Source organism: Lissotriton helveticus, chromosome 8 (assembly GCF_964261635.1).
Source record: "Lissotriton helveticus chromosome 8, aLisHel1.1, whole genome shotgun sequence".
In the NCBI taxonomy this organism is placed as follows: Eukaryota; Metazoa; Chordata; class Amphibia; order Caudata; family Salamandridae; genus Lissotriton; species Lissotriton helveticus.
The window spans coordinates 240296775-240368863 of NC_136069.1; positions in this window are offsets into that span (position 1 = coordinate 240296775).

A 72089-nucleotide genomic window follows, 5' to 3' on the forward strand; every position below is an offset into this window, starting at 1 on the left:
GTTCCTGCGTATTATACCTTTTACCCTTCATGTAATTGGACTGCTTTATTTCACTTGCCTTTTACTGATTCTAAAACAGTGACTATTATTAAAAACTTTACCAATGTAAATACTACTACCATGTTTTCTTTTAAAAACCTTTATTGTGAAAATGTCAGTATACAAATACGGGCCTATAACCACGTGGGCCGGCCACGGAGCAAACTGTAATCGTATATGATGAGTAGACATTTACACTGTAGAGGAACGTAACGGGCGGGCCATTAGGTTGCAAGAACTAAGGTGTCTAACAGTTGCGGAATCGGTGGACGTACATTTTATAATTAAAATACGACAGGGCCAGTTACAATAAAATTATCTAGATATACATTTGCGGGCAAGTACCATGGGTGACGTTAATTCGAACTTTCAATAGTACAGTAATCAATAACACATCAGAACTTAATATCAATAGGGATGTCGAAATATTCAATCAATTCTCGTCCCCGCCCGCCATGTGCTTCAAAACTGCATACGTATCTCGTGATATCAAGGTTGTGCAACCAGTACACAACAAGGAGTTACGAGTCCCATTTATTCCGGCGCCATTTTGGGCGAGGACGGGCAGGTCCAGGATATAGTCAAAATGTCTCCACCAACCATCGACTATGATGATGTTCATATGCTGTATTTATTAGAGTAACACTCATCTGTCCACATGAAATTAATTTGCCACAATCTAAACATGTCATTTTAATCTTTCCAAAGTTCTTCTAAATATTTGGGACCGTTTCCCTTGCCTCTGATGCTGTCAGTGCCACTTCTTTGGTGAATGTACTGGCAGATCGGGGGTTCTCCTCCAAATCTCTCTTTTGTGCAGCACTATAATTAATCGGCGCCACCTCTCCATATGACGATGCATGGTATAATTACCATAACTATATTTTTTTTCTGTTCCTCTAGAGAGTACATCGTGGCAGATGAGGCAGGTAACGTACCGGGCATTTACCTTTTTTGCATGTAGAGGAAAGGAAAAAAAATTCGAGCGTCCGAGTTCTAAGGTGTCCCAGGGCCATTTTAGTGGACCAGGCCCAAATCCAAAGAACAGGCCGCCATTTTGAGAGTCCTGTTGCAGCCGCCTGTTGCTGTAGCATCAAGAGCGGCCGAAACTCAGCTGAATGGCAACTGAAACGGTAAAGGGGCGCCCCACTACAGCAGACGGGCCTCCACCTGGGGAGGCCCGTTCACGCCGCCTCCCCCCCCCCCTTCGGGCACCCCACGCCGTTATTCGGAGCAGCATTGTAGGATGGCCACACCAGTGCGGCAACTTGCTAGACACCACCTCGGTGCCAACCGAATCTCAGCGCCTTGTGGTGTCTTCCATTCCGAAAATATTGTTGTGCTGCCCTCGGCCTATTCGCTGCAAGTGCGCACGCAACTCAGCTGCATAGCGAGTGAAACACCAAGGGGCGCCCCACTGCAGCCGAGGAACCTTCATCTTGGGGGCGACGCACAGCATCACATTGCTTTCCAATGCAGTCAGATCCTCAAACAGCCCCCACTGACTGACGCCGCCTCACAGGCCAACGGGGCGCCCCACGCCGACTTTCGGTTTGTAGGATGGCCACACCAGTGCGGCAACTTGCTGGACCCCACCTCGGTGCCATCCGGATCTTGGCGCGTTGCGCTGCCTTTGGCCCTATTCGCACATCGGTCCGCTACTGACGCCACCTCACAGGCCAACGGGGCGCCCCACGCCGACTTTCGGCGCAGCATTGTAGGATGGCCACACCAGTGCGGCAACTTGCTGGACACCACCTCGGTGCCATCCGGATCTTGGCGTGTTGTGCTGCCTTCGGCCTATTCGCACATCGGTACGCTACTGACGCCGCCTCACAGGCCAACGGGGCACCCCACGCCGACTTTCGGCACAGCATTGTAGGATGGCCACACCAGTGCGGCAACTTGCTGGACCCCACCTCGGTGCCATCCGGATCTTGGCGCGTTTTGCTGCCTTCGGCCTATTCGCACATCGGTCCGCTACTGACGCCGCCTCACAGGCCATTGGGGCGCCCCACGCCGACTTTCGGCGCAGCATTGTAGGATGGCCACACCAGTGCGGCAACTTGCTGGACCCCACCTCGGTGCCATCTGGATCTTGGCGCGTTGTGCTGCCTTCGGCCTATTCGCACATCGGTCCACTACTGACGCGAACTCACAGGCCAACGGGGCGCCCCACGCCGACTTACGGCGCAGCATTGTAGGATGGCCACACCAGTGCGGCAACTTGCTGGACCCCACCTCGGTGCCATCCGGATCTTGGCGCGTTGTGCTGCCTTCGGCCTATTCGCACATCGGTCCGCTACTGACGCCGCCTCACAGGCCAACGGGGCACCCCACGCCGACTTTCGGCGCAGCATTGTAGGATGGCCACACCAGTGCGGCAACTTGGTGGACACCACCTCGGTGCCATCCGGATCTTGGCGCGTTGTGCTGCCTTCGGCCTCTTCGCACATCGGTCCGCTACTGACGCCGCCTCACGTGCCAACGGATTTTCTACGCTTTTTATACCCTATGCCGCATAACAGGTCATGTGACTTGTTTATAAAACTTTTCATTGGTTCATTTTACTTTTGGTTTCCTAATGATGGAAGGCTTGATCATATGACCTAAAAATAACACTTTTCATTGGATGAAAACTTTTTTTTTTTTCCAAACGATGAAAGCCCCACCTTGTTTCTGGATGTTTCAGACTGAAGCTGGCGTCAGCATGAAAGCACCACCATCTCGTGGCTCCGTCGTGGTCATTCCGCGAGCAATCATGGCAGCCGCTCCCCACCGGAAGCCTGCAGGAGTCGGGGGCCCCCAAGACTTTTGTAGAATCTTCAAGGCTGAGGGGACGCTTTCGAGAATGGGGTCCAAGACCTAGCAGACAAGCGTCCAATTTCCAAGGTGTCCCAGGGCCATTTCAGTGGACCAGGCCCAAAAAGGAAAGAGCCTGCCGCCATTTTGAGAGTGCTGTGGCAGCCGCCTATCGCTGCACGGCAAGAGTGGGCGCAACTCAGCTGAATGGCGGATTTTGGCACAGTGTACCAAAAGCGGGCGGAATGGCAACTGAAACGGTAAAGGGGCGCCCCACTACAGCAGACGAGCCTCCACCTGGGGAGGCCCGTTCACGCCGCCTCACCCCCCCCGGGGCGCCCCACGCCGTTATTCGGAGCAGCATTGTAGGATACCAAAACCAGTGCGGCAACTTACTTGACATCACCTGGGTGCCATCCACATCTCAGCGCGTTCTGCTGCCTTGGGACTATTCGCACAACAGACCGCTACTGACGAGCCACCCCCCGGGACGCCCCACGCCGTTATTCGGAGCAGCATTGTAGGATACCAAAACCAGTGCGGCAACTTACTGGACATCACCTGGGTGCCATCCACATCTCAGCGCGTTCTGATGCCTTGGGACTATTCGCACAACAGACCGCTACTGACGAGGCCACCCCCCGGGACGCCCCACGCCGTTTTTCAGAGCTGCATTGTAGGATACCCAAAACCAGTGCGGCACCCAGGCAAAATCACCTGGGTGCCGTCCAGAACTCAGCACGTTGTGCTGCCTTGGGACTATTCGCACAAAACACAGCTACTGACCATTGTTGCTTCTTTTTCCTAAAAATGTTTAAATGTTTTTACTGTTTTTGTTGCGTTGTATATATTTATAAGTTATTAAAGTTTTATAATCCTACTACTTTGTTGGAGTGCTATATATTTTTAATGTGACACATAATTGTAAAAACTTTGATGTACAAAGAGGCATCCCTCGAATCTTCCGCTTCAGGCTCGGTCCCCTCCCCAATCACAATACAGGATGGTTTTCAGATAGTAGGAACGCGTGTGGTGTGACGGATCTCATCGGGTGGGGGCCTTGATCTACTGTAACTCCTTTGAAGAGGGGTGATTCTTTACAGCTGGGGCCATAAACTACATCTGCAGGGCTAGGTGATAGCCTGGGACCAGCCTGGACAATCGGACACAGAGGAAGAGGAGTTTCAGAGGGTGCGGTAGTGAATAGGGCGAAAGGGAGGTGTCGGGCGGGCACAGGGTGTGATTCTCAGGGAAGAGCAGCGCAGATGGGGGAGGTTTATTGCCCATGCATAAGACAGAGAGCGGGGGTGACCAGTGCCTGGGGGAGATGCTTGCGAGGGTGGGGAGCCATGCTAAGGATCGACAGCGTGCAGAGAGTGGGTCTGGTCAAGGCATCTAAAATGGCTGCCGTGCACGACAAAAGTGTGGCATTTGAAAAAAGGCAAGATGGCGCAGACAATGTTTATCAACACTTCCTGATTTCCTTCGAATCGAACGTTAACAGACGTTATCTCTCCCACACTACTGGTCCCCCTCGGCTTAAACGCCGAGATGGTAGGGACTGCATCCCGTGGAGATAGGCCGAGACGTCACTAAGCAGAAAAAAAAGAAAAAAAAAGTCTATAAACATACAATAAGTTAAAAGTCAATCATTCTTGTTTCCTTGTAGTACGCTCCCCAGTCCGCTTCGCGTTACGCGAACCGGGCGCACCCCACGAAAAAAAAACGTTATTTTTTTTGCCCTGCGGAGCCCTTTTAAAGCCTCCACATCAAACCTAGGGGGTCAGGGAGGATCTACTATGCCCCCTTATGGTCATTTGCCCCTTCGCTTTGGCCTCCTCTTGTCTCTCGATCCTACCGAGAGACAAGATGGCGGCCGCTACGGACTGTTTGGAATGTTTACAGACACCAGAGAGCCAATCAGCTTCGCTTCGCAAAGCTCCGTAACGCGAAACGGAGCGCTACCCGGGACGCTGTCACAGATATATATCTTTTTTTGAACGTTAATTTCTCAAAATCCACTTTAAGCACATATATTGAGACCTAGCAAAGGCACATCGGGCTACCAGTCCCTACAATTTTGCCAAGTTTCGTGCAAATCCATTCAGCCGTTCGGGCTAAAAGTGAGGCCAACCGCCCTATGGAAATTAACATGGGAAAAACGCGTTTTGGGACCCCCCTTTTTTCTCGGCTCCCCCTTGACGAACCCCCCCAAATTTTTAGGGGCTGCTCAGAAACAAAATGTTCCATTTTCCTGAAAATTTCAGCCAATTCCGTCCACAAACGCCAAAGTTATTAGACATAGAATTTTCAAAAATCCCATAGAGAAAAAATCCTAACTATATATACCTACTGGCGACCGCCAGTAGGTAATATATATATATATATATATATATATATATATATATATATATATATATATTTAAATATATATATATATATATATATATATATTACCTACTGGCGGTCGCCAGTAGGTATATATAGTTAGGATTTTTTCTCTATGGGATTTTTGAAAATTCTATGTCTAATAACTTTGGCGTTTGTGGACGGAATTGGCTGAAATTTTCAGGAAAATGGCACATTTTGTTTCTGAGCCGCCCTTGAAAATTTGGGGGGGGTTCGTCCAGGGGGGGCCGAGAAAAAAGGGGGGTCCCAAAACGTGTTTTCAACATTGAGTTTTCCATAGGGCGGTTGGCCTCACTTTTAGCCCGAACGGCTGAATGGATTTGCACGAAACTTGGCAAAATTGTAGGGACTGGTAGCCCGATGTGCCTTTTGTAGGTCTCAATATATGTGCTCCAGTGGATTTTGAGAAATTAACGTTTAAAAAAAGATATATATCTGTAACAGCGGACCGGGCAGCGCTCCAGTTCGCATACTTTTCGCGCAACGGAGCTTTGTGAAGCGAAGCTGATTGGTTCTCCGGCGTCTGTCAACATTCCAAACAGTCCGTAGCGGCCGCCATCTTGTCTCTCGGTAGGATCGAGAGACAAGAGGAGGCGAAAGCGAAGGGGCAAATGACCATAAGGGGGCATAGTAGATCCTCCCTGACCTCTTAGGTTTGATGTACCATTTTGCCAAGTTTGGTGTAATTCCGTTCAGCCATTCAGGCTGTAGACGTATCTAAATGTCAATAATCGAACGGCTGAATGGATTTGCACGAAACTTGGCAAAATATTAGGGACTGGTAGCCCGATGTGCCTTTGCTAGGTCTCAATATATGTGCTCCAGTGGATTTTGAGAAATTAACGTTCAAAAAAAGATATATATCTGTAACAGCGCTCCGCTTCGCGTACTTTTCGCGTTACGGAGCTTTGCGAAGCTGATTGGTTCTCTGGCGTCTGTCAACATTCCAAACAGTCCGTAGCGGCCGCCATCTTGTCTCTCGGTAGGATCGAGAGACAAGAGGAGGCCAAAGCGAAGGGGCAAATGACCATAAGGGGGCATAGTAGATCCTTCCTGACCTCTTAGGTTTGATGTACCATTTTGCCAAGTTTGGTGTAATTCCGTTCAGCCATTCAGGCTGTAGACGTATGTAAATGTCCTATGGAAAATTGCATGGGGAAAACACATTTGAAAGTGTTGAAATTTAGAACCAATTAAAATGTTACTTTGGTTTTGTATTTGTGTGTGATGAAAGTTAATTGGTTATGTATATATGTCAAATGAGAGGAAACCACAGCCATTTTGTGATACTACTGTCTGAGGTACATTTGTGAGGAATTTTTGGTGGTGAATTTCTGGTGTTTGATTTACACAGTACTAACACTTCTCCTACTTTTAAAAAGGTGAGTTGTTAATTTGTAAGGGGAACTATGTTGTACACTTGAAGATAATTTGAAAAATGTTTTCTGTTATTTATTTGCAGTCCTTCTGTTATACTAAATACTTGATAAAGTTAGTTTTATATTATGTATTACTAAAAACAATAAATGAAAGTGATTATTTTTTTCTGCAATTTACAGCAAGCAATTTCAAAATAAAATGGCTCACAATGAAGAGACCGTGGCAATTTCTTTTGAATTGTCCACTACATTGATTGAAATTGAGAGCACCAATAATGAAATATTGTCACAAGGAGGAGATGACGTGTATGATTTCATTAGATTGATTGAAATTGACAGCACCAATAATGAAATATTGTCACAAGGAGGAGATGACTTGAATGATTCCACTACATTGATTGAAATTGAGAGCACCAATAATGAAATATTGTCACGAGGAGATGACTTGAATGATTCCACTACATTGATTGAAATTGACAGCACCAATAATGAAATATTGTCACAAGGAGGAGATGACTTGAATGATTCCACTACATTGATTGAAATTGACAGCACCAATAATGAAATATTGTCACAAGGAGGAGATGACTTGAATGATTTTTTTGATCAATCTGTTGATGGCGAATTTATCGAATGTTTGGAGACCATAGAGTTACAAGAATCATCATTGCAGACTTTTCATGAGGAAATTGCTGATGAGGACATGTTACTAGTTCTTTCAAATTTAGAAAATTCTGAAGAATAAATTTATATTTAGAAATCAAAAATTGTTTGAGACATTATTCATTTTTATTTTTAATTTATGAGGTTGTAGCGAAGTGATTGTAGTATAAAATGAGACTTATAGTATAGAGTGCAACATTTTTATGTTACATGGTAAGTTTACTCATATTTACTTCCCTTCTGCCACTATATTATCTCCAATGTGTATTTGACATCTCTTCTTCATCTCCGGCCTCCTTTCTCTCACTGTGTGTCTCCTATGCATCTAATCGCTGCTATTTTGTGTAATTACAGAAGAGAGTAAAATAAAATAGTTCGGAACGTGAAAAGGGGGCAAAGTAGAGTACCCCTCACCCCCTAGGCCTTTTCAGGCGGTCCCAAAAGGATCAGTTTCTGCTTTCCTGAGAGATTATGGTATGAGTTCCATATACCACAATAATTTGCATTACAACATGCAAGATATCTATCTCCTATTACCAACTTTTGGAGATATTCGCGCTAAGCGCGAATATCTCCAAAAAGTAACACCTGCCCTGAGCAGTTCTTAGCCATGTTATCCAATGGGAGGTGGATAACATGGCTAAGAGCATTAGCTCGGTAATGCATGAATATCGCTGACTTTTTAGCGATATTCATGCATTGCGGCCGTTTTTTATCGCATTTGCGATAAACCTTGATAATAGCAAGGTTTATCTTCGATAATTTCTGACGATGCTTAGCGGTAAAAAATTTGTTGGTAAGCATCGTTAGCGATAAATATCGCTTAACTTTGGTAATATGCACCAACGTCTGTTAACGTTCGATTCGAAGGAAATGAGGAAGTGTTGAAAAACATTGTTTGCGCCATCTTGCCTTTTTTGAAATGCCACACTTTTGTCGTGCACCGCAGCCATTTTAGATGCCTTGACCAGACCCACTCTCTGCACGCTGTCGATTCGTAGCATGGCTCCCCACCCTCGCAAGCATCTTCCCCAGGCACTGGTCACCCCCGCTCTCTGTCTTATGCATGGGCAATAAACCTCCCCCCATCTGCGCTGCTCTTCCCTGAGAATCACACTCTGTGCCTGCCCGACACCTCCCTTTCGCCCTATTCACTACCGCACCCTCTGACACTCCTCTTCCTCTGTGTCCGATTGTCCAGGCTATCAGCTAGCCCTGCAGATGTGGTTTATGGCTCCAGCTGTAAAGAATCACCCCTCTTCAAAGGAGTTATAGTAGATCAAGGCCCACACCCGATGAGATCCGTCACACCACACGTGTTCCTACTATCTGAAAACCATCCTGTATTGTGATTGGGGAGGGGACCGAGCCTGAAGCGGAAGATTCCAGGAATGACTCTTTGTACATCAAAGTTTTTACAATTATGTGTCACATTAAAAATATATAGCACTCCAACAAAGTAGTAGGAATATAAAACTTTAATAACATATAAATATATACAACAAAACAAAAACAGTAAAAACATTTAAACAACGAAGAGACCGTGGCAATTTCTTTTGAATTCCTGATGAGGACATGTTACTAGTTCTTTCAAATTATGAAAATTCAGAAGATGTTGCCTGGGGGTGGGTCGTCAGTAGCAGTCTGTTGTGCGAATAGTTCCAAGGCAGCAGAACGCGCTGAAATCTAGATGGCACGAAAGTGATGTCTAGTAAGTTGCCGCCCAGCAAATAACGGCGTGGGGCGCCGCGGGGGTGAGTGAGTCCAGTAGGCACCACAGCTATTCTTACCGGCATTGCAGAATTACTGCTGGGGACAATGCCTGTACTGTAGCAGGGTCACAGCAGAAACAAAAAGGATTCTGTTGAAGATGTTGTTGGTTTTCAATTTGAAAACAGTTCTGGTGTCAACTGCTATGCTAATGTAGTGGTTAATGTTTTGTTTTCTCTAGAAAATGTAAAAGAGGGGGAGGCAGTCCAAAGTTCCGTTAAAAGGGCAAAGGAAAGGATCGGTGGTTTGAACTATCAGTCAAAAACGGGAGGGGGTGCAACAATTTTTCCTACCGGGTCACACTGTGCTTTCACCGGAACTGAGGTCTGCAGGATTCTAGTAATTCAAAGTGAGGCTGGCGCCAGCATGGGAGCGCCGACGTCCCGCGGATACAGTTTCGTCACTCCACGGGCGATCATGGCAGTCATTCCCCATCGGGGGTGTCTGCGGGGGTCGGAGACTCCCGCGGCTCCTCTAGAATCTTCAAGGTCGTGGAGGACTACGGTGGTGGAGTCAACCAGTGACCGGGCCATTTCTTTATGCTGGGCCCGCTCTTGCCAGGTCGACCGCCATTTTGAGAGTTCGGTAGCTACTGGCGATCGCGGGGTCAAATGAGCGGACGGGCTCTACCCTGCCGGGCGAGACGTTGCAGCATCGCCACAGTGGAAGAACCCTTTTCCGGGCGCCTGGAGCGCTGAGGGTGCAGGTGGGAAGCCTCCACTGGGGAGGCGGGAGAGGCCTGTTCGCATCGTCTCTCCCTCCCAGTGCACCCCACGGCGTCTCGCTTGAGATTTGTTATGGCCGGACCAGGCGAAGAGGACGAGGGGGGGGGGGTCAGAGGCATGTGCAAGACATCCCCCCCCAGTGTTGTCGCAGCCATTATTCAAGAAAGAAGAAGTGTCTTCGGGCCGGGCTTCCGGTGGATGTCGGCCGGACGCCCCTGGCTCTGGCCCCATGAACGGGTTCCTTGGTTTATCGGCTGCAGCCGGATCCCGTCGGCCTCGGCCCCCCGACCGTTGGTGGCCGGACCGGAAGAGCATGTGGCGGGACTACCTGAAACTCTCAAGGGCCACCGCGGCCGGACTGGGAGAGAGAGGGGAGGGTCGAGGAGACATTCCCCCCCCTGCAACTCTTCAGCGTTGTAAAGGCAATCCCCTGGCCGGGTCCCGCTGGCCTCGGCCTCTCCTCCGGCTTCACCCTACGTTAGGATCTCCTGGCCGAGGCGTGGCAGCAGGACCCGCCTTATATGGGCTGCTCCCGGCTGGGCGTAGCCGCAACCCTGCCCCACCTTGGAAGTTTCCAGAGTGGGGGCGGATGTTCTACTGACTTGCATTTTCCCTAGTCTATCGATTTTTTTGGCGTGGCAGGCGGTGGGACAGCGAGGGGTGATTTGGTTTCTCTTACTGTTTTTCTGGTCTCTCACCACTGGCATATTTCTAACGTTTTTTTGTTTCTAGGACATTAATAGGTTTTATCATTACGTTATGTTATCGTTTCTTTGTTCGTTGTTTAATAAAAGTTCATGTTCATCAGTGGCCTACTGATTTTCGTTTTCCTATTCTTTTCTTTCCAGGTTGTTTCATGCTAAAGTTTCTGTTAACAGGATACAGTGATCACTTCGTTATTATTGCATATGTCCTTTTCACTAGGGGTGCTCTCTGGTCGGGCCAGATGACGTATCTCTAGTAAATGGTCCGGGTGAAACAGGTGCATCAATCAGTGGGGAGTAGATAGGCATGACAGATTACAACGGGGGAGAAAGGTCCGCATTACGTACCCTTTCACTATTTGCAAAGATTTTCCTACGTATATTTGCAAACAGGGAATACCTCCAAAAAGAACCAATTCCCAAAAAGTCAATGTTTGGGGAAACAATCAATCAATGAGGAACGAAATAGGCACGACGTGTTAAAGGTTTGCGTTACCTACCCTTCACTATCTGCAAAGGGAGAGAGAATATTCCTATTCTTCCTCGTTTGCAGGCAGAGAAGATTCTTAAGAGAACCAACTTCGAACAATTCAATGCTCGATTCAAACAATCAAGAAGGGGTACTGTGAACACAAATGAACGCCGCTTATGTACATACACATTGGTATTATCAACAGGTTGTTCCTAATGTTTCTATTTTAGGGAGGTCAAAAAGAGATCCCATTAGTGGCCTACTGATTTTGCTCGATTCCTTTTGTTTTTTTACACGATTTTTCGCTATCTGCAAAGACTAAACAGAGTATTGCGACTCTGTGCTTGTTTGTAAATAGAGAATGAACCAAAGAGAACAATCAATCAAATGGAGAGAGAAGCAGGCACGACGGATTACAACGGGGGCAAAGGCCTGCGTTAACTACCCTTCACTATCTGCAAAGAGAGAGTACTCCTAATAGAAATGAGGGGTGGGGGGCAGCATTCAAAGCAGATCAGTGTGCATAAACACGAAAATGTTTTTACTTACCACGTACTTGACATTCGACAGCTTATGATATTTGCTATTAAAAAACCATTGAAATTCACTGAAAAAACCATAGGTTATAGACCATATATAGTTAGGAATTAGCATTTAAAAAACCTTATTTTACTCACACAAAACCATTGAAATTCCATATATAGTTAGTTGAACTAACTATATATCGCGCACCCGCAATCCACTGCTGATCATGTCACATATTACATCATTCATGACATGGTCAGTGACATCACTGATGACATCACTGATGACATCTCAAATGACATCACTGATGACATCACTGATGACATCTCATTTGACATCATTCTTGTGCTAATACGATAAACCTCTTCAGACTCTAATATAACCTTAGATACACTCAGTGTATACAGACACTCACACACTGCCACTCATCCATGGAGTTACTCACACACCCAGTCAGTCATGCAAAGAAACAATCTCACCTCCATTTCTTCAACTATACAGTTAAACACACCTTACTTATTGAAACATATACTAACACATATTTACTCTCTTATACAATCCCTGATACAAGTTCACAATGATCGATACAACCACTCACTCATTCAGTGGCTCTCATGCACAGTTATTTATATATGCGAACTCTCACATGTACTGTGTTTTACATATGTACTTACTATGACATGTAGCATTGAGATATCCATTCACTCATCAATACACTCATGCACACAGTCAACTGCCCATGTAGCTGTTTCCACATGCACTCTTGAACTCATACACCTAGTGAATCAACTGCTCACACATCTATGCACAGAGTCACACACCTCCCAGCCACCCCTAAACAAACTCAATCTCCCATACAAATATTTGGGCAACCAATCAATAACACATATAGCCTCTCGTATAGCTAATGATCAACACATGCAGCAGTTTACATCACAACAAACATTATGATGCACAAATTAAGACAGTTTAGTCACTAACCCATGCATTCAGTGAGACACATTTAATCACTCACTCATACAGTCAGTCACGCACCTACTAAATCCTTCATCCAGACACTTATACATCCACTCATTCTTCAATATGTAAGACATATTTTAACTTTACAGAAACATACAGTCACTGGATGTTGTCATCAGTGATGTCATCAGTGATGTCATTTGAGATGTCATCAGTGATGTCATCAGTGATGTCACTGACCATGTCATGAATGATGTAATATGTGACATGATCAGCAGTGGATTGCGGGTGCGCGATATATAGTTAGTGCAACTAACTATATATGGAATTTCAATGGTTTTGTGTGAGTAAAATAAGGTTTTTTAAATGCTAATTCCTAACTATATATGGTCTATAACCTATGGTTTTTTCAGTGAATATATATATAAATATAGATATACATACATTACCTACTGGCGGTCGCCAGTAGGTAGTTATAGTTAGGACCTAGTTACCATAGGAAATTGCGAACATTCTATTGGGAATAACGTTGGCGCCGATTGAGGGATCTGCCTGTAATTTTCCTGAAATTTGCCTCGCTGCGCTCCGCTCCTTCCCTGATAGTTTCGGGGGATTCGTGAAGTGGGGGCTGAGGTGCACGTACCGGGGAGCGCACCCGGCGCGCTACGGGAGTGCGCGAGCGGAAAGCTGATTGACTGTCGGGTGTCTGTCAACATTCTAAACAGTCCGGAGAGTCCGCCATCTTGTGTCTCGGTAGAATCGAGACACAAGAGGTGAAAAAGAAAGGGGGATATAATTAAAAGGGGGCAGAGTAGACACCTCCTGACCACCTAGGTTTTCTGAGGGGGGCCTAGAAGGACCCTGAAGGGCAAAAAAACTTTTATTTTTTTTATTTTCACGGGGTAAGCGCTGGGTGCGTTCTCATGTACACTCTCCGGTACGCGCACCCAGAGCGTACCACAGGGAAAAACAGTGAAAGAAAATAGTTTTAAAAAATAATTGGGGTGAGGGGCACTCTACCCTGCTCTCTTTTCTAGTTTTGAAGTATTACATTTCACTCTTTTCTGAAACTACACAAAATGGCGGCGATAGGGTGTATCAGAGACAGATAGTGAGAGAAAGAAGGCAGGAGATGAAGAAGAGATGTCAAATATACATTGGTAAAAATACAGTGGGAGAAGGGCAGTAAATATGAGTAAACTTACTATGTAACATAACAATTTTGCACTCTATACTATGAGTATTTCATTATACTACAATCACTTCGCTTTTACCTCATAAATTAGAAATAAAAATGAATAATATGTCAACTAATTTTTAATTTGTAATTAATAATTCATTGTTCAGATTTCTCATAATTTAATATAACTTGTAACATGTCCTCATCTGGTATTTCATCTTCATTCATACATTTAATCTCCTCATGAAAATTGTTTATTGATGTTTCTTGGCATTCTATTTCAGCCAAACATTGAATTAATTCTTCATCTAGAGATTGATCCAAAAAATCTTTTAAGTCATCTTCTGTTTGTGATTAAATGCTTTTTTCAATATCCATGACATTTTCATTTTCAAGATATGTTGCTGTAATTTCAAAATAAATTTCCTTGCTGTCCTCCATTTTAATTTCAAATTTCTTGCTGTAAATTGCAGAAAAATGTAATCACTTTCAATTTTTTTTTTTTTTAATACATAACATAAAAGTAGCTTAATCAAGTATTTAGTTCTTTAAAATTAATTGGGCAGTGTATAGTATTAGACAGGAACTAGAAATATAAAGCACTGCATGTGATGAAGCCAATCTGAAACAATAATTATAACAGAAGGACTGTAAATAACTAATGGAAAACATTTTCCAAAGTATCTTAAAGTGTACAACATAGTTTCCCTTACAAATTAACCACTCACCTTTTTGATAGTAGAAGAGTTAGTAGTGTGTTATTCCAAGTCCAGCAATTGAGCACCCACATTTTCTCTCAAAAGTACCTCAGACTGGGGTATCACAAAATGGCCGTGTTTTCCTCTCATTTAAGATATATACATAACCAATCAAACTTCATCACACACAAATTCCAAACTAAAGTAATATTTTGATTGTTTGTAAATTTCAATACTTTCAAATGTGTTTTCCCCATGCAATTTTTCATAGGACATTTAGACACGGCTACAGCCTGAACGGATGAATGGATTTACACCAAAGTTGGCAAAATGATAGGTACTGGTATGTAGTAGGGCCTTTTCTATATTTCTTTGAAATTGCTCCTGTGGTTTTTATGAAAGGCAACTTCAAAAAAACATATATATCAATAGGCGCGCTCCGAGCGCTCACCGGTACGCGTACCGGGGAGTGCACCCGGCGCGCTACGGGAGTGCACGAGCGGAAAGCTGATTGGCTGTATGATGTCTGTCAACATTCTTAACAGTCCGGACAGTCCGCCATTTTGTGTCTCGGGAAAATCGAGACACCTGAGGTAAAAAAAAAAGGGGGAAATGATTAAAAGGGGGCATGGTAGACACTCCCTGACACCCTAGGTTTTTTGAGGGAGGCTTGGAAGGACCCTGAAGGGCTCAAAAACTAATTTTTTTGAAATTTTTGCGGGGTAAGCACTGGGTGCGTTCCCACGTACGCTCTCTGGTACGCGCACCCTGAGCGCACCACGGGGAAAAACAGTGTAAAAAAATAGAGTAATAAAATAATGTAGAGTGTTTAGAGGTAAGTTAGCTCTGAAAAGAGCTGTTGTGTTATGTGTGTGTTTTTTGTACCTACAAGTAGGTACCAATGCAGAGTCTTATATTCAAGAGGAAAACTCTATTCCCCTCATCTGTAAAAAGCACACCATCTCTCCTATAGATGTCTTGCATGTTGTAACGCAAGTTGTTGTGGTAAATGGAACCCATACCATAGTCTCTGAGGTAAGCAGAAACAGATTTATTCACAGGTTTCCTTGCTTTCTCAATCTGTGGACAAAATTGGTTGGACCAGTTCCATTTTTGCCTTTGGCATATATTAGAAAATACCAAGGCAGTTTTTGGAAAAAGTGACATCAATTGCCCAAAGATGTCCTTTAAAAGCATTTCCAGACCTACCCCAGTCAAAGTGCCTAGGTCATTTCCACCACAGTGCACAATTATAAGGTCAGGGTGTGGAAGATGCATAAAGGATTTTACCAATGGTATCAATTGGTGACTTCTCAATCCTCTCTGTCCAATCCATACAATGTCCACATTTGGTAAATCAAGGATGTAAATACCTCTGTTAGCTGGGTATTTTTGACTCCAGTGGACATAGCTATGACCCACAAACCAGATTTTTGGCATCTTAAAGGTAGATGTGCTTCTAGTCAGATGAGTTGTGGAAATGAAATGGCAGTTTGATTATGAAAAAAAGTGGTTGAGAATCAGTGCACTTGAAAAACCAGAAATGATCGGTGCTTTCTTAAAAATCTCCACTGAAAATTAGAGTGCATGCTTTTTTTTTTGTAAAAAGTCATTTCAATGGTTGAGAAAAAGTCATTTAAACAAACATTGCAGTTGATTTGCTAGTACATTGAGAGGTCAAACACCCTTGATGGATTCTTTTGCAACATAGTATGATGAACTTGTGAACTGTTTGCTGGGTTAGGAGGGAGTTACCATGGTTACAGGGTAAATGACCACTGGGGGATGGGTGAATGTTATGTGAGTTTCAAAGTCTTGAAATGTACAACCAATTAAAATGTGCAGTTTGGTTTTGAATTTGTGTGGGAACATTTTTGATTGGTTAGGTACAAGAATATGGGTCTGAAACGAGTAAGAATCTGTGCCATTATTGAAAGGCTCCAGTGACAGAAGCGTCATTCAGAGATTCTGCTTAAGAAAATCTGTTGAGTGTGACTGACACTGTTTTACATCTTCCAAAGCATTTTTAAAGGTGAGTAATGATTGTTTTAAAAAAGATAGAGAGCTTAAAGATTTTTGACAAGTATCACAGTGAGTGTCTGTGTGAATTAAGAAATTATATTTTTACCTTTTTCCATAATGTTAGCTGTGTGTGCTTACAGTTTGTATTTTTTAAGTTATAAGGTAGACTTCTTTTTAAATTGTTTTTTATGCTTGGATACAATGCTGGTATAGAGATAATGTAATGGTTTCATTGGACTTGTAAATATGCTCTTTTTTAGAAGCGCCTTGTGCAACCCTTAATATGGGTGAAAGCAGTGAATGTATGGAGAGGGATAGGAATAGCAGATAGAAAACCATATGAAATGGTGTGGGAGATGCATAAAGTATTTCAGTAATGGTATCAATTGAGATGGAATATAAGATAAAGAGGGGCATATTTACAAGCCGCTTGTGCAATGTTTGACATGGATGCAAGCAAGAATATGAAATGCCATGAGAAATGCTTAAAGCGTTTTTCTAATGGCATAACTTGAGATAGAATATACAAAAAAAGAGAGGCATATTTACAAGCCCCTTTGCGCAATGTTTGACATTAATGCTGGTATAGAGATAGTGTAATGGTTTCATTGGCATATTTACAAGCCCCTTTGCGCAATGTTTGACATTAATGCTGGTATAGATATAGTGTAATAGTTTCATTGGCATATTTACAAGCCCCTTTGCGCAATGTTGGATATTAATGCTGGTATAGAGATAGTGTAATGTTTCATTGGCATATTTACACACCCCTTTGTGCAATGTTTGACATTAATGCTGGTATAGATATAGTGTAATAGTTTCATTGGCATATTTACAAGCCCCTTTGCGCAATGTTGGATATTAATGCTGGTATAGAGATAGTGTAATGTTTCATTGGCATATTTACAAACCCCTTTGTGCAATGTTTGACATTAATGCTGGTATAGAGATAGTGTAATGGTTTCATTGGACTTGTAAATATGCTCGATTTTTAGAAGCGCCTTGGGCAACCTTTAACATGGGTGGAAGCAGTGAATGTATGGAGAGGGATAGGAATAGCAGATAGAAAACCAATTGAAATGGTGTGGGAGATGCATAAAGTATTTCAGTAATGGTATTAATTGAGATGGAATATAAGATAAAGAGGGGCATATTTACAAGCCGCTTGCGCAATGTTTGACATGGTTGCAAGCAGAAAATGCATGCAGAGTAATAAAATTGGCACCCAGACAAGAATATGAAATGCCGTGAGAAATGCTGAAAGGATTTTTCTAATGGCATAAATTGAGATAGAATATACAAAAAAAGAGAGGCATATTTACAAGCCCATTTGCGCAATGTTTGACATTAATGCAGGTATAGAGATAGTGTAATGGTTTCATTGGCATATTTACAAGCCCCTTTGCGCAATGTTTGACATTAATGCCGGTATAGAGATAGTGTAATGGTTTCATTGGCATATTTACAAGCCCCTTTGCGCAAGGTTTGACATTAATGCTGGTATAGAGATAGTGTAATGGTTTCATTGGCATATTTGCAAACCCCTTGGGCAATGTTTGACATTAATGCTGGTTTAGACATAGTGTAATGGTTTCATTGGCATATTTACAAGACCCTTGCGCTTCAGTCACAGTGTGATCTTAGGCACATGATCAAAATGTTGCATATAATGTACCATGTCTGTCTCTGCCAACAGTATGTGTGACTCTGCCTAAGATCACACTGATGGGTGAATCAAGCGTCAGTCACAGAGTGATCTTAGGCACATGATCAGAATGTTACATATAATGTACCGTGTCTGTCTCTATAATAAGTATGTGTGTCTCTGCTCATATTATTTCACTGTATCTACAGGCCAAAAACAGGCCACCTATATATAAGCAAGATATAACATTAATTAATAAATTATTTTTGACACAAAGCAAAGCACATGTAATGTAAATCAGCCTTTTGTTGTATACTAGTGTTTATATTGTTCACTTATTGTAATTGCTATGTAATATGTTTGTAGTGGTCTATAATATGTTATGTTTTGTTTACCACAGATTATAATCATCTATACAAACAAAGAAAAAAATGCCTTCGAAAGCAAGCCATGTAAAAATTTATAAAAGAAAATTAAGGTCTAAGGAAAAAGAAAATCAAGAACCAACCAAAATAAAATCTTCAGAGAAAAGAAAAAATGCTCCTGGTAAGCAAACCAAAGATGTTTTAAGGAAATTGTTAAAATGCAGAAAAAGTCAAAAAAGTGTTTCTACGAAAAAGAAACAAAGTGATACTAGAAAGAAAAAGCAGAGCTCACCAAAAAATGGTATAATGATACGAGGAGATCATAGTGTGTCTGGTAATCGTAGGATAAATCAGTTTTATGACATTCGTAGACGAATGTTTCATAACAGAGTAGTTTTCAATTTATTAAAAAATCTTAAGAAAAATATTAGGAAAACGGCTTTTTACAAGAAAAAGAAAAGAATAGAAAAGTTTGTTGATCAGGCTTTTGAAGTGAAGAGAAAGCTGTATATTTTAGTAATCAATAGAGTTCGTACACTAGATAAGGTAATCAATGTTTTGAAATCAAAATGTAAGTGGAAAAGAGTAATTAATCAGACTCATTTTTGTGATGTTTTTTCTGGAGAATGGAAGCATAGTTCAAGTTGTGAGCCATTTTTTAATGAAGAAAGTTACTTTCAGGATAATGATTTGGTGCATGCAGTTGACACCAGTGGTCGAGCATATGAGGTGAAGGACGGATGTCCGGTTGAAAAAGAAGAGATTATGCCTAGAAATACAGAAGAGGTGTTAGCTGATGAAGTTTTAGGGAGATGTCCTAAGGATCCATTGTATACATGGAATTGTAGTAGTATTTATAGTGTGCGACAGGATTCAATTGATTTGTTTTGCACTTTCTTACGGACATATACTAAGAAAAGTGTGAAACAAAAAATGAAAATTTTACAAGAGTTAGATCCTTGTAGAGTGAGAGAGAAATCAGGTTTTCCATGGGCATTCACTGGCTTGTCTTTCAAGAAAAGTATGTCAGAGTGTTTTCACCATTTTAGGATGTTAGCAGTGCATCATAATAAAGTGAGGAAATTATTGAGAAGGTTGTATTATGCAAAAAGTCCAGCACTTAAACTAAAACAGTTAAACAGTGCTCTTTTGCATGGAACTGAATTAGATGTGAAAAACATTTGTGATGAGTTTTGTTACTGTGGTGAAAAAGAGGTCAGTGCAGAAATTGATACAGTAATAGAAGGTAATGTAGAAGAGAATGTAGAGATTTTAAGTACAGAAAAATTTGAAAATGAAATTACAAAGTTTAAGGTCAATTCAAGTGAAAGGCCTAATTTGTCTTGTGTGTGTTGTCGACGAACTCATTATAAGCATCAAACTAGAAGATTTATATGTAAAAAGCGAAAAGATAAATAATAATGAGTGGAAGGATTTTGCAACTTATTTGTTGGTTGAAAATTGTTTTGATTTGGGCTCTGATCAACGTATTTGTAAATATTGCTATAATAAATTAAATGAAAACAGAATGCCTGCTAGAGCTGTTCATAATAATATGGAGTTGGTAGACATTCCTTCTGAATTGATGGATTTAAATACCTATGAGTCTATTCCGAGTCAATGTGTGCATCCTTTTCAGGCTATTGTTCGCATGGAGCCTACGACAGGGAAATTGCCTCCTTCAGATTTACAGAGAGGATTAAAGGGAAGAGTTGTTTATTTGCCTCTAGATTTTAAGAACAATGGGGCATATTATCAAGGGGGTTTATCTACGCTTTTTTGGCTTTAAAAGCCAAGAAAGCGGGGATAAAATTATCTCCCTATTACCTAGCTGTCGCTAACACCAGTTAGCGACAGCTAGTAGGAGATAGCGACCATCTTGGGCCCCACTTTGCATGTCAGTGATATTTGTCGCTAATGACATGTAAAGTGGGCGTGCCAAGATGTTAGCGACTGGAAACAGTCGCTAACCTCGCTATCTCCTATTACCAACTTTTGGAGATAGTCGCGCTAAGCGCGAACATCTCCAAAAGCTAACACCTGCCCTGAGCAGTTCTTAGCCATGTTATCCAATGGGAGGTGGATAACATGGCTAAGAGCATTAGCTCGGTAATGCATGAATATCGTTCACTTTTCAGCGATATTCATGCATTGCAGCCGTTTTTTATCGCATTTGCGATAAACCTTGGTAATACCAAGGTTTATCTGTGGTAAAAATCGCCGCAGCTCAGCGGTAAAATGTTGTCTCTAACCAAGTGCTTGGTAATATGCCCCAATATTGATACAATTGGTGTCAAAAAAGTAGAAGAGGAAACTCTGGTTATTCTAGTTAATGGTGTTCCGACAAAAAGTAAGAAAATCTGGCAAGAATTAGTGGATGTTAGGAAAGTCAAAAAGGCAACGTTGTATTTGGTAAAAAATAATCAGTACTATAAAAATGTGTATGTGGGAGAAGAGGAAACGACTGTACAAGACGACACTGATGTCTCTGCTGGGCAAATAGAAAAAGTTGATGTCTCTAGAAGTGAAGAAATTTATGAACATTATAGTGTTCATCCATTGCATTCCAAAGAAGTAATGGGGAATGCTATTGACCTGTTTCAGATGAAAAAAGCCGAAGGAAGTCCCATTAGTATATGGGAAGAAAGTTTGGAAGCTCGTTGTTTTCCACAGTTATTTCCAACAGGTGAAGGTGGACGATATGACGACCGACCTGTTCAAATTCCTGCATCCGAATACCGGACTTCAAGATTATATGCAGAAGATCCAAGGTTTCGTCAATGCATTCCATATTTGTTCCATCTACTGTTTGAGAGGGACTTGTCTGGACTTTCCTATGAGGTAAACCATATACTGAAAAGTGGAGCACATCTACAAAATTTTTCGGCAAGGGATTTTATGGATAAAGTGAAACTGCAAGACAGTGTTTTGGATTCTCAGCTAATTAATCGCATGGCATGTCAGCGTGGTACTAACGAGTATTGGTACCGTCGTCATGGGGAATTTACATTTATGCTATGAAACTTAGGAACTCCTACATGGTTCCTCACTCTTAGCTGTGCTGAGTATGCTTGGGAAGATTTACTTGAATTTCTACGAGAGGCAAATAAAAACATTGAAAATATTGAATGCAAGACACCTGGAGAACTGTGCTCTTTGGATCCAGTTAATGTATGCAGGTATTTCAATCATAGGTTTGAAGCTATGATGTTTTTTATTACAAACATAAAAAATCCTCCGCTTGGAGAGGTGTTGGATTTCTTTTGGAGAAAGGAGTATCAAGCAAGAGGTGCTCCTCATATACATATGCTGCTATGGATTAAAGATGCACCTAAATTTGGAACAGATTCAGATGAGAAAGTGATGAGTTTCATTGAGCAGTATTCTACATGTGCTGTTCCGAAAAGTACAGAAGAAAACAATTTAGGACACCAAGTTTTACGCTTTCAAAGCCATCGTTGTGGGAAATACTGTCGTCGAAAACACAAATCCAAGGACAAGTTCTACACGAAATGTCGTTTTGCATTTCCACGTCGAGTAACATCGAATGGAAGAGTCAACAATTTTATGTCTGCGACATACTGTGACAAGAAAATCAACCAAAAATACATACAACCTGAGAAGAAATGAGGAATCCAAATTCATAAATGACTACAACCCAGTCGTTTTGTCCATGTGGAATGCAAACATGGATATTCAATATGTGGCTGACAACTCTATTGCTGTGGCTCGATATGTGACGTCTTACAACACAAAATCAGAAAAGACGGAACTAAAGGAAATGTGGGAGGAAATTTCACATGAAAAGAGTCTAAGCAAGAACTTATACAGTTACAGTCTGAAGATGTTGTCGCATCGAGAAATTGGAGCATATGAATGTTCTGATCGGTTGTCATCAGCAAGCCTATATGCCAAATCTAGAACCATCATTTGGGTGAGTCTAGGTCTTACTGCAACACGAAACCGAGTTTTGAAATCTATACAAGAAATAGAGTATTTGGCGAAGAAAGAACCAGACAGTACAGATATTCTGAAGACAAACATGTTGGATACATACTATCCAAATAGAAGTACTCACCTTGAGATTGCTTGTCTCTATGAAGTTCTGCAAACCTATATTTTTTAAAAGAACGTCACAGAAGACATCAATAAAGGTGTATATGCTGTAATTGGTTGTGAAGGCCATTTGATTAATCATCGAAAATTGAGTTGTGATTCTCCAGACAAAAGGGAATTTTATTACTTAGCTCTTTTGCAACTCTTTAAGCCTTGGCGTAGAGAAGAGGAACTACTTGGAGATTTTCTTACTTATGAAGATTCATTCAATGCAACCAAGGATACAATAGAATGTCCTGTTTTTTCAAATTATCTGCAAATGTTGAACGAGGAAATACAGCAAGAAACTACAATTGCAGCAGAGATTGCTAGAGACAGTTCTCAAGATAGTCAGAGTTCTGCTTCATTGAGTCAGGATCCACTAGGAGGACCAATTATACTAAATGACATGCTTATTCTCCTGAGGCGGAAGCCGGGAGACACACACTGCCCAGCACACTCTGAATTCTATTTGAGCTTCGATTTTAAAACATTGTTCAAAATTGTGTTATATTATTTCTTTAGCCTTGGTGGTATTTTTAACTCATTGTTCGTCACTTGAGTGACTGTGCCGATTTAGGGCTCAGTCCGGCCTCGATCTTTGGAGGCAAAGTGCAAGGAACACGGCGGCCATCTTAGGGAGGTATCTCCCAGGTTGGGTGCAGTCTAGCTGCTCAGGCGCAAGACACTCGGCGCTAGTATATAAGCAGGGAACCTATTCTGCTCGCGAGACACGCTTATTCTCCTGAGGCAGAAGCCGGGAGACACACACTGCCCAGCACACTCTGAATTCTATTTGAGCTTCGATTTTAAAACATTGTTAAAAATTGTGTTATATTATTTCTTTAGCCTTGGTGGTATTTTTAACTCACTGTTCGTCACTTGAGTGACTGTGCCCATTTAGGGCTCAGTCCAGCCTCGATCATGGGAGGCAAAGTGCAAGGAACGCGGCGGCCATCTTAGGGAGGTATCTCCCAGGTTGGGTGCAGTCTAGCTGCTCAGGCGCAAGACACTCGGCGCTAGTATATAAGCAGGGAACCTATTCTGCTCGCGAGACAAGCTTATTCTCCTGAGGCGGAAGCCGGGAGACACACACTGCCCAGCACACTCTGAATTCTATTTGAGCTTCGATTTTAAAACATTGTTAAAAATTGTGTTATATTATTTCTTTAGCCTTGGTGGTATTTTTAACTCACTGTTCGGCACTTGAGTGACTGTGCCGATTTAGGGCTCAGTCCGGCCTCGATCTTTGGAGGCAAAGTGCAAGGAACGCGGCGGCCATCTTAGGGAGGTATCTCCCAGGTTGGGTGCAGTCTAGCTGCTCAGGCGCAAGACACTCGGCGCTAGTATATAAGCAGGGAACCTATTCTGCTCGCGAGACACGCTTATTCTCCTGAGGCGGAAGCCGGGAGACACACACTGCCCAGCACACTCTGAATTCTATTTGAGCTTCGATTTTAAAACATTGTTAAAAATTGTGTTATATTATTTCTTTAGCCTTGGTGGTATTTTTAACTCACTGTTCGTCACTTGAGTGACTGTGCCCATTTAGGGCTCAGTCCAGCCTCGATCTTGGGAGGCAAAGTGCAAGGAACGCGGCGGCCATCTTAGGGAGGTATCTCCCAGGTTGGGTGCAGTCTAGCTGCTCAGGCGCAAGACACTCGGCGCTAGTATATAAGCAGGGAACCTATTCTGCTCGCGAGACAAGCTTATTCTCCTGAGGCGGAAGCCGGGAGACACACACTGCCCAGCACACTCTGAATTCTATTTGAGCTTCGATTTTAAAACATTGTTAAAAATTGTGTTATATTATTTCTTTAGCCTTGGTGGTATTTTTAACTCACTGTTCGTCACTTGAGTGACTGTGCCCATTTAGGGCTCAGTCCAGCCTCGATCTTGGGAGGCAAAGTGCAAGGAACGCGGCGGCCATCTTAGGGAGGTATCTCCCAGGTTGGGTGCAGTCTAGCTGCTCAGGCGCAAGACACTCGGCGCTAGTATATAAGCAGGGAACCTATTCTGCTCGCGAGACAAGCTTATTCTCCTGAGGCGGAAGCCGGGAGACACACACTGCCCAGCACACTCTGAATTCTATTTGAGCTTCGATTTTAAAACATTGTTAAAAATTGTGTTATATTATTTCTTTAGCCTTGGTGGTATTTTTAACTCACTGTTCGGCACTTGAGTGACTGTGCCGATTTAGGGCTCAGTCCGGCCTCGATCTTTGGAGGCAAAGTGCAAGGAACGCGGCGGCCATCTTAGGGAGGTATCTCCCAGGTTGGGTGCAGTCTAGCTGCTCAGGCGCAAGACACTCGGCGCTAGTATATAAGCAGGGAACCTATTCTGCTCGCGAGACACGCTTATTCTCCTGAGGCGGAAGCCGGGAGACACACACTGCCCAGCACACTCTGAATTCTATTTGAGCTTCGATTTTAAAACATTGTTAAAAATTGTGTTATATTATTTCTTTAGCCTTGGTGGTATTTTTAACTCACTGTTCGTCACTTGAGTGACTGTGCCGATTTAGGACTCAGTCCGGCCTCGATCTTGGGAAGCAAAGTGCAAGGAACGCGGCGGCCATCTTAGGGAGGTATCTCCCAGGTCGGGTGCACTCTAGCTGCTCAGGCGCAAGACACTCGGCGTTAGTATATAAGCATACGTACATATCTCCGCGCAATGCGGACGCGCCAACCTCGCGCCAAAGGAGCGCTTAAGGAAAGCCCGTCTGTGCCCGTCCGGGCCAGCCCGGGACCAGGGGCCACGAAGCTACCCTCTGTGATACAGGTGAGACCTGTTCTCACGTATAGCCGTAATGAGCTGATGATTCTAAAGAAAGGCGTGACCCCTAATTGTATTATATTGGGTGCTCATACTTGCGCCCCTAATTCTTGTACTGGATGTAGTTATAATCTTTTCCCTGACAAACCATGCCGCATAAGGGTTGGTGCGGATAAATACCGACTGGCTTTACTTAATTGTCGTTCCTTACCAAAGCATGCGACTGAGCTCGCTTTGCTTGTGGAGGAACGAGATTTAGATGTACTTTTCCTCACGGAAACATGGACAAACCATAGCTCCCAACCGGACATTGTGCGGGCTGTACCAGCCAATTATGCTATACATAGACAAGACCGACCTGATGGTCGGGGGGGAGGATTGCCATCATTCTTAGGAACACCCTAGGATGTAGAACAGAAAATCTCTTAATCTCTGGAGCCGAAAGCTTCAAATTTGCCATTTTCCTTTCTCCTACTTGCACCTTCTCGGGAGTCTTGCTTTATAGACCCCCGGGCCCGTATGCCCAATTTTGTGAAGATCTCTCCTGTACAGTTATAAACTATGCTAGCACTATCCCTAACTTTACCATCTTGGGAGATTTTAACATCCATGCAGAGGAATCTGACGCGCCGGCCTGCATAAATTTGACGTCCGGTTTGGAAGTTCTTCATCTGAAACAACTAGTTACAGACTCGACACACATCACAGGACATATCCTGGATCATTGCTACACCAATGTGGACTCTCTTAGATACGACAATGTTATTAGGGTCCCCTGGTCTGACCACTCATTATTAATGTTTTCCATGCCCTCGCAGAAGCAAATTGAACATGCTACACTCGCGAAAAAGTTCTGTCGGGTCTGGACTAAACTCCCAATAGAAATTTGGGACACTAACCTTAAAAACACTTTACCTAAAATCTCCAATGACCCTCTGCTGGCTGATGTGTCTTTCACTCAGTGGGTGGAGGCCTCCCTGGACCTTACCCTTCCTAAAATTGAATTATCTCACAGAAGTGGGAAGAATAAGAAGGCCTGGTACACGCCTGATCTGAAATTATTGAAGCTAGCCTGTAAACAACAGGAAAGACAGTGGAGAAAACACTGCTCTGAAACTGATAAGGCCAACTATAAACTTGCCTTGAAAAAGTATAAAATGGAGATAAAAATCACCCAATCCAATTTTTTTCAGAAAAAAATCAGCACAGCCGCCAACTCCCCGAGAGAAATCTTTAAAATTTTTAAAACTTTGGTTACCCCTCCTTCTCCCATCGAGGATCCAGGACTTGCACAGGTGCGATGTGAGGAACTGGCTAAATTCTTCTTTACTAAAGTCGCCACCATATATTCCTCTTTCTACAATAATCCCATTGAATCTCCCTCCGTATCCCACATGGCTCCGATCCAACTGAAGGAATTTGACCCGATAGACCTTTCCTCTACCCAGCATCTTCTAAATAGTTTAAAATCAGGTTCCCCGAATGACCCTGCACCTCCTACTATTCTAAATCTTGTATCAGACACTGTGGTCCCAGTTATTCGGGAGGTGATTAATGCCTCTCTAGCCTCAGGCGTGGTGCCGTTGTCTTGGAAACAGGCTAAAGTTAAGGCCCTGTTGAAGAAACCTAACCTTAACCCTGAAGACTGGGCAAACTATCGTCCCATCTCTCTTTTGCCCACTCTTAGCAAACTCACAGAGAAATATGTCAATTCTTTATTGGCGACTTTTCTGGAGGATAACAACTTCTTTCATGCCACCCAGACAGGGTTTAGGAGAAATCAGGGCACCAAAACAGCTCTTATTGTAGTGGTAGAGGAGGCAAGGAAGATCGTAGACAACAGTAACCATGCGGCCATACTACTATTAGATCTGAGCGCGGCCTTCGACACCGTGAACCACTCCATCCTGCTCCACGGGCTGGAGGAAGTGGGTGTCTCGGGCCGCGCTCTACAGTGGCTGCAGTCCTTCTTGTCCGACAGGACCTTTGTGGTTTTTGAAAATGAGGCTTCCTCCCCTCAGATGTGTCTTAACTGCGGTGTTCCCCAGGGTTAGTCCCTCAGCCCCACCCTATTTAATATCTATATGAGGCCTTTGGCTGAGGTGGTGTTGCCCTGGGGAGTACAACTGGTCACATACGCAGATGACACACAATTGATCATCTCTCTACCCATGCATGACGCCCCCTTTGAAAGCCTCTCTACTTGCCTTAGTAAAGTTCAGGAATGGATGGACGAATCCTTCCTGAAACTTAATGGGGCAAAGACTGAGGTGATGTTGATGGGACACAAGGCACCTACCACAGTGGAGGAATGGTGGCCGGACAGTCTTGGCCAACCGCCCAAACCCAAGATCCAAATTAAGAGCCTTGGGGTGTGGATGGACCCTGCTCTTAATTTCTCAGTACAGGCACGAAAGGTAGCTGCCACATGCTATGCTCTCCTGAAGCTTCTGAGGAAAATTATCATCCTCTTTCCTTTTGAAGCTAGAAGGATCTTAGTTCAGGCGTTGATTTTATCACGCCTGGACTATTCTAATGCATTATATCTTGGTGCCCCCCAAGGGACAATAAAAATACTGCAGACTGCGCAGAATTGCGCTGCCAGTATGCTGTTGAAAGTCCCACGTAGAACATCTGCCAAACCTGCACTCCGCCAACTGCACTGGCTTCCAGTGCAACAGAGGATCGAATTTAAAGCTCTGGTAACGGTCCATAAAGTAATCTATAAAACAGCACCCGCATTGATGCAATCACTATTCTGCCCGTACCTTCCTGGGCGGGAATTAAAATCCTCAAACAAAAACTTCTTAACAATTCCTAAAATAAGGAGAGTGCGTGTGGGCGGCCGACGCTTCTCCTTACAGGCCTCTAGACTCTGGAACATTCTTCCACTTCACATCAGAATGGAAAGCAACCATATGAGTTTCAGGAAGATGCTGAAGACTCTGCTGTTAGTCTAAACCTTGGGGAATGAACGTTGTCTAAAGCGCTGGGGTGCCTTCGGGTAGCCATGCGCGATACAAATACGTAATCATTCATTCATTCAAGCTGCTACTGCCATGGATGAAGTTGAAAGAGCCATGGAACAAGCTCAGGAGGATGGAGTTCACTTAGAAGATTTGGAAAAAGAACTAAACGTTGAGCAGAGACAAATATATGACGAAGTCACAGAACACATTGAGCATGGTTTATCTCATGAGAAAAAAGAGTGCTCATGTACATCATTTGTACCTGTCTGACTATATGTGAGTGGAGAAGCAGGAACTGGGAAAAGTTTCCTGATTAAAGCGATTGCAACATATTTGCAGAAAACAACGGAGTCATTGCTCTCTTGTGTTGTCACTGCTCCAACTGGGTTGGCAGCACATAACATTAAAGGGATTACTTTACATCGCTTATTGATGCTGCCAGTGGAGCATGATAACAAATTACAATACCACAAGCTATCTGGAGAAGCTTGTTGTGAAGTTTCAAGAGTCCTAAAGAAAAATGAAACTTCTTATCATTGATGAAGTAAGCATGGTATCAAATGTAATGCTTGCTTTTGTGCATTTAAGAATGCAAGAAATTCTTAAAACAGACTATGATGTGTTATTTGGAGGCAAACACATAATTGTTTTTGGAGATCTACTGCAACTAACTCCAGTGATAGGACAGCCAGTGTTTAAAATGCGTACGCATGAAGATACCAGGAAGTGCTTAGGAAGCATTGGAAATGTTAACATATGGTTAAATTTCAAATATGCAGAACTACTTGAAAATATGTGACAGGCAAAGGATGAAGATTATAAAAAATATTTTACAAGATGTAAGAATTGGAAAACAAACTGAGCATGGCAAAGAAGCTTTACATGGACGATTAATTTCAAATTTGTTTCCAAAGGAAAATATTCTCCCAGAGAATATTTTTAAGAAAATTCCTGAAAACAAATCTGTTATATGCTTGATGCCAACTCTGCAAGAATGTTCAATCTTCAACACCAACATGTTAAAGTTGGAAAATGAAGAGATTGTGAAACTGGAAGCTATTGATAAAATAGAACATGAAGGAGCAACTAATATTTTGTCAGAAAAGTTGAAATCAAAATTAGATTCTTTAGAGAAGACAATATCTAAAACTGCTGGTATGGAAAAGACTCTGTATGCATCTTTAAATTGTCGTATAATTTTACGACGTAATTTACATGTGGAAGGAAAGAGGTTTAGTAAAGGGAGCAATGGGTCATGTTGTGGATTTTGTGAATTACCAAAATAGAGATGGAATTGAAATTATAAAAATTAAATTTGATGGTATTGAAGAAGTACAACAAATCTGTCATTGTTCTGCTAATTTTTTGCTAGTGAAAGATTTATATGTCCGCAGAAAACAGTTTCCTGTTTCTTTGGCATATGCAGTAACTATTCAAAAATCTCAAGGTTTAAGTGTTGATAGTCCTTTGGTGAATATTGGAAATTCTGTGTTCAAGGAGGGTATGGCATATGTTGCTTTATCTCGAGTCAGAACTTTATCAGGATTGTACTTGATTGATTTTGATGAGACAAAGATTAATGCAGATCTAAATTGTGTAAAAGAATATAATAGGTTAAAAAGAGAGTATGCTCCAAATATACCTCAATATCCTCTATTTGAAAAGCGTGTGGTAGGCCAAAAAAGAAGAAATGAGAAAAATTGTAGTGAAGTTGTAGCAAAAAGAAAAAAGGTAGATGAACCAGTAATTGTAAGCAGAAACAAAATGGATTCAGTTAAAGATGTTGTTGGATTTCAGTTTGGAAATAGTTCTGGTGTCAACTGCTATGCTAATGTAGTGCATAATGTTGTTTTCTTTCTCCAAACTGTACAAGAACAGATTGCTGAAAATCGTGATCAAACACTTTGTTGTTTATTAAATTCTGTATTAGAGAAATGTAGCAGTGATAGAACAAAATACAAAGTGTTTCTGAAATTCGAAAGGTTTTAGACATATGTTCTGGTCTAAATCAATTTACACAGAATATTCAGCAAGATTGTCAGGAATTTCTAATGTATATGCTTGTTGTTTTGCAAGATGAAGGTGTAGATGTAGAAAATCTTTTTGGCCTTTCTTATAAATGGCAACATGACTGTGACAGTTGCTCCTTTTCAAGTAGTACTACAGTAGACACTGAAAGATGTATATATTTGACTTTACCAGACTGCAAATCAGTGTCTTTTAAAAATCTAGTTATAGAAGCAAATCAAAACATGGTCTGTAGTCAATGTAAATCTGCAATGCTAGCAACTTTATTTTTACAAAGATATGGACAGTATGTTATTTTAATGTTCCAACGATGTAAACCTGATGGAACTAAATAGACAATATTCATAAAAAATGTTGTGGCTTCTCAATTATCAATTTCAGGAAGAACCTTTACAACTGCAGCAATTATTTACCATGATGGTCCTTCAACAACATCAGGACATTAGACATGTTATTTAAAATGTCAAAAAGGCTGGAAGCTCTGTAATGATACTCAATTGACTTTCAAACAACGTTTGCCTTCTGACTTACTAAATTCTTACCTAGTGTTCTTACAACCGAAAGTTATGGGAAGGTAATTGGCCTATGAAGATTGCAGCAGTTAATATAACTTAGTTTGCTCTTCAAAATTACTTTCTGAATGAGAGTGATGAAGATAATAAAAAACATGTAGTTCTCATAGAGATAGTATATGTATATCATATATTGTGTGCTGTGAGTATTATACAAATTATTTATAAAAAATAAGCTAGAGGTGGAAATAAAACTCTTGTTTCATAATGTCAAACATGTTGGAGCTTTTCTTTCAGAAAGTCGGGTAAATGAGACATTAAGAATACTCTGGACTAATTTCCATAGAAAAGGACTTTCCATGTACTATTTGGCCTCGTGGAAAAGTGGATGGATCAAAAGTGAGTTTAGATATGTTTTTTAAAATGTTACAATATTTAAGGAATGATTTATTGGGTTTTTTAAACACAATCATTTTGATTGTGTTTTTTTTACCCGCTGTTATATGATGAGTACTATTAAAGTCACTGTTTTAAGTGAAATTCATATATTCTGAGAACAGCAAAAATAAACCATTTAACATGTTGTGGAAATTATTTTGTATTTTCAATTATTATTAAATATATATTATTTTCCATTCTCTTATGATCACTTATCTATTTCCACCCTCTATCACTCCTCTTAACTCACCCTCACTATCCTTTTTTCACTCTCCCTCACCTCCCTTCCCTTATTCCACTTTCCTCACTTATTCTCATTAACCACTCCTTCACTGCCCTTTCCCTCTCTCCCATTCACTACTTTCCAGCTGTCAGTCACTCTACTTCACTCCCCTTCCCCTTGTTTTCTTTCTTTGTTTCCTCAATAATTCCCCTTCTCTCACTCACCTTATTACACTTCACTCACTCCTTCTCTTACTTCCTCTGTCCTCTCATATCCTCACTTCCTTTCCCTCACTCCCTGTCTCTTAGCTTCAGTCTCTCGATCCTCTTACTCCCTGACTCCTCTTCCGTCATCCTTACTCCCTAAAACTCACCCACACTCCCTTACTTATCTTTCTTTGCTCTCTTACTCAGTTTCTTTCTGCCAGTGTTTCCTTCACTACCTCTATGTTCTCACTCTTTCACTTCCTTTGTCTGAACCTCATTTGCTTTTATCCTCTTTTTATTTTCCTTTTTTATCTACTTCACTCTCCTGTACTCACCCTGCCTCATCCTTGTTCCCTTACTTCAGTTCGTTCAGTTATCCTCAATCATCATCTTTAACTACCCTTCTTCTTTCTTTCGTCACGTACTCACCTTTTCCTAGTCCCTTTGCTTCACTTTTCTTCCCTTTCTTCCCTTCCTTTGCTCCCTCAGTCAATCTCCTTCCCTTACTCACCTTCCTGCCCTTTACTCACTGTTTGTCTTACTCCCTCTATTCTCTCATATTCTTACTTGTCTTCCCTCACTCCCTCTCGGTTACCTTCACTCCCATTGTGTCCTAACTGTCTTACAAGCCTACATTCACCCTCACCGAAATTCCATGCCTCATTGTCATTAATCCACTGTTATTCACTCCTGCTTCTCTGTCACTCACTCCCCTTTCTTTTCTCCCCTTTCTGCCTAAAGTTTTCATCATGCATATTTCTTTAGGATCTTACTCACCTTCAGTTTATTTCTCTCTCCTGCTCTTGTTCACTGTCACTGAATGTATCTATGTCATTATCCTTTTAGTAATTTGCTCTCTCTCTATTTCTTTTTAACTCTCTCTGACCTTCACGATTCCTTTGTTTTTCATTCTGACTACTTCACTTATACTTTATCTCTTACTAACCTTTTATGACTTTTAATGTCGTACTTTGTCTCTTGTATTGTAAAATATATATTATAAATATTCTAACTTTTTTTGTCTTTCACAGATATAAATGTTAATGGAAATATGAAATTAAGTTTTCATTACTTATAAGGTAAGTTTGATGTACAAAATTTATTTTCTCTATAATGTTTTCCTTAACTACTCTTCTTTGATGCTCCCACACCTCTGTTCCCTTAATGCGCTTGCCTCACTTATTCTGAATCCCCACGTTTACTTCCCTTTTTCACGCTCTTCTCTTACACTGACCTTCTTTCAGACCTTCTCCTTTACTTTCTTTCCTCTCTCTTCTCTTACTTCATTGTTTTACTTTTTTCCCTTCCTTTACTCTCCTTACTCCACTTCACTTACTCCTTCTCTTTCTTTCTCTGTCCTCTTACTTCTACACTCCCCTTCCCTCAATCTATTTCTGTTAGCCTCATTCTCTCTATCCCCTTAGTCTCTCACTCCTCTTCTGTCACGCTCACTGCCTATAACTCAGCCATACTCCCACACTCACCTTCTTTCAGACCTTCTCCTTTAGTTTGCTTCCTCTCTCTTTCCTTCCTTTGCTCCTTCACTCTTTTCTCTTCCCTTACTTTCTTATTCCACTGTACTAACTCCTTCTCTTACTCCTTCTGTCCTATTACTTGTACACTCCCCTTCCCTCATTGTCTCTCTGTTAGCCTCATTCTCTCTGTCCTCTTAGTCGCTCACTCCTTTTCTATCACGCTCACTCCCTATAACTCAGCCATACTCCTACACTCACCTTCTTTCAGACCTTCTCCTTTACTTTCTTCCTCTCTTTTCCCATCCTTCACTCATTCACTCTTTTCCCTTCCCTTACTCCCCTTACTCCACTTCAGTAACTGCTTCTGTCAATCCCTCTGTCCTCTAACTTACTCACTGCCCTTTTGTCACTCTCTCTCTGTTACCCCCATTCTCTCCGTCCTCTTAGTCTCTCACTCCTCTTCTATCACGCTCACTCCCTATAACTGAGCCATACTCTCACACTCACCTTCTTTCGGACCTTCTCCTTTACTTTACGTCCTCTCTCTTCCCATCCTTCGCTCTTTCACTGTTTTCCCTTCCCTTACTCTCCTTACTCCACTTCATTAACTCCTTCTCTTACTCCGTCTGTCCTCTTACTTCTACACTCCCCTTACCTCATTCTCTCTCTGTTAGCCTCATTCTCTCCGTCCCTTTAGTCTCTCACTCCTCTTCTGTCACGCTCACTCCCTATAACTGAGCCATACTTCCACACTCACCTTCTTTGAAACCTTCTCCTTTACTTCCCTTCCTCTCTCTCCCCATCCTTTGCTCCTTCACTCTTTTCCCTTCTCTTACTCCCCTTACTCCACTTCAGTAACTCCTTCTCTCAATCCCTCTGTCCTCTAACTTACTCAGTCCCCTTTTCTCACTCTCTCTCTGTTACCCACATTCTCTCCGTCCTCTTAGTCTCTCACTCCTTTTCTATCACGCTCACTCCCTATAACTGAGCCATACTCCCACACTCACCTTCTTTCAGACCTTCTCCTTCACTTTCCTTCCTCTCACTTCTCTTTCTTTACACCTTCACTGTTTTCCCTTCCCTTACTCTCCTTACTCCACTTCACTAATTCTTTATCTTACTCCATCTGTCCTCTTACTTCTACACTCCCCTTCCCTCATTCTCTCTCTGTTAGCCTCATTGTCTCTGTCCCTTTAGTCTCTCACTCCTCTTCTGTCACGCTCACTTATGTTTCTTTCCTCCCTCACTCAGGGCCTCATTTATGAGAAAAGACGCATCGCTGCATGAAAGCAGCGATGCGTCACTTCTCAGTGCACTCTCCTTGCGACATTCCTGAAGCGTCATATTTAATGTATGACGCATCATGTCGCAAGGGGTTACAGATACGTCAGTATTTCTGACGTATCTGTAAGCGCAAAAGTGACGCATTGCTGGAGTGTGTCACAAAAGTGACGCAACTCCAGCAATGCATCCTTTCACATGGGACAAGCCCCATGTGAAAGGGCCTGCGTCAGTCTTACGCCTGCTGTGAGGCAGGCGCAAGATTTTGACGCAACGGCGTCCTAGAAGTGACGCAGTGAAATCTCATAGATTTCACTGCGTCACTTCTACGACCCTTCCTTGCGTCAATACGCCCCCTTTGCATACATTATACCTGGCGCAGGTATAATGTGGCGCAGGGGTTTACAAAGTGACGCATCTACCTAGATGCGTCACTTTGTAAATATGACTCAACAAGGCGCATTTTTTACACCACTGGTGCGTCACAAAAAGTGACGCACCGGCGGCGTAAAAGTGACGCATGTCAGTCTTCTACTCTCACGTTTTCTTTCACTTTCTCTGTCTCTTCAGTCCCTTACTCACCTTGTCTCACACTCACTTGCCTTTATCCAGTCTGTATCTCCGCTCTTTCCTAAACATCACTGCTCTTTTCTTACCCTTCCACACCCCCGTTCCTTTACTACATTTTCTTCACTTATCCTCATTCCCCATGTTCACTCTCCTTCTCCTCACTCTCCTTCCCCACACTCACCTTCTTTCAGTCCCCCTAGTTCACTTCCCCTCTCGTCCCTTTCTTTGCTTTCTCACTCATTTTCCTCTCCTCTCTCCCAGCACTCCACTTCAGTTACTCTTTTTCATTTATTTAAGAATTCAGCTCTTTTTTGAGAATTGGAGGTAGTTCTAAAAAGAACTTTTTTTTTTCTTCTTTTTTCGTTTTTTTCTCAACAAAAACAAAAACAGGGAATGGCAAACTGCTCAACAGGAGCAAAAAAAAGAATCAAAATTAGGGCTGGAACGGCAGCGGTGGTTCTCTATTGTTCGAACAATGTTCATAATACTTTGTTCACCATAACAAAGTAGTTCATCACAATGTTTGCATTTGATTGTGGCGTCATTAAAAACAGGCTGAATATTTGGGATCAGCTGTTCTGGTCGCCCCCTCACCGATACAGTTGCTCCTCCAGTTGAAGTAGAAGCACCATCCCTTGGAGCCTCTTGTGCCAGAGCCCTGACACTCTCCCGGGCATAGTTCTGGGGGTGCCTCCTCTGGACGTGCCGAATCATAGTTGAATTACCAAAACTGTACTTCCTTCTGGGGTCTCCTCGGGAAAGTACAGTTTTGCAGATTTTACATTCAACTTTTGGTGCATTTACTTTTTTAAGTCCCTCAGGTATAGAATTTTTTTTCCAAATAAAATGTTCTTTCACCTTGGGCTGAGGAGGCTCTTCATCAATGAAACCATCTGACTCCTCACTGCTGCTGGATGCTCTGGCAGCCATTCTATCCACAAATTGTTAGCACAGAAAAAAAGAGGTCTTGCTCTCACCAAAGTGAAAGAAGAAGTGAAGGAAAAGGGTGGGGTTTTCATTAGTTGTAAAAAAAACTGTTAACAACCAATGAAAAGAGTTATATTAAGGTCACATGACTTGACACGCTTACGCTGCGCGCACGGGAGCGCTTCCGGGGGCGCTTACGCGGCGCGAATTTAGGCACTTCCGGGGGCGCTTACGCGGCGCGCCTGAGTGACGTTTGGTAGCTTTACGGAAATGCAAAATCAGTCAGTCAGTCAAAGTACACTTTATTCGATTTTAAAAAAATCATAAAAGGCACGTACAATACATATACATTAAAATCAACAATTCATTTATATACAAAATCAGTGCAGTTCATAATTAGGCTGTTCTACATCGTATTTGGCACATAGAATTAAAAATCTGTTAAAACTATACCATGTTTACAATGGGATGTTCAGTGGTACACGTTTGTTCCTAATTCTAAAAGCTTCCGCTAGAAAGCTGCCAACGCTAAAAGTAATGTAAATATTGCCCAACATCTGGAGGTAAATTAATGCGGGTCTGACTTGAATAAAGCCAGCCTCCCTCAAAACAGGTAACAGATGTTTTTTCCTAGCGGCGGTATAAAACCAACAAAACATCATAAAATGCATGGTATCTTGTTTTGAAAACTTATCACATTCACAGGGAGGGGCTCTTCTGAATTAACCCATGATGGTTAACAACCTAAGGAGAATTGAATCAAGTTAAACCTGAATCTTGCCAATAGGAATCTGTGAAGAGGTCTTGTAACAAATTTCAGGTATGGTTCCTGGGCGGGAGTAGTGATTAACATAGAGTGTGCTCTTACAGCTGGTTTCATTATTTCCTTCTCCTCTCTATTAAGGCGCACCCTCTCTAGAAAATTGGCCTTGATCCATTTTACATCTTCTCTCCTGATGTTAGATGGGGATAAAAAAAGTTCCGGTCTACCTAGAACAGAAAATGTGTTTTTTAAATACTTCAGCCAAGGTATTTTCATGGCGTGGTCCAAAGAAATGACATCCTCCAGAATAAGGTGGTTCAAGGTTAGCTCGAAATTGAGCCATGTCTTTGCCCAGAATAAGAGGGGTGCCTGGTTCAACTTATCTGCAATGTAAGGCAAGCCCACTTCCTCGTGGATAGAAAAGGTAGGGGTAGACATGGGGACTGAGAGCAATTGTCTGATTAACCCATTTTCTACCCTTTGGATTTTATCATGGGTAGCGTAGCCCCACAAGGCGGCCCTGTAGGTGGCAATGGGAATACACTTGGTGTTATAAACCTTTAAAAGCACTTCCATCGGCCTGGCCCCCAACCTTTTTGTAAAGCCCAACAGTGCAGATGTCGAACGGGCAAAGGATAGACTCTTCGCCTTTATCTGGGGGGCCCAGGACCCCCTTTCGTCGAAAAGGACCCCCAGGTAAGGGAAGACCGGGACCCTGGAAACCACCTCGCCCTTACATGTGAAGATTTTAGATCTAAGCTTTCCTCTCTGTTTACCCACTATCATGGAATGAGATTTTTTGGCGTTTACTCTCAAATCAAGAGTTTCCATGAAGGAACCAAAACGATCCAGTAGTGTCTGTAGACCGATGCCTGTGCAAGCAATCAGTACGGCGTCGTCCGCGTATAGGAGGGCCGGAACCTGCAGTCCTCCCACACGCGGAACGTCTACCGCCCCCTCCTCTAGATGTTTTCCCAACCCGTTTAAATAAATGGTGAAAAGGAGGGGGCCAGGATACACCCTTGGCGGACCCCTTTCTCCGACCTGAAAGTGTCCGTACACCTCCCCTCATTTGTGACCCTTACCTTGGCAAATAGCTCCTGGTGCAAAGAGGCCATGAATGTGACCAGGGAAGGATCTATCCCCATCTCAAAAAGAATTGACCACAATTTGGACCTATTTACCAAATCGAAGGCCGAGGAGAGGTCCATGAAGGCCAAATAAAGAGACCCCTCCCCGGCCACCGCGTATTTGGCAATTAGCAGGTGCAAATTCGAACATTGGTCCAGAGTACCTCGTTTCTCTCTTAACCCATATTGTATATTTGAAAGCCCCCCACAGACCTCCAAATTTCCGCTAAGTTTAGACATTAAGACTCTGCCATTTTGATGGCAGAGTCAAGGAGGGAGATGGGCCTGTAACACCCCGCGTCCTCACGTTGTCCCTTTTTAAAAATTGGCACTATAATGGAGGTCACCCAGGTATTGGGGAACACGTTGTCATTTACTACCCTGAAAACTTTAGTTAGTACCTGAGACCAAATTATCGGGGAATGTCTGTATAGGTCTGCAGGTACACCATCGAGGCCCGGAGCCTTGTTTTTTGAGGTCTCCAGGATGGCCTTCAACACCTCCTCCTCAGAAAAATCTACCGGGGGGGACACCCGAGCTACCATTGGGCCGCACGGGGCTGGACTATTCTTGTCACCTTAGACGTCTTTGAAATGGAGAACCCACTTCTCATCCGGAATAACGCAGTCTATGGCTGCGTTATCTGCCCTGACAAAAAAAGGGTGGTTTATGATCTCCCAAAATTTCTTGCTGTCTCGCAAGACGTCGATAGAGAGAAGTTTGTCCCACGCTTCACTTTTGAATTCATCTTTTCTCCCCTTTAAGGTCAATTTATGTTCCCTCCTCAAATTGGCAATAAGAACCTTGTCCCTCGGTATGGCTTTTAACGCACGCTTCAGGCGACCGTGTATTCGTGAGCAGTCGGCGTCAAACCACTTGGATGTCCTAGGCAATCTCTGAGTGGGCTTAACTATCAGGTCCCTCGATATTTGGGCACATATAGATTCAAAGGCCTGTGTGATTGTATGGTTGGAGGCCTCTTTAAACATGTCTCTCTATCTCCCTCGATTTTAGGCAATAGGGTTGCCATGAAATCATCTGGGACCACCTTACCCCACTTGAGCCGCCTACCCTGATCAGTAGGCACAAGTGCCGCCTGCACATTGGGGCGGCCCAGGCACTCACGTTTAAGATCTCCCCAACACATCACCAATAGCACAGGGTTGTGGTCACTATAGGATGAGGGAATAGTCCTATAGGTTTTCACCTTGGTGTTTAGCCATGGGGTGGTGAATATGTAATCAATTATGGACCCTTGAGCCGTGCCTTTATAGGTGGGGACTCTATCCCCCCCACCTGTGTTAAGAGATTCATAAAGATTAAAACTAGCCACAGTACTTCCAGCACTTCACCTGATTTTGTATGTTCAAAGTGGGGAATAGACGCCCCTAAAGGGCCCACGTATTCACCTATACGGCAGGGAAGATTACATAAATGGATGTTAAAATCGCCCAACACGATGAGCTCAAAAGCAGTGTGCTTATTAAGACTGAATTATATAAACATTTCTCCAGGGGTGCAATGCTATCAGTGTCCATTGCCCTCTCCCAGGATTTATAAAAATTAATTAGTAGGATGGAGCAGATCGGTGAAACGGTCCATTCCACAATTAACAGATTAGGGGAGCCTGACTCTAGTTGCTTAAATGACCCCGCAAGATGTAGGGAAAAGAGAAAAATAAGACCCCCCTTAGCTCTCCCCGCAGAGCTGGGTGTCGCTGGTACGAAGAAGCTAGCAAAGCCATTTTACCAAATGTTTTCTGAGGTTTCCCAGGATTCTTGGATGGTTTATCACATCAAAAGAAGAGATAAAATTGATCCATAAAGGATCTTCCCTTTTAGCTCTCAAGCCTGCGACGTTCCAACTAATGAATTTGCATAAGGCTTTGTCCTCCTCCTGCGAGGTCCCAGTTATGGAGGCGGATGATGTGATAGTGAATGTACTAGGAACTTGCCCAGCTCAAACTCACAATTCAGTGAGGATTGATCATCAAAAGAGCTGCCAGCAGTGGGTTGGATAGTTTGTTCTAGAATCAGGGCTTGCAATGGAGGACTAGGTGTGACATTGGCGTCCTGGTTTACGTTTGCGGATCGCTTGTTGATGGGAGATCCCGCTTGTCAATCGCAATCATCAAAATCTGAGAAAGCGTCAAACCTATTTGCGACCTCCAACTGAGTGAAGGGTAGCAGGTGATCCATCCTCCCATTTCCTTCAAAGTGATCAAACCTCTTATTTCCATTTATGTGGCGCCTAAGAGGAACAGTTTCCCACCTAAATGCATTTTCAGCAATCATGGGATCAGGTGCCTGCATCATAAACCGTTTGTTGTGTGATATAGTTGGTTTGATCTGCGGGTATGCCAATGCCCCAGGATGGAATACAGGGTTTGCAAGAGATCTCGGGTAAAAGTAAGTCAGGTCTCAGGGAACAATGGAATTACCAATGCTCCCAGGGATCCATTCTAAAATATATCTTACAGCCCCAGGATCCCTAAAATTGTTGATAATTACATCCCCCTTTATATTTTTCACTCTATTTCCAAGTCAGGGAAGTAGACGAACATGCAAAATGTCTCCATTAACATTAGGGGGCAGTGGTCGGGTTTGATTAAGCCAGTATATGTTTTTTTTTTTTGTTGGAAAAACCCCTCCCTCTTACCAACCTCTAATGTCGGGACCCCCGTCAGGACAACCACAAAAGGGGCCGCTTCAGGGGGTTATTCGACCTTGCGCCCCCTGCACTTCTCCGAAGTTGCTGAATTAGTTGTTCCCCTCTCCTCTCGCTTATTTCCCATGAGAGATTTAATCCCTTCCTTCGGAACTTCACTAGCTGTGCAAGGTGATAACTGTTGAACCGGTTTAGAGGGCATTGCCCTCTGTTTTTTTGTGTTTGTGGACTTGCTAGTTTTATTTATACCCATCTCAACAGCAAGAGTGGGGGATGGCAGTACTGCTACAGGAGGTGGAGCTAACTTCACAGGACCCTTAGATGGTGCAGCATGTTTGCTAACGGCCATTTCTAAAACTCCCAACCTTTCTTCTACCTTCTTCAACCTCTCTATTATGGGTAGAGCAAAGGACCTAATTAGATGTTCAAAACCTTCAAGATGAACAGCCGGCACTGTTATCTTAGTCGGGGAGTTCAGGGTGGTAACCAAACCAGAGGGAGTTGGTATAGTCTGTGTAGGGGATTTTAAAATGAATGCAGTGTGCGTAGGGGCCGTTGAGATTTGAACATTTGGTACAGTGGCATTCAATGTAGATGTAGGTAATGTGTTCACCTTAGTGTTTTTACCAAAGTCAGAGTGGTGAATCCTGCTTCTAGGCGGCTCACCACCCCTTTTCCTACTCTTGTTAGGTGGTGGACCATAAACTTTGGGCATGGCTGATTTCCTAGCCTTTTTATTCCTAACGGTCTCAAGTACCGGCACAGGCTGCTCAGCTATCACATCTGTGCCTGCAATGGAATCGCCAGGAAGGGGTACCGTATTCAAAGAAAAACTATTGGGAGAATCAAATGAGGGGGATGTATCACGTAGAAGTATAGGAACACAGTCAATAGAAAGAATGTCCTCGTTCTCTATGTGGGTTGTAGCACCAGCTGGTATAATACAGGGCAAACCATCCAAGAGAGGTCTACTTTTCAGGCACTCAATAGAGCGACGCCGCTCCATTCTGCGTTCAGCCAAAGTACTCTCCTTATCAAGATCAATGGCAGTCTTGAAGAAATAGTTTTCCAAGGTGCCCTTAGTATTCTCAACAATGCCACTGGAGGTGGATTTGTCTTGTGTCTCAGCCATGCTGAGGAGGTAAAAAAATGCAAGAAGGTAAAAACTTACACAACACGTTAGTGTATAGGCCCAGCCCGGCCTCGTCGTGCCTCTGAGGGCCACAGAGGGCTCGCCCTTTGCCCGGGCTTAGCCCGGCGTTCCGCTCGCGTCCCGCGAGGCGGTGCTGTCGCAGCTTATATGCGCCTCCTGTCGCCTTTCCCTGGTGTCCGCGCCCGCATGGGCTGCTGGGGAGTGTAGTCCCCCCACCACGCGCTCCACTCGGCGGCGCCACTCGCGAGCTGGAAACAGCGAGTGGGCGGCAGGAGGCGGGCAGGGTGTCCCGGCGGCTGATTTCCTCCCAAGCGGTAAGTTCTTTCTCCCCTTTTAAGGTTCGGCGTCTCTGTATGGTGTCTGTGCTGCGCTGTCGTTCAAAGGCTCTCCGCAAAATCATTTTCATTCGGAAAATCAAAAATACTGCTTTTATAAGTATGGTACTGAATGTCTTGCATTATTATTTAGTTTTCATACATATTTTTTTTACGAACGCAGAAATAGCGCTCTCGCTGCGCTCTCGGGAGAGCTTACCTGTGCGCGCACCCTGAGCGCTCCAAGACAAAATGTCCAACTAACTATAACGTGGGAATTTCAATGGTTTTGTATGAGTAAAATGTTCAGCTAACTATAACTGGTGTGAAACCTATGGTTTTTTCAGTGAATTTGAAAAGTTTTTTAAATGCTAATTCCTAACAATAACGATTGTGAAACCTATGGTTTTTTTAGTGAATATATATATATAGATATATATATTCACTGAAAAACCATAGGTTTCAGACATGTCATAGTTAGGAATTAGCATTCAAAAAACCTTAGAAATTCACTGTTATAGTTAGCTTGACATTTCCACTCGTACAAAACCATTGAAATGCCTCCTTTATAGTTAGTTCTGCTACCTATAACTTGCCCGCCCGCAATCCACTTCACATATTACATCATTCATGACATGGTCTGTAACATCACTGATGACATCACTGATGACACCTCAAATGGCATCACTGATGACATCATCCAGTGAATGTGGTTCGGTTCATTATTTAAATATGTATTATATATATAGCAATCTGCATTGAAGAATGTGTGGATATATAAATATAAATATCAGGATGGAGAATTTAGTAGCAGTGTAATTAACTGTTTACTTGACTAATTTATAGTGTCTCACTAAATATATTGGATAGTGACTAAACTGTGTGAATATCTGTATCACTTTGTCAGTTGTTGTGTAAACTGCTGCACCAGTTGGTTACTAGCTATGTGAAAGTCTATATTAGCTATCGATTAGTTAACTGAGTATTTATATGGGGGAGTGAATGTGTGTGGGGTTCGGTGGGGGTTGTGTGACTGCCCAAAGATGTGAATAGTTGATTCAGAAGGTATATGAGGTTAAGACTACATGTTATAACAGTTGTTTGGGTGAGTAAATATCTTTATGGGTGTGGTGATGAGCAAATATATCTCTCAATGGTAGATGTCCAACAAACTAGAAAATTAAAAGGCAGTGTATGTGACAGTTGTTGTATATAAATAAGTATACATAAGACTAAGTGATTGTATGAATGACCGTATGGATAACTGTATACTTGTAATAGTAATTTTATAACACACTAAGTATGAGTTACTATTTATATGAATAAATCAAGTGGTGTTTGTTAAGTGTGTAGCTGAGTAAATGTAGGTACGATCCACTGTTTGCATAAGTGAGTAGGATGACTGCATAATGTGAATAGGATGTGTGCTGGTGTGTAATGTCGATATAGGTGTATAAGTATATTTGATAATGTTCTATTGATCATTGACAGCATGTATGAGTAAATCTATATGTAAGTGATTAGACTTGTGTGCAGATCTAGGAATTACTGAGTAGGTTTTTAGAAACTTGTATTGGTGTGTCAATGGATTCAAATATGGTACTCTATATTTTACAGTGAGTGGTGAAAGGTTATACTAGTGTATGATGAGGTGTATCTGATTGTCACGTGATTGATGTCACCAGTGATGTCATCGGTGATGTCATTTGAGATGTCATCAGTGATGCGACTGCAATAAATATTGGGACCGCCCTCTATAAAGTGTACTACTCAAAGGCCAGGGAGAAGAGGGGAAATGACAGCAAACAATACAAAAAAATACTCCCTCATGACCTATATGGTATTACTTTCAAAATAAATTTCAACCATGGGCTATTAAACCAAGAAATCAATAGCATATCACAACTGTTAGAACTGGGGGTCTCTAGTTGGCAGTGGTAGGTACCACTGTCCAAATAGGGACCCTTGCTTCTAGTCAGGGTAAGGAGGAAACATTATTTAGATAACCTCTGCTCACCCCCTTAGTAGCTTGAAACAAGCAGTCAGGCTTATCCAAAAGCAATGTGTGAAGTATTTGTACCAACACACACAGTAACACAGTGAAAACACCACAAACTGACTCCACAACAGTTTAGAAAAATAAAGGTATTCAATCTAAAACTACACAAGACCAAAACGACAAAAATCCAACATACACAGTTCAAGAAAATGGTTGCGAAAGAGTTCTTAAGGTTGCGATAAAATAATCCACAGTTGCGTGAAAAGTACACAGTTGCATCACGTTTTGCTCACAGTTCCTTTTAAAAGCGGCAAAATTCCAAAGCAGAAGCTTGTGCAGTGGAAAACAAGTGATGCGTTGCTCCTGAGACCCTGGGGAGGCGATGCGACAACCCCGCTGCAGCAGCGGGCGTGTTGTGACGAATCCGGTCTGCATGGGGAGGAAGGCGGACTTGTATGGATTCCGGTGCATAGGTTCAGTAGGAAGTTTTCTCTCGCAAAGGCACGATGCGATGATCTTTGTAGTTGCAACGATCTCCGGGGCGACGATGCGCGGACCAGCGGTGATCTCTCTCTCGCAGCTCCTCGATGCGATGGCTTTTGCGATGACACTCGCCGCGACGTGATGCCGTCCGCAAGCAGGCGGTGCGGCGATCTCACCCAGCCATGACAGGCTCTGCGACGACACTCGCAGCGATGGTAATCTTCCCGCACCGGTCTGGTGCGTCCCGAAAATGTAGGATGTGACGGCTCTGGCATAGGCAACAGGCGCTGCGACGATCTCGGCCTTCGTAGCGGCAGGAATTTCCTCGCACTGTCGGGGATGCGCTCCTCAAGCGAGCGATGCGACAAAACCTGCAGAAAGTCTTTAAAAGCTTGGTTTCCAGCTCCCCAACACAGGTACAACTTCCAGAGGCAACACACATGGGCCACGCTCTCCAAGAAGGACATAATTCTCTCAGTAGAGTTCAAGGAAGCTGGGGTGAAGTCCTTTTGTTCCCGGGACTTCAAAAACAGGGAGCCAACTCTTCTCAGGCCCTTAGAGATTCCTTCAAGCAAGGGGACAAAGCACAAAGCAAAGTCCTTTTCCTCTCCTTGGCAGCAAAGCAACAGTAGGTCAGTCCAGCAGAGCAGCAGCAGGACAGTCTTCCTTCTTCAGATTCAGCTTTCTCCCTGGCAGAGGTTGCTTCTTGATTCCAGGGTGATCTAATTTTCTGTTGTCAGGGGTCCTGTACTTATACCCCTAAAGGTATTTGTTCTCTTTGTGCAAGTGGGCCCTGAGCCCGGTCTGAACCAGTTCTGGGTGTTCCTTGAGCACTTTGTTTTCCTGGCTTCTCCTTTCCTTTCAGAGTCAGGGGCAGGGTCGTCAGACGCCCAGCAGGAGGTGGAGCCAGCATTGTGGAAGGCAGGCACAGCCCTATTCAAGCCCAGGTGCTATCTCCTCTCACCACTCAAGTTGCAAATGCAGTCATTCAGCCTAGGGCTGACTCAGCCGGCCTCCTGGAGAATCCCCAGCCCCTGTCACTCTCAAACCAGACAGTCAATTCACAAACAGGCCAAGGCACACAGAAAGGTCAGACAAGAGAACATCAACTTTCTAAAAGTGCTGTCCTCAAACACAGGAACACAAGGAACAACCTTTCCTAAAAGATGTGTTATTAAATTGAGTGGAGTGGTGTGGCTCACTGGTTAGAGGCGGCAGACCCGGAAGCAGAGGTCGACCCGGTACCAGGGTTCGATTCCCGACGCGGCAGGGTCTTGGGCCATGGTGAGCGGACTCGATAATTCTCGTTTCGGTGCCTACTCCAACCATGGGTCCCACTCAGCAACTCTGGGCAATAGCTTGCTTAATCTCTACTAACGGCCCCATCAGCGCCGGGGATGCTTGTCTTCACCTTGGAGATGCCCAGGAGGGACCATCTCACAGGGAAAGCCAGGATGGGTTCCCCAGCGGTATACAGCGCCGGGACGCCCCTTTGCTGGGGCAGCTGTGCGCTTTACAAGTATACAACATTTAACATTTAAATTCTGAGTTCAGGGATAACAGACTTTTATGTCCTATCTTGTTCCTATGGGAAGATATGCTGGTAGCCACTGTAGCCAACATCCCCCATGATAGCCTTTAGAGCAAGATAGCCTTGCAGCAGTGAAAAACAAAAATGGCTGTAATTCACTACCAAAGCATGTCACCTGCACAAGTACATGCTCTACCTTTCACATACACTGCACCCTGCCAAAGGGGGTACCTTGGGTCTTCCATAGGGGTGACCAATGTACACAGAAAGGGAATGGTTAGGCCTGGTCAGTGGGGACACTGACCAGGAGGACATGGCAGATCATAGACTGCACATCAGTGCTGCAGGCCCAATAGTAGCATTTGTCCTCACCAGCCCTGGCACACCCAGTGCACTTTACTAGGGACTTCTTGGTGATACAAAAATGCCAATCATGTATATCCAATCACAATAACAATTTACAAAGGGAGCAATTACACTTTGACACTGATCAGCAGTGGCAGAGTGTCCAAAGCATCTAAACCAGCAAAAACTAAATCCAGCACAGCATCAAAAATACAGGAGGTAGAGGCAAAAAGATATAGGGAAACCACGCAAAGGATTCAAGGTCTAACAACAACATATTTATTTTGACTTTTTTTATTTTTACTTTGTTGTTCTTCATTTATATTTGTTCATTTTCCACATTTATCAAAAACACAAATTTCTATTGTTTACAAAAGATCTCTATTACAAACTTATTTGACACAATTATAATCTATTCACACCCAGGTAGAGAACAAACCCACTCATACATACATATACATTACATCCTTATCCCATACCACAACTCTACACTGCTATCCCAATTTCCACGTTTAATTGGTTTTAGTCTCTATGACCCTATACAGGGCTGCTGCTAAATAGTAGGCTTGTAAAAGGACTTGGTCAACGTGTTTCGGTGGCATAAAACGACATAGGAGCCCCCTTCATCAGGACCCGCCAGATATCACACCAATGGTTCTCACCACCCTAGGTTTACTGCAATTGAATATTATCAGTGGGGCACGGTATCTCTCAAAAATGAGTGGGACAACACCCACAATGATAGGATGTACAGGAGTTTGCCTGAATCCAAGGGTAGCATATCCTCACTGCTCCTTAACCAACAGGTTAAATGCTAAAAACCCCGCTGCTGCACACCAAAATCTTTACTGTGTAGTCAATATAACTGCACAGTCTTCTTCTCCTTTTTCAAGTGAGGGTGACTGTCATAGTTCCACAAAAGAACATGGATTAGAGCCTTGTCCTCCCTTCAACTTCGTTGTCACACTTTTATAACTGGCGGATCCGTCCCCAAAATAGTGTGCCTCAGTGATCCAACATCTCCTACAGGTGCGTCGTTCTGCGCTTGCGCAGTCCCAGAAGAAGACACAAGGGAGACGGATGCGCTGCCGATAAGGTACGTTTATTTTAAATCTTATATTAAGGCTTTTAATGTTATTTAATACTGGGGGCGTGAAGTTGAAGGGAGGCAGGTGGGAGGCGGGCGGGAGGCGGGGGTCGAGTAACAGAACTATGCGGAGAGTGCGTAGATTGGTTCAATCTCCGTGCCTCTCCGCATAAGTCCCTTACGCGACTAACGCCCACCCCTAATTAGTACATGGTGCTGAATGGGTCACTGGAGAAGTGCAAGGGGAGTGACAGGGTGTTTGCTGGAGTGTATGGATACTGACTGGGGATTTGAAGGTGTGAAAGACAAGTGTGTAGGTGGTTAGAGGACTGCATGCATAGTGGATAGGCGTTTGAAGCAGTCCATATGCTAAGGCCTGGCTCAGTGCATGAGTACTTGGGTAGTGACTGAATGATTAGAGTACTAAAAGGAGAGTGCTTAGGTGAATATATAAGTGTTTGGGTTTTGGTCCAGTTTTTACAATGTTTTCAGATGGGTACAGGTGGTAACTGACTCTGATTAACCAGTCCTAGAGCCAGTGCTATGCTAAAAGACACTCAGAATACAGTTAAAATACCTACATACACTAGGGAACACTATGCGTTGGGGTACCCCTGTGATTAGATTGACCTCCTCTGTAAGCCCATTGTACATAATAGGGCAGGGGGACTAAACCCATCTCTTAAAACACGCCACAGGGCGCGTTTGCACACTGGTGTAGGGAGGGGGGCTGAGCTGACGTGTGCAAACACGCCCTGTGTCCATTTTAATTTGGGGGATAAAGGCCCCTTAAATCCAGAGTGTCCCTTTGGTCCAAATAGCCCACCAGGTAACTCCAGTTAGCGCCACAGATCTGCGTTGCAGAGAGGTGTAAAAAGTGGTACGGCCTGGACCACCTCTCTGCAACGCAGCCCAGTGACGCTTACTGGAAGCACCTGGTGGACTAGTTGGCTCCCAGGGTCCCCCAGGAATGAAGGAGAATTATTTCCCCATCTTAAAACGTGCCACAGGGCATGTTTGCACACGTCACCTCAGGCACCATCCCCTCCCTTCACCACTGTGTAATCAAGCCCTGTGGCCATTTTATTGTGGGAGATTAAGTCCCCTTGAATCCTGAGGGTCCAAGTAGCCCACTAGGAACCTCCAGTAAGTGCCACAGAGCTGCATTGTGGAGAGGTGGAAAAAAGGGCACGGGCTGGACCACCTCGGTGCAACGCAGCACAGTGGTGCTTACTGGAAGCACCTGGTGGACTAGTTGGCCCCCAGGGCCCCACAAGATTGAAGGGTAATTATTTCCCCATCATAAAAACTGTTTGCCTACTCATTCCCCGTCTGTGAGAAAGTGCCATCTTTCTTGCATGATATGCCCCCACTTTTTGCTGAATTGCTGATGTGATTTGACTGAGTGTGCCCTGGGCTCCTGCCAATCAGGTGCCCAGGGCCTGTGTACCTTCCCTAAAACTGTATTGAAGCCGAACCCCAATTGGCATCTCTGACCACATGTCAGCCCCTGGTAAATGGTACCCTAGGCACCCAGGGCATTGTGACCAGAGAAGACCGCTAAGGGCTGCAGCTCTTATTGTGCCACCCTTAGTGGCCCTGCACCCTGACACCCACACACTGCCTTTGCAGACTGAGTGTCCTGGTGCAGAACTAAATAAAGAGTCGACATGGCACACATCCCTGTGTGCCATGCCCACAAACCCACTGCCCTGGCATACCTCAGTCACCCCTCTAGCGGGGTGCCCTATGCCAGTGGTGTGGGCACAGGTGCATGAGCCCTGTGCCCCTACAGTACCCAGGGCCATTCCTGGGCACTGTGCAGTGATGCCATTAAGAGTATATGGTGCTGGGATGTTGTCATTATGGACTCCACAGCACCATAATGGCTACACTGATGACTGACAAGTTTGATATCAAACTTCTCAGCACATTAAACCCACACTGATGCCAGTGTGGGATTTAATGTAAAATGCGCTACAGAGGGCATATTAGAGATGCCCCCTGAAACCTAACCTACAATCCACGTCTTGTCTGAGAGGCTGCCCAGGCTGCCACACAGCAGACATGTTGCTTGACTCCTGGGTGGAGAGCCTCCCCGCTCTCCTAGGCCTGCAACAATGCCCATCCTGGGTGAAGTGCTAGGTCTCCTCCTCCAGGATGGGCAGGGGGATGCTTCAAAGGCATACCACCTTTGTGAGCTTCTCCAGTCGACTTGCTGTACTCAGCAACTGGCCCCCGCTGGTTCTGACCACCACTCTGGCGGTCAGACTGGCGGAAAACCCTACGTGAGGAAAGGAGGTGTGCCAGCCTGTGCCAACTCCACCCCTGAGGTGGGAGAGGTGAGATGAAGCACAACTCTGAACCCCAGCCATCTTGAGGATGGGGAGCCCTGCCCAATCAGAGATAGGCTCCTGCCCCCCTTCCACAGGAGAGGAGAAGAGCAGGATAGGGGGTGTACTCACCCCAGGACAGGGACCTATTGGTCCCTGCCTTTCCCCTACCTGTAACGCCCCCAAATGTAGTATTTAGGGGTACCCTGAACCTTCCTTTCTCAGATACCGATTTTGAAACAAGAAAGAAGACCAAGAAGAAGAAGACCTGCCGTGCAGCTGCTAATAAGAGGACGACACCAACTGATTTGGACCCAGCCCTACAGGCTTGTTGATCCTTGAACCTGCTTCTGCTAAATCCCAGCGTCTCCTGCAGACAGCAACCTCAAGAAACCCGGAGGACCTGCCTGCCTTGACCCTCTCAGAGACTGGGACTCCCACGAGTAGTGGCTCTGCTCAAACAGCAACAGCCCTGGTGCCAGCCACGAACCGCAAATCCAACCCACTCTGCACCCGCCGAGCCCGGCCTGTGCCTGAGTAGACTCTGAGGACGTCCCCCAGGCGATTCTGACCTGGAATCCAGTACCCTCCTCAATGACTCCGATAAATCCTGAAGACTGAGAACCAGGGGCCCCTCCAACCACGACCAGCAGAGGGTAAGATTTCCCGACATCCAAAGACACCCCTGCACTCAGCGCCCCCGGCCTCCTGTGTCCAACTCCAGGGTGCCTCCAAGATCCCAACTTACTCCTCGAAGTGTTGGTTGCTCCAGAAGATCCACCATCCCAGAGCCTGCAGCCTTTGTTCCCTTTTAAAGATCTCCATTGAATAACATTGAGTGTCCGATGGCTCAAAAGCACCCTGCACCCAGCTGCCCGAGTGCCCCTGGCAGTGCAACCTTTGTCCTATCCTACTTCCCCATTTGACCTGAGCAAGTGACCAGGAGCCCAGCTCCCACAGCCACGTGGCCTGCTAGCCAGCAGCCACAAATTGAAGGCCCCTTGCCTCTCATTGGATAACATTGGGCCTAACTACCTCTGCAACCGGCTGCCACTGTGCTGCTGAGGGTGTACCAACTCTACCTACCTGACCCTGGGAGACCCATGAGTCTATGCCGAAAACTTTAACTCTGCCAGTCGCGTAGTTACCTAAAAGCTGATAGCTCACTTTTTTTCCGTTAGCTAACATTGACTGGTTTCATTTGGAACGTCTTCTAAGTGTGGAGTTTTGTAACTTTAAAATATTCATCTAATATCAGCTGAACTATGAATTCCGATGTACTCACCTGTTATCAGGAGAGACCTCAGTGATGCATCTTTGAGCCCAGTCCTGATCCTGAAAAGTAATTCTAACCGTACTTACCAGTAACTTGAATTTCCTTCCATAGGATATCATTGCCTGCTTTTTGCTGAAAAAGTTTCTAAGAGTCGATTTTTGAAACTTACAAACATTCCTCTAAAATCAGCTGAAATACGAATTCCGATTTACTCACCTGTTATCAGGAGAGAACTCAGTGCTGCATGTTTGAGCCCAGTACTGATCCTGAAAAGTCCCAGTGCTGAACCTAGGAGTCCAGCACTGGAATACAAAAGTAACGTGAACATACATTACCTGCAAATTGAATTTCCTTCCATAAGATAACATTGGTAATTCCAACTGAAAAAGTTTCTAAGTGTCAACTTTTAAAACACAATAATATTCCTTAAAAATCGCTACTGTAACCAAAGCGCTTTTACTTAACTGTTTACAGCTCATGTCCCGAGACTGAATCCAGGATCCAGTCCTGTGGTTAGAAAAGTAATCTACAAAGTAACTAATTGCATTTAACCAAAAATTGCCATTGAGCTCAATGTTGCATTGTGTTTGAAATTGTGTTGCCTATTGCAAGAAACTGTAACTATTGCATTCAAAAAGTCCTTTGCCTATTTGAAAAGTATATAACTAAAGTAACTCATCCTGAGAAAGTATGTTTTGATATCTGTTTCGGTTCTAAAATAAAACAACTGTATCTTTTGATACAAAACAATTGGCCTAGAGTTCAGTTCTTGAGTGTGTGAGACCATTTGCTGACTGAGTGTCTACAACAAATGCTTTACACTGTCCTCTGATACTGCCTTACTGTTCAACCAAGCTACCACTTTAGAGAGTAAGGTTATATGTAACTTAAAAAAAACAACAACAAAAACAACACATATTTTATGGGGGGTCTGAGGCAATTTTTAAAAACCAGCCTGGATACCTCGGCCCAATTTCCAACACCTAAATACAAAGAGTATCCAAAGGTCTACAGAGTTACCCCATACAATGCAAGAGCTGCAGAAACAGACACACCAAAGAGACACTCGCCTATACTAATAGGGAAAAACGTGAAAAAATATAAATACATTTAACAGATTCCCATCACTCACCAGAATGGTGACATGCTTCATCATATGGGTCTCCTCTTTATAGTCACACTGGTGAATCTAAGGGCTACAACCCTATCATAGTGAAGGGGAGCCCGAGGATGTTCTGTTACTAGTGAGGTGTGAGGGAACTAAGTACAGTGCATAGGTGTAAAGTGAAATTTAAAATTGAGATTATGAGAAACCACGGATTTATTATTGTTTCCCACAATTCAAATTAAAAACAGTGCAATACAAGACAGTTTAACCAAATAGCTGTCTTCTAAATTCTTGTATAGTGATCAACATGTTTCAGCACAATCAGATAACATATATATATATATATATACATATATGTGTGTGTGTGTATATATATATATATATATATGTATATATATATATATATATATGGCTGGTTACCCAGGGCGCAGCGGGGGTCCCTGAAAAGCGCCGCTGGGTGACGCTGTGTAAGATGCACAAAAACTCCTTCCACGAAGAGAGACAGCGACCCAGGGGGAGACGGTAGGTAACACCTTTATTCAGCACAGATGCGAATGCATTTGGGCAGACTTCTGCCTTCTTCAGCGCCCAAAACGATCCATGAGAAATGTCTCAAGCTGGAAAAACAGTCCCTCCTTTGAACGCTTGCTGCTGCAAGCCAGCTCCACCCCCAGTAATTAACTCCACGCACCTGAGAGCAGACCCAAGTGTAGCTCGAAACTGCAAGTCCCAGAATGCAACAGTGTGGAATCCGGGACCACTGGTGCAGGAGTAAGTCACCAGTTGGTGAGAATGTCATTCCGGGGGGGCAGGGAACAGCGTGAGCCTCAAGGAAACAGATGTAACAGTCCCGCTTTGGTGTGCCAGATGATCAGTGTCACCTCCTGCAGTTCGTTTGCTTGACCAGCGTTGGCTGGACGGGCTGGTAGCCCGCCATGGAAACCAGGGAGATAAGAAAGCAGTTTTGGGATTATTAATCCCATGCTGGGTAGAGCTCACTGTGGCTCAGCCCCTGCTCTATTGACTTTCTGTAAGACATGGCTGCGGTGGTATTGGGGGACCGGAGGTGACACTGATCATCTGGCACACCAAAGCGGGACTGTTACATCTGTTTCCTTGAGGCTCACGCTGTTCCCTGCCCCCCCGGAATGACATTCTCACCAACTGGTGACTTACTCCTGCACCAGTGGTCCCGGATTCCACACTGTTGCATTCTGGGACTTGCAGTTTCGAGCTACACTTGGGTCTGCTCTCAGGTGCGTGGAGTTAATTACTGGGGGTGGAGCTGGCTTGCAGCAGCAAGCGTTCAAAGGAGGGACTGTTTTTCCAGCTTGAGACATTTCTCATGGATCGTTTTGGGCGCTGAAGAAGGCAGAAGTCTGCCGAAATGCATTCGCATCTGTGCTGAATAAAGGTGTTACCTACCGTCTCCCCCTGGGTCGCTGTCTCTCTTCGTGGAAGGAGTTTTTGTGCATATATATATATATATATATATTACCTACTGGCGGTCGCCAGTAGGTATATATAGTTAGGATTTTTTCCCTATGGGATTTTTGAAAATTCTATGTCTAATAACTTTGGCGTTTGTGGACGGAATTGGCTGAAATTTTCTGGAAAATGGAACATTTTGTTTCTGAGCAGCCCTTGGAAATTTGGGGGGGTTTCGTCAAGGGGGGGCCGAGAAAAAAGGGGGGTCCCAAAACGTGTTTTTAACATTGAGTTTTCCATAGGGCGGTTGGCCTCACTTTTAGCCCGAACGGCTGAATGGATTTGCATGAAACTTGGCAAAATTGTAGGGACTGGTAGCCCGATGTGCCTTTTCTAGGTCTCAATATATGTGCTCCAGTGGATTTTGAGAAATTAACGTTTAAAAAAAGATATATATCTGTAAGCGCGCTCCGGGCAGCGCTCCGGTCCGCGGACCTTAAGCGTACCGGAACTTCGCGTAGCTAAGCTGATTGGCTCTCCGGTGTCTGTCAACATTCTAAACAGTCCGGAGCGGCCGCCATCTTGTCTCTCGGTAGGATTGAGAGACAAGAGGAGGCCAAAACAAAGGCGAAAATGACCATAAGGGGGCATACTAGATCCTCCCTGACCCCCTAGGTTTAATGTGGAGGTTTTAAAAGGGCCCCGCGGGGCAAAAAAAACAAAAACATTTTTTTGTTTTTTTTGCGTGGGGAGCGCCCGGTCCGCGAACCGGGAAGCGTTCTGGGCAGCGTACTGCAATGAAAAATTAATGATAGACTTTTCAAATGCTGTATGTTAATTGATTGTTGTTTTTGTTGATTATTTTTTATTTTCTTTATTTTTTAAGCATTTTTGTTTATTGTGATTGTGTTTCATAATTTATTAAACTTTCTAACATTTCATTGTCAGAAATTTCATAATTATCATGGAATATACATTGTAGTCTCCGAGGGTGTAAAATGTCCTCATTTGCAAGGAGGTTATCTACTGCTTGTACACATTGCAGTAGTTCATTGTCCCAAGTTTCATCGAAAAATTCAATGTCAATTTGATCAATTGTATCAATCAATTCTTGGCTGCTCTCTTGCAGGTCCATTTCAAAAGAAACTTGGTTTTCGCCTTCCATTTTGCCTGAAATTTGGATTAAAAAAATATATATTAGTAGAGATAGGGCAATGTTGGGAATAATTTTAGATAGGCATTTTTTATCAGTGAATTTATCTTTGGGCAGTGTATAGTATCAGAGTGGAAGTAGGAATATAAAAAAGTGTATGTGATTTAACGTAAGTAAATTCATAATTATACAAGAGAAGCCTAACTCCATCCATAACTATAACAGAGAAGTCTCTCTAAATCTATAACTACTACAGAGGGATAGTATATATCTATCAGAAAAAGTTTACCATATTAACTTATAGTGCACAATATACTTCAGTTTTAAAAATAAAAACTTACCTTTAGAAAGAAGTTGAAGGAATTAGTGAAAATACTATTGAAATGTACAGCAAGAAGTAGTAGTCAAAATGGCTGTGTTTTCTTCTCTTCCTTTATATATATTCAGGTATATAACCAATGAAATGTCAGGTAAAAAAAATAGAAAATGAAAGTAACATTTTCATTGGTTGTCAATTCCAACACTTCAGATGTGTTTTGTGAAGTAATTTACCTCAGGGTATTTAGAGAGGTCTACAGGCTAAATGACTAAATGGAATTCCAATCAAATTTGTGAAAATGGTAGGGATTGGTATGTAGTATGAGCTAATCTATATTTGGTGAAATTGTCTCCAGTGGCTTTTCTGTGAACTACTTTCCCACCTTTTTTGATGGTGCGCTTCCCAGAGAGCGACCCGGTACGCGAACCGTTGAGCGCCCCGGTTCGCGAACCTTAAGCGTTCCGGGAGTCCACCATTTTGTGTTTCGGTCGAATTAAGATACAAGATGGAGGGCAAATAATGTTCAGAATGGGTAGAAGGGGGCACGGTAGAGTTATCTTGGCCCCCTAGGTTTTCTGAGGGTGGCTGAGGAGGCTTATATGTGCGAAAAAAAAACATTTTTAAAAAAAATTTTGCGAGGTTAGCTCCCGGTTCGCGTACCGGGTAGCGCCCCAGGGAGCGTACTTTGTTGGAAATTAGTGAAAAATGTTAGAGTAAAATAATAATTGTGAGTGATCAGATGTAGGGTAGCTCTGAGAAGAGCTTTTGGGTTTATGGTACATTTAGGTACTTATAAGTAGGTACCAATGCACATTCTTAAATTCAGAGTGAAAACTCTGTTGCCCTCATCTGAGAAGTGAACTCCATCTCCTCTGTAGATATCTTGCATGTAGTAACGCAAGTTATTGTTGTACAGGGAGCCCATTCCATGGTCTCTCATGTAAGCTGAAACAGATTTGTTTACATGCTTCCTCGACTTCTCAATTTGTGGACAAAATTGGTTTGACCACCTCCATTTCTGTCTTTGGCATATATTTGAATATACCAAGGCAGTCTGAGGAAAAAGTGCCATTAATTGCTCAAAGGTGTCCTTTAAAAGCATTTCCAGACCTACACCAGTCAAAGTGCCCAAGTCATTACCTCCACAGTGCACAATTAACAGGTCAGGTTTGGGCAAATGCATAAAGGTTTTTACCAATGGTATCAATTGGTGACATTTTAATCCTCTGTGGCCAAACCACTTAATTTCCACATCTTGTAAATTGAGGTTAGGTAATTTCCTGTTTTCAACGTACCTTTGAGCCCAGTGAATATAACTATGTCCAACAATCCAGACAGAAAACATGGTGAGAGAAGGTTCTCCTGCAGTCAGATGAAGTGTGGCAATGAAATGGCAGTTGAAAAAATGAGACTTTAAAATGAAAAAAACTGTGGAGTTTCTGTGTTCATGAAGCAGTAACAGTGATTGGTGGATTTTGATTGCTGAAAACAGAAAGTTAGGGTGCACGGATGTGTTCTTTGAAAGATGTATTTTGAATGGTCAATAAAAAATCATTAAATGAAAGAATGCACTGGATATGCAGGTGCACTGAGAGTTCAGAGTTCAATTGCAACAAAGTTGTGTGAACTTGCAAACACCAGAAGTCTTCCAAGAGGTGGTTGCCATGCAGAAAAGACAGAAAGGGCAGAGGGGGGAAGGGTTTTCATTTGAAAAAAAGTGAGGGAAGAGTTTTGATTGGGTGACATGAGAGATATGTGTGAAGAATTACAGCATTTCTGTGCTTTTGATAGCTGCAGACTCTGGAGTGCATACCTTTTGCTCTGCTGAAGACAAATTGGTGTGTTTCTGAGACTGTTTTCAAACTCAAAGTATTTGCTAAGGTGAGAAAATATTTCTTTAATTTAGATAGAGAATAGTGTGCTTTAAGGAGAAAATTATGAATTATGTGGCGCAAATTGCTTGTAAATATGCTCCCACCTGTGCATGGAAAATTTAGATTTTGAATGTTTGTGTTACATAGCCATGTTAAAAGTGACCCAACCATGCAGGAAAGGCAATCAAAAAACGCTTTTATGTGTCTTAAGGACATTTTAAGTAATTTTCCCATGTGCAGTGTTTTGAAATTATGATTTGAAAATCGTTTTTGAGGTAAAGGAATTGTTTTTAAATTTATGACAAGGACATAATGGTGTATGCTTCTTTATAAGGCAATTGACTGTCCCTGATGTTATTTTTCCCATTTTAATGTAAGACTTTTCTCTGTGGCGCAAATTGCTTGTAAATATGCTCCCACCTGTGCATGGTAAATTTAGATTTTAAATGTTTGTGTTACATAGCCATGTTAAAAGTGACCCAACCATGCTGGAAAGGCAATCAAAAAACGCTTTCATGTGTCTTAAGGACATTTTAAGTCATTTTCCCATGTGCAGTGTTTTGAAATTATGATTTGAAAATCGTTTTTGGGGAAAAGGAAATGTTTTTAAATTTATGACAAGGACATAATGGTGTATGCTTCTTTATAAGGCAATTGACTGTCCCTGATGTTATTTTTCCCATTTTAGTGTAAGACCTTTCTCTGTGGCGCAAATTGCTTGTAAATATGCTCCCACCTGTGCATGGCAAATTTAGATTTTGAATGTTTGTGTTACATAGCCATGTTAAAAGTGATACAAACATGCTGCAAAGGCAATCAAAAAACGCTTTTATGTGTCTTAAGGACATTTTAAGTAGTTTTCCCATGTGCAGTGTTTTGAAATTATGATTTGAAAATCGTTTTTGAGGTAAAGGAATGTTGTTAAAATTTATGTGCGCCATATGCCCCCAAATTTCTTTTTCAGGGGTGCAGCAGGGTGTTATTGAGACACCCCTGCAGCTTTGGAAAAATTCCTAATTTGCGATGAGCAAATTGTTAATCGCAAATTGCACCTTCATTTATATGAGCCTCCTAGCCCATGGAAATGAATGGGTAATTTGCAATTAGCAATTTGCTCATCGCAAATTTGGAATGGTAAAGAATCGCTATTTATTCCTTAAAATTCGCTATTTTGGAAATGCAAAATAGTTATATGATACATATGGCGGTTGATGTCTAAGAAGATAAGAAGCTTAGGGATACATTTATGATGACTGGCGCAATGAAGTTGACATCACTTACTTCATTGGTAGAGCTTTACATGTATTATGTCCTCTGTATTCTTCATCAAGCGTAACTTTAATCTGCAATCCTGAGTAGGCCTCACCTTAAACAAACCTCTGGATAGGCCACATCTTATTGTCATCCTGAATTAATCATTTAAAATGCTAAGGACAGATTTATGATAGGTGTATGCCTCTTTTGCGCCACTTAGAAAACACTGTCCATGGGGAAATGACTTAAAATGTCCTTAAGACACATGAATGTGTTTCTTTAAAACGTTTGCAATTTTTTTGGGTCACTTTTAACATGGTTATGTGACTCAAACAGTCAAAATCTAAATTCGCCATGCACAGGTGGGAGCATATTTACAAGGAATGTGCTCCATGGGGAAAGGTCTTATAATGTAATATGGGAAAAATGACATCAGAGACACTGAAATGCCTTATAGAGAAGCATACACCATTATGTCCTTGTCATAAATTTGCAAACCATTACTTTTCCCCAAAAACGATTTTCAAATCATAATTTCAAAACACTGCACATATGGAAATGACTTAAAATGTCCTTAATTCAAAATTTGCTATTCCTTATTTTGCGATTGCACTGAAGGTTTTGCAAATTTTACGATTCCTTAAATGCAATGTATCAAACAAAAAATATGTAAAAAATGATATTAAGGATTTGAAAACTACCACCAACTTCTAGTTTGTGGTAATTTGCGAATTCTTTTCAAAAAGCATTTTTTTCTAAAAAACAAAAGGTCCCATATGACGCCCATACATGTCCTTAGGGCATGTATGTGTGCCATATGCCCCCAAATTTCTTTTTCAGGGGTGCAGCAGGGTGTTCTTGAGATACCCCTGCACGCTTGAAAAAATTCCTATTTTGTGATGAGCTAATTGCTAATCGCAAATTGCAACCTTCATTCCTATGAGCCTCCTAGCCCATGGAAATGAATGGGTAATTTGCAATTAGCAATTTGCTCATTGCAAATTAGGAATGGTAAAGAATTGCTATTTATTCCTTAAAATTTGCTATTTAGGAAATGCAAAATAGTTTGATGGTACATATGGTGGTTCATCTGTAACAAGATAAGAAGCTTAGGGATACATTTATGATGACTGGCGCAATAAAGTGGACATTACTTACTTCATTGGTAGGCCTTTACATGTATTATCTCCTCTGTATTCTTCATCAAGCGTAACTTTAATCTGCAATCCTGAGTAGGCCTCAACTTAAACAAACCTTTGGATAGGCCACACCTTATTGTCATCCTGGATTAATCATTTAAAATGCTAGGGACAGATTTATGATAGGTGTATGCCTCTTTTCTGCCACTGTGCGTCACTTTTATGATGCAGCGGCGGTGCAAAAGATTTGCTATGAGGCGACAACATTACAAATTGATGCATTTAGGCAGATATGTCATGGTGTAAAAAAAACGTACCACATGAAACCGATGCAGCAGTGATGCAAAAGATGCACCATGTCGCAAGACAGGCCTCACTTGGGGCCATATGTATCAAGCTAATTAGCATTCGCAAAGATCAAAATTCTACGAATTTCGGCCTTTGCGAATGTTAATTAGACAAATGGTATGTATCAAACAAGTTTGATGCAAAATAAGGAGTAGCAAAATTTGCTATTCCTTATTTTGCAATTGCACTGAAGGATTTGCACATTTTTTTGAGACTACTTAAATGCAATGTATCAAACAAAAAATATGTAAAAAATGACATTAAGGATTTTTAAAAAAACAAAAGGTCACATATGACGCCAACACATGCCCTTAGGGCATGTATGTGTGCCATATGCCCCCAAATTTCTTTTTCAGGGGTGCAGCAGGGTGTTCTTGAGACACCCCTGCACCCTTGGAAAAATTCCTAATTTGTGATGAGCAAATTGCTAATCGCAAATTAAACCTTCATTCCTATGAGCCTCCTAGCCCATGGAAATGAATGGGTAACTTGCAATTAGCAATTTGCTCATCGCAAATTAGGAATGGTAAAGAATCGCTATTTATTCCTTAAAATTCGCTATTTAGGAAATGCAAAATATTTTGATGATACATATGGCAGTTCATCTCTAACAAGATAAGAAGCTTAGGGATAGATTTATGATGACTGGCGCATCACCAGGGATGTGCCAGTCATCCTGCGCCGCTGTTCCGCCACCCATGGTGTGCTGCATTTACAATGCGGCGCAGCATGGGGCAAAAACGGCACAGATGCGTCACGCATCTGTGCCGTTAAGGTGGCGCATTGCTGGAGTTGTATCGCAAGTGCGATGCAGCTCCAGCAACGCTCAAGGGTGCACCATCTCCACAATGTTGCGTCAAGACCTATGCCTGCTTAAAGCAGGCGCAGGGTTTTGACGCAGGTTTCTCCTATCTGATTGTAAATGCGGCACACCATGGGTGGCAGAGCAGTGGTGCACGTTAACTGGTGCATGCCTGGGGATGTGCCATTTAACATAAATCTGCCCCTTTACATTTAAGTATGTGCAGGGGACACAGAGTCGGTGAGGCTTATCCAAGGTTAAGAAGAGATGAGTCCTGTTCAGTGAAAAATTAGACATAGGCTTCACCTGCTCAGCATCGCTGGACATGGCTAAATATTAGCTGCAAAATTTTACTCTTGTTAAACAATTTTACTATTATAATCTCTGAGATTTGTCTCTTACTCTGCAACATCTCATTGTTGTTATCTTTCTTTAAAGATAAAGACAACCTCAACATGAGCGACAATCTGCAATCAGTTGATTTTGACCTCATCATTGAACTTGTAATTGAAACATCAGTGGATGTTGATCCCTTGGATGATTTAAATCCTGAGGATGAAGAAGAGCGTGATGAGGATGCAGATTTGTCGGAATTATATGAAATAGGATGGGAAGCTGACCTGCTTGAGCCTATGGAAATATAAACATTTATTTTTAAAATTTATAATTAATAAAAAGTAAAAAGGTAAACCGTTTAATTTAAAAATAAAGACACCTTCAAAAGCAGGTTATGTGTAGTGTCTTCAATAAAATATTAAAATATGCTCATAAAATTAGATCAGATTCACATATAAAATAGCATAGGTAACATAAATATAAATGTCATTTCTTTTCTGGTATTTCTGTATTGTAAATTTGCAAGGACTAAAAAATCTTCTATTTAAAATGTCAAGTAGTGTGTTAAGTTTTTGATCACTGTTATTGTTTTACTGTTTGGTAATAATGGTTAATAACATTTTTTATTATATTTTACCACAGATTCAACTGCAGATCATTTCAAGATTTCACCATGCCTACAATAGAAAGACAGAGAAAGGCTGCAAAACGTCAAAGACAGCAGGTGAAAAAAAATAAGCAGCAGTCCTCTAACAAAAAGATTTGTCAAGTCACGAAGAAAGCACCGGGTAAGAGCACAAAACAATTCATAAGAAATATGTGTAGTAAAAAAAATATTACTACAGAAAATGTTTCAGTCCATAAAACGAGAAGGAAATCAAATGGAAAGGAAAGGCCAATGAAAAATGTTACTGCTAGAGCAAGAGATAACTCTGTGCATGATAGTAGAAGGAAACAACAGTTTAGGGAGATTCGTAAACGAATGTTCCGCAACAGGATAATTGGCAATTTGTTAAAAAATATTAAGAAACGTCAACAGAAACTGGTTTTTTATAAGAGAAAAAAAAAAGTTGAGAAAGTTATTGATCAGGCATTTGAAATTAAACGTAAGTTATTTATTTTGATAATCAATAGAATTAGGAAGCTAAACAAGGCAATTTATGATTTCAAAAGAAATAGTAGATGGAAGAGAATAGTTAATCGTAGTAATTTTTGTGAAGTTTTTTCTGGAGAATGGATGCATAGTTCAAGCTGTGAGGCATTTTTTAATGAGGAGAGTTATTTCCAGGATAATGATTTGGTGCATGCAGTTGACACCAGTGGTCGTGCTTATGAAGTGAAAGATGGTTGTCCAGTTGAAAAAGAAAAACTTGTGACAACAGAGGCAGAAGAGGTGTTAGGTAATGAGGTTTTAGGAAGACGTGCTAAGGGTCCTGTGTACACCTGGAAGTGTAGTAGTATTTGCAGTGTGCGACAGGATTCCATCAATTTGCTTTGTGATTTTGTACGGTCATTTAATAAGAAAAGTTTGAAGCAGAAAATGAAGTTGTTGCAAGAATTAGATCCTTGCAGAGTGAGAGAAGTGACAGGTTTGCATGGTCATTCACTGGCTTGTCTTTCCAGGAGAGTATGCCAGAGTGTTTTTCATCATTTCAGGATGCTAGCAGTGCATCATAATAAAGTGAGGAAATTAGTTAGAATGTTGTATTATGCTAAGAGTCCAGCAATTATGCTTAAACAATTATGCGCTGCTCTTTTGCATGGTTCTGAAATAGATGTGAAGAATATATGTGAAGAAATTGAGTTTTGTTACTTTGGAAGTAAAGAGGAGAATGTTGAAATTGAGCAAGAAGAAGAGGGTCATGTGGAAGATAGTGTACAGGTTTCCAGTACAGATAATTTCCAGAGGGAAATTGCGACATTTGAGGTGAAATCAAGTGAGAGGCCTAATTTCACTTGTGTGTGTTGTCGACGCACTTATTATAAGAATCAGACTAAGTTAGTGGATTTATATGCAAAAAGTGAAAGGGAAAATAATAGTGAATGGAAGGATTTTGCAACATACTTGATGGTAGAAAATTGTTTTGATTTGGGATTGGATCAACGTGTGTGTACTTATTGTTGTTGCAAATTAAATCAAAACCAGATGCCTGCTAGAGCAGTTCATAATAATCTGGAATTGGTTGAGATTCCTTCTGCATTGAAGGATTTAAATACTTATGAATCTATTTTGATTCAAAGTATCCATCCCTTTCAGGCTATTGTAAGAATGGAGCCAAAGACAGGGAAATTGCCTCCATCAGATTTACAGAGAGGATTAAAGGGAAGAGTTGTTTATTTGCCTCTAGATTTGAAGAAAAACATTAACACAATTGGAGTAGAAAAAGTGGAAGAGGAACCTCTGGTTATCTTAGTTAATGGGGTTCCGACAAAGAATAAGAAAATATGGCAAGATTTAGTAGATGTTAGGAAAGTTAAAAAGGCAACATTGTATTTGAAAAAAAATAATAAATACTATAAGAATGTATATGTTGCAGAAGAGGAAGTAAGTGAGGAAGAGGATAGCGATTTGTGTGCTGGTCAAATTGAGAAAGTAGAACCCTCTACTAGTGAAGAAATATATGAACATTATAGTGTTCATCCTTTGCATTCCAAGGAAGTCATGGGGAATGCTATTGAGTTGTTTCAAATGAAACAAGCCAAAGGGAGTCCCATTAGTGTTTGGGAGGAAAGTTTGGAAGCTCGGTGTTTCCCACAGCTTTTTCCAACAGGTCAGGGAGGAAGATATGATGAGCGACCTCATCAAATTCCTGCTTCTGAATACCGGACTTTGCGATTGTATGCAGGAGATGCTAGGTTTCGACAATGCATTCCTTATTTGTTTCATCTCCTGTTTGAAAGCGATCTGTCTGGACTGTCATATGCAGTGAACCACATCTTGAAAAGTGGTATACACATGCAAAACATCTCGGCAAGTGACTTTATGGATAAAGTCAATGTCCAAGACAGTATTTTGGATTCTCACCTGATTAATCTCATGGCGTGTCAGCGTGGTACTAATGAGTACTGGTACCGTCGTCATGGTGATTTAAAATGTATGCTGAGGAACTTAGGTACTCCCACATGGTTCCTCACTCTGAGCTGTGCCGAGTATGGCTGGGAAGACTTACTTGAATTTCTACGAGAGGCAAATGCTAACGTAGATAACATCGAATTCAAGACACCTGGAGAACTGTGCTCTTTGGATCCAGTCAATGTATGTAGGTACTTCAATCATAGATTTGAAGCTATGATGTCTTTCATCATGAATAAGAAGAATCCACCTCTTGGAGAGGTGTTGGATTTCTTCTGGAGAAAGGAGTACCAAGCAAGAGGTGCTCCTCATATACATATGTTGCTGTGGATCAAGGATGCACCTAAATTTGGAACGGATCCAGAAGACTCAGTGATGAGTTTCATCCAACAGTATTCTACGTGTGCTGTTCCAAACGCAAAGGAGAAGAAAAGCCTAAGAGAAAAAGTTCTGCGTTTCCAAAGCCATCGATGTGGAAAGTACTGCCGTCGTAAATTCAGAAACAAGGACAAGTTCTACACTACATGTCGTTTCGGCTTTCCACGAACGGTGATTTCTAAAGGAAGAGTAAACAGTTTGATGTCTTCGCTGCGACACAATGTGACCAAGAGTCCAAGTACATCAACGACTACAACCCGGTGATTTTGTCCATGTGGAATGCTAACATGGATATACAGTTTGTGACTGATAACTGTATGGCTGTGGCTCGGTATGTGACGTCTTACATCACCAAAAAAGAGAAGACAGAATTGAAGGATATGTGGGAGGACATTTCCCATGAAAAGAGCCTCAGCAAGAAGTTGTACAGTTTCAGTCTGAAGATGTTGTCGCATCGAGAAATCGGAGCGTACGAATGTTCTGACCGGTTGTCTTCAGCAAGTCTCTATGCCAAGTCCAGGAGTATCGTTTGGGCGAGTCTTGGTCTTGCAGCAACGCATAATCGAGTTCTCAAACCTGTGCGGGAAATTGAGTATTTGGCGGAAAAGGAGCCAAACAGTACCGACATTTTGAAGACAAACATGTTGGATACATATTATCCAAATCGAAGCAGTCACCTCGAGAATGTTTGTCTGTATGAGGTTCTGCAAAATTACATATTCAAGAGGAACATCAAAGAAGATACTGAGAAAGGAGTGTATGCTGTAATAGGAAGTGAGGGATGTCTGGTCAAGCAAAGAAAATGCCACTTGGTAAACCATCGAAAATTGAGTGGTGAATCTCCTGAAAAAAAGGAGTTTTTCTATTTAGCACTTTTGCAACTTTTCAAGCCTTGGCGTGCAGAAGAGGAACTGCTTGGAGATTTCCTCTGTTACGAAGACTCTTTCAATGCCGCCAAGGAGACCATAGAATGTCCTGCTTTTCCCAAATATGTAGAAATGTTGAATGCGGAAATTGAGCAGGAAGCAACGATTGCAGCCGAGATTGCCAGAGACAGTTCTCAGGACAGTCAGAGTTCTGCTTCATTGAGTCAGGATCCACTAGGAGGACCTGTTATCGAAAATGAAGCTGCCACTGCTATGAATGAAGTGGAAAGAGCCATGGCACATGCTCAAGAGGATGCGGTTAACTTAGAAGAGTTGGAAAGACAACTCAACGTTGAGCAGAGGAAAATATATGACGAAGTTACCATGCAAATTGATCATGGATTAAGTCATGATAAGAAAGAGTGCTCATGTACGTCGTTGAAGCCTGTCCGACTGTACGTGAGTGGAGAAGCGGGAACTGGAAAAAGTTTCCTCATTAAAGCAATTTCATGCTATTTGCAGGAAAGGACAGAGTCATCGCTGTCTTGTGTTGTCACTGCTCCAACTGGACTGGCAGCACATAATATTAAAGGGATTACTTTACATCGTTTACTGATGCTGCCAGTGGAGCATGACAACAAATTACAATATCACAAGCTATCTGGAGATGCTTGTTTTGAAGTTTCAAGAATCTTGAGGAAAATGAAACTTCTTATCATTGACGAAGTAAGCATGGTTTCCAATGTCATGCTTGCCTTTGTGCATTTGAGGATGCAAGAAGTTCTCAAAACAGAGTATGATGTGTTATTTGGTGGCAAACACATCATTGTTTTCGGAGATCTTCTGCAGCTGACACCAGTGAAAGGGCAACCTGTGTTCAAAATGCTCACGCATGAAGATACCAGGAAGTGCCTAGGCAGCATTGGCAACGTCAATATATGGTTAAACTTCAATTATGCTGAACTGCATGAAAATATGCGTCAGGCGAAGGATGAAGTTTACAAGACTATTCTACAAGATGTTAGAATTGGAAAAGTGACCGAGCATGGGAAAGAAGCTTTACATGCACGATTACTGTCAAATTTATATCCAGAACAAGATGTTGTGCCTGAGAATATTTTTCAGAAAATTACTGAAAAGAAATCTGGAATATGTTTGATGCCAACTCTTGCAGAATGTGCCAAATTTAACAACAAAATGTTGCATTTAGAAAAGCAAGAGATTGTGAAACTGGAAGCTATTGATAGAGTAGAGCATATGGGATCAACAATTATTTTGTCTGAGAATCTGAAAACAAAATTGGATTCATTAGAGAAGAGTATATCTAAAACTGCAGGTTTTGAAAAGACTCTGAATGTGTGCTTGAACTGCCGTATAATTTTAAGAAGGAATTTACATGTTGAAAGAGGTCTGGTAAATGGATCAATGGGTAATGTTATCGATTTTGTGAAATACAGAAATAGAGATGGAATTGAATTTTTAAAAATTAAATTTGATGGCATTGAGGAAGTACAGCTAATTGCTCGTTGTTCTGCTAGATTTTTGCTTGTAAAAGACTTATATGTTCGCCGTAAGCAGTTTCCTGTTTGCTTGGCATATGCGGTGACAATCCATAAATCGCAAGGTTTAAGTGTAGACAGTGCATTGGTGAATATTGGCAGTTCTGTGTTCAAGGAGGGTATGGCATATGTGGCATTGTCACGAGTTAGAACTTTATCGGGATTGTACTTGATTGAGTGTGATGTCACAAACATTTGTGCGGATCTAGATTGTGTTAAGGAATACAATAGGTTAAGAAGAGAGTATGCGCCACATTTGCCTCAGTATCCTTTGTTTGAGAAACGTGTGGTAGGCCGGAAACGAAGGAATGAGAACAATACTGGGGAGGTTGTAGCAAAAAGACAAAAAGTCAATGAACCTAATATTACAAGCAGAAACAAAAAGGATTCTGTTGAAGATGTTGTTGGTTTTCAGTTTGAAAACAGTTCTGTTGTCAACTGCTATGCTAATGTAGTGGTTAATGTTTTGTTTTCTCTAAAAAATGTAAAAGAAGAGATTGTGGTCAATTCTGATCAAAGATTTTGCAGTTTGTTAAATTCTGTGTTAGAGAAATGTAGCACTGATAGAAGAAACATAGAAAGTGTGTCTGAAATTCGAAATCTGTTAGACAGATGTTCAGGCCAAACACAATTCTCTCAAAATATTCAGCAAGATTGTCAGGAGTTTTTAATGTATATGCTTGATGTATTACATGCTGAAGGTGTAGATGTAGATCAGCTGTTTGGGCTTTCTTATCAATGGCAGCATGACTGCGAGAACTGTATGGTATCAAGTACTACTAGTGTAGACTCAGAAAGATTTATATATTTAACTTTGCCAGACAGTAAATCAGTCTCCTTTAATAAGCTAGTAAAAGCAGCTGATCACAACATGGAGTGTAGCCAATGTAAATCTGAAATGATGTCCACATTATTTATACGAACATATGGCCAGTATGTCATTTTAATGTTCCAACGATGTAGGCCTGACGGAACAAAATTGACAACTTTAATTAAAAAATTTGTAGCTTCGCAGTTGTCAATATCAGGAAGGACTTTTGTAACTGCAGCAATTATATATCATGACGGCCCTTCAATAACATCAGGACATTACACAGCTTATTTAAAGTCTAGAAATGGCTGGTCATTCTGCAATGATTCTGTTTTAATTTTCACAAAAAAATTGCCGTATGACCTTAAAAACTCTTACCTGGTGTTTTTAAAACCAAAATTTTAGGGAAATAATCTCGGGATGTGCTCTGTGGAATTTCAAGAAGTTCTAATGGCTCCTACACAATTTGGCCTTGAGGATAAGTGTAGTTCAGAGACATAACTTCTAACCATAGGACTGGACATTATGGAGAAATACGTGCACTTTGAATGAGTTCAGAAAAACTGTTTCTTTTTATAAGCTAATTGAAGCAGCCAATCAAAACATGGAGTAGAGGGAATGTAAGTCTGCAATGCTGTCTACTGTTTTACATTGCTTTGTGATTAAAAGTGATGTAGAGAATTAAATAATTGTAGTAGTCATAGAGGTAGTGTAAGTCTGCTTGTATCAGTGTCATAGGAAAAGTAGAACATGACTGAGCAAGAAGGGGAAGATATTACTATTCCAGGATTGTGAAAATGATCTTCAACATTTTAATTCTGAAAGTTGCGGAAATGCCAAATGACGGGATTGGCTTACAAGAAATCCAAGAGTTATAAATGGCTCTGACCAGATTTGGCCTTGTGGAAAATTGTGGTAGAGAGCAAGAAGTCATTTATTGCATGTAACGTGTTTTTAAAAACGATGGAGATTTTCTTTCAGAAAGTGGCGGGCTGAAAGTAATAACAGCACAAAAGAGTGTAAGCTGTTCATAGGACATCCTTGGACGTCATGGAAAGTAAGTTAACTTTAAGGAGTTCTGAATTTTGATTTCTGATGTTGTATGGGTTTTTTAAACACAATCATTTTGATTGTGTTTTTTTTCCCCCGCTGTTACATGATGAATACCTTCAAGTCACTGTTTTTAGTGAATTTTGATACATTCTGAGAACAGCAAAAATAAACCATTTAACATGTATAATTAATTCTGTACTGTTTGCATTTATGATGTATATGTAGAACTGTGTAGGAGGCATGGAGAAGGTGAGGCTTCTGTAAGTGTCAAAGTTGTTGCATGCAGTGCTGCACTTCTGCGTATTCTTTCATATGCTAGACTACATCTGCACAATGAGATACCTAAGCAAAGGAAACACAAGTGATGTGATTGTGAAATGAGCAAAATAAATTGCATGTATTTCAATTACATCACCTGTGTTTCCTATCATTACGAATCACATTGTGCAGATCAAGTATAGGTCTGTCCAGGGAAACATAGGAGGTTTGGACTTTGTTGAAGAGTGCAGTGGACATGACTCACTTCATTGGTAGACCTTCACATGTATTATGTCCTCTATTCTCTTCAACAACTCGAAATTTCATCTGCAACCCTGAGTAGGCCTCACCTGAAACAAACCTCTGGATAGTAGACATCTTATTGGCATCCTGAAGCAATTATTTAAAATTTTAAGTGTGTTGCGACACTTTTCTGAAACAACAGCAATGCAAAAGATGCACCATGTTTTAAGATAGGCCTCACTTCATCTGCATCAAGATACTGTTAGTTTAAAATGTATATCTTTAGGACTGTGTAGGGGGCCTGGAGAAGCAGAAACTTCTGTAAGTGTCAAAGTTTTTGAAAAACTGTTTGTCCTTCAATCTTTTCCCTTGTCTTTTCAAATTTTTAAATACATGTTTTAATATTTTTCAAATGTTTGTTCTCTCTTTCACAGATTGAAAGTATAAAAACAAAAAGTGAGTAATTTAACGACAATTATAAGGTAAATATTTTGTACTGTTTTCGTTACATTTATATCACATTTAACTACTATTAGTTCCACTGCTTCATTTCTTTAACCCTCAGTTTCCTGCCTTTGCTACTTCCCTCATTCCTTTCTCTATTACCTACTTACTCAACTCCTTCCACTCTTTTTCTCAGTCCCTCTCTTCTCATAGTTCCTCACTCTTGTTCACTCACTGCGTCTCTATTACTCTTAGTGTCTTTGACTGATCAGTCTATCACTACTTGTTCATAATGCTTTTTCTGTGTAGTTGAAGCACACTAAGGGGAATATTATGAACACAGCCAATAAAATTATTGCTCTTTTTATTGGCAGAAAACTGGTGCAAAAGTGGTTTTAGTGGCAGTTTTCTGCCACAAAAGCAGCTTTAGCGACACATTTCTGCCAATAAAAGCTGCAAAACTTTTATTGCCTATGTTGATGATATGGCTCTATGTTAATTACATTTCTTTGCTGTTTCAATTAATCTTTTTCTGTTATTTTTTGTTTTCTGTTTTCTATTTTTTCTCTCTGTTATTCCTCATGTTTTAATCTTATTTTGAACATTCACTCACATTCTCCAAGAAACTCTTCTTTGTTAATGTTATACTCTCTTTTTTTTTCTTTCACTTCCTTATCTATTTTGTTTTTCACAATTATACCCTCTTCTGTCTTTTCTTCGGTAAATAGATCTATTAAACAGTATCTCTTCTTTACTCCCTATAGCTGTCTTTCTTTTAACATCACTCTCTGTTTCCTTTCCTTATACTTACACTTTTTTTTTTTTTTTTTTTTTTTTGGTTAGCTCCCGGTCCGCGTACCGGGAAGCTAACCCGGAAGCGAACCAAAAGAAATAGAGCTTGCCAGAGTGCTAAACATTCTAGCAATTTTTTTGGAAAGGGAAGGTAGTTCTGAAAAGAACTTTTTTTTAATATTTTTGTTGTTTTATATATTTTTTTTTTTTTGAACATTTTTTGTTTTTTTTGTATTTTTTGAACGATTTTATATTTTTTTTGTTTTTTTTGGGGGGGGGGAAACAACAAAAAACAGGCGTTGAAAATGGCTCAACAGGAGCAAAAAAAAATTACTGGGGGCGGTTAGGGCAATCATGGTGTTCATATGCCAGGTTGAGTGCATTGATGCTCATGTTGCCACAAGCTAATAATGCACGACAGTGCATACATAAGTGAATCATGTGCCCAAAATTTTCTTGAATATTTGGCACAGCTTCCCGTGCCTCTTCTGGTGTTAGAGAAACCGGTATTGTTGGTCTGGCCACAGGAGTTGGTCTTGGATTGTCGTGCATATCCCTTAATTCTGCCCGGCTGTAATTTAGGGGATGTTTCCTCGTCATGTGCCTGTGCATTGTGTGATTTCCAAAGCTATATTTTTTGTCCGTCCCTCTGGACAATTGTTCCTTGCATATCAGGCAGGTGACATACCTTGCGTTGACCTTTTTTTGGCCACGAGGCATTGAAAAAAACTGCCAGATGAAACTGGCTTTCTTTCTGGAAACCCGGGGCAACTCTTCTAAAAATTGTGGTTCTTCTCCCTCCTCATCCATTTCTTCCTCTTCCTCCTCAGTGTTGGTAAGGACCTGGGGAGGTGGTCCTCTCTTCCCATGAGGAGGTGGTGGTGGTGGTGGGGGTGCACCAGCTGAAGCAACCAATGAAGCCATTTTCACACAAGCAAAATAGGTCTTCCAACAAGCAAAATAGGTCTTCCTCTCACAATGATGAAAGTCAGAGTGAGGAAAGAAGGAGGGGTTTTCATCATTTGGGAAAAACAATACTTCTCAACCAATGAAAAGTGTTATTTTTAAGTCACCTGACCTAGCCTTCCATCATTATGAAACCAAAAGTGAAATGAACCAATGAAAAGTTTTATTAACAAGTCACATGACCTCTCACGCTCATGTTACGCGCTGCGGAACGCTCCCCGGTTAGCTTCCGGGTCGCTAAGCTTCGCGCCCCGGTCCGCGCCCCGGGACACTTCCGGGTGCGCTAACGCGATACGTCACAAGACGCATTTCGCGGCAACGCGATACGTCGCGCTTTCGCGCCGCGGATCGCTTCCGGGGAGCTGCGTTTCGCGCCTCGGTCCGCGCCCCGGGGCACTTCCGGGTGCGCTAACGCAGTACGTCATAAGACGCATTACGCGGCAACGCGATACCGTCACTATGTTGATTTCTTACCGGTTCGCGGACCGGGTCGCGGAATTAAATTGAGCTAACGGGAAGCTTCCCGGTTCGCGGACCGGGAGCGAAACAAAAAAAATATTTAAAAAAAATTATTAATAAACATATAAAATATATTTTTGGATTTAAAGAAGAATACACTTTACAGCTATAGATATTAGCTTTTAAAAAACCAATGAAATTCACTGAAAAAACCATGGGTTATAGACCATATATAGTTAGGAATTAGCATTTACAAAACCTTGAAAATTCACTGAAAAAACCATAGGTTATAGACCATATATAGTTAGGAATTAGCATTTAAAAAACCTTATTTTACTCACACAAAACCATTGAAATTCCATATATAGTTAGTTGTACTAACTATATATCGCGCACCCGCAATCCACTGCTGATCATGTCACATATTACATCATTCATGACATGGTCAGTGACATCACTGATGACATCACTGATGACATCTCAAATGA